Raw genomic sequence first — 72,089 nt, 5'->3', positions numbered from 1 at the left:
AACAGTAATACAATAATAATGGGAGACTTTAATACCCCACTCAAACAAATGAACAGATCATACAGAGAGAAAATTAATAAGGAAACACAAGCTTTAATGATACATTGGGCCAGCTGGACCTAACTGATATCTACAGAGAATTTCGGGGTGCAGGAGGGCTGAGAGGAGCTACTCCATGTTCAAGGTCAGGAGACGCAGCCGTGAGAAGATACTCCTCATCCAAGGTAAGGAGCAGCGGCTGCACTTTGTTGGAGCAGCCGTGAAGAGATACCCTACTTCCGAGGTAAGAGAAACCCAAGTAAGATGGTAGGTGTTGCAAGAGGGCATCAGAGGGCAGAAACACTAAAACCATAATCACAGAAAAGTAGCCAATCTGATTACAGGACCACAGTCGTGTCTAACTCAATGAAACTAAGTCATGCCGTGTGGGGCCACCCAAGACGGTCGGGTCATGGTGGAGAAGTCTGACAGAATGTGGTCCACTGGAGAAGGGAATGGCAAACCACTTCAGTATTCTTGCCTTGAGAACCCCATGATCAGTATGAGAAGGCACCTACTGAGGTGCCCAATATGCTACTGGAGATCAGAGGAGAAATAACTCCAGAAAGAATGAAGGGATGGAGACAAAAACAACACCCAGCTGTGGATGGGACTGGTGATAGAAGCAAGGTCTGATGCTGTAAAGAGCACTATTGCATAGGATCCTGAAATGTTAGGTCCATGAATCAAGGCAAATTGGAAGTGGTCAAACAGGAGATGGCAAGAGTGAGTGTTGACATTCTAGGAATCAGCGAGCTAAAATGGACTAGAATGGGTGAATTTAACTCTGACCATTATATCTACTACTGTGGGCAGGAATCCCTTAGAAGAAATGGAGTAGCCATCCTGGTCAACAAGAGAGTCCGAAATGCAGTACTTGGGTGCAATCTCAAAAATGACAGAATGATCTCTGTTCGTTTCAAAGGCAAACCATTCAATATCATGGGAAAGTAGGGAAAACCACTAGATCATTCAGGTATGACCTAAATCAAATCCCTTGTGACTATACAGTGGAAGTGAGAAATAGATTTAAGGGACTAGATCTGATAGACAGAAAGCCTGATGAACTATGGACGGAGGTTCGTGACATTGTACAGGAGACAGGGATCAAGACCATCCCCAAGGAAAAGAAATGCAAAAAGGCAAAAAGGATGTCTGAGGAGGCATTACAAATAGCTGTGAGAAGAAGAGAAGGAAAAAGCAAAGGAGAATCAGAAAGATATTCCCATTTGAATGCACAGTTCCAAAGAATAGCCAGGAGAGATAAGAAAGCCTTCCTCAGCAATCAATGCAAGGAAATAGAGGAAAACAACAGAATGGAAAAGACTAGATTTCTCTTCAGAAAATTAGAGATATCAAGGGAATATTTCAGGCAAAGATAGGTTCGATAAAAGACAGAAATGGTATGGACATAACAGAAGCAGAAGATATTAAGAAGAGGTGGCAATAATACACAAAAGAACTGTACAAAAAAGATCTTCACGACCCAGATAATCACAATGGTGTGATCACTGACCTAGAGCCAGACATCCTGGAATGTGAAGTCAAGTGGGCCTTAGAAAGCATCACTATGAACAAAGCTAGTGGATGTGATGGAATTCCAGTTGAGCTATTTGAAATCCTGAAAGATGATGCTGTTAAAGTGCTGCACTCAATATGCCAGCAAATTGGAAAACTCAGAAGTGGCCACAGGACTGGAAAAGGTCAGTTTTCATTCCAATCCCTAAGAAAGGCAATCCCAAAGAATGCTCAAACTACCACACAATTGCATTCATCTCACACGTTAGTAAAGTAATGCTCAAAATTCTCCAAGCCAGGCTTCAGCAATACATGAACCAAGAACTTCCAGATGTTCAAGCTGGTTTTAGAAAAAGCAGAGGAACCAGAGATCAAATTGCCAATATCCGCTGGGTCATCGAAAAAACAAGAGAGTTCCAGAAAAACATCTATTCCTGCTTTATTGACTACACCAAAGCCTTTGACTGTGTGGATCACAATAAACTGTGGAAAATTCTGAAAGAGTTGGGAATACCAGACCACCTGATCTGCCTCTTGAAAAACCTATAAACAGGTCAGGAAGCAATAATCAGAACTGGACATGGAACAACAGACTGGTTCCAAATAGGAAAAGGAGTATGTCAAGGCTGTATATTGTCACCCTGCTTATTTAACTTATATGCAGAGTACATCATGAGAAAGGCTAGGCTGGAAGAAGCACAAGCTGGAATCAAGATTGCCAGGAGAAATATCAGTAACCTCAGATATGCAGATGACACCACCCTTATGGCAGAGAGTGAAGAGGAACTAAAAAGCCTCTTGATGAAAGTGAAAGAGAAGAGTGAAAAAGTTGGCTTAAAGCTTAACATTCAGAAAACTAAGATCATGGCAACTGGTCCCATCACCTCATGGGAAATAGATGGGGAGACAGTGGGAACAGTGTCAGACTTCATTTTGAGGGGCTCCAAAATCACTGCAGATAGTGATTGCAGTCAGGAAATTAAAATACGCTTACTCCTTGAAAGGAAAGTTATGACCAACCTAGATAGCATATTAAAAAGCAGAGACATTACTGTGCCAACAAACGTCCATCTGGTCAAGGCTATGGTTTTTCCAGTGGTCATGTATGGATGTGAGAGTTGGACTGTGAAGAAAGCTGAGCGCCAAAGAATTGATGCTTTTGAACTGTGGTGTTGGAGAAGACCCTTGAGAGTCCCTTGGACTGCAGGGAGATCCACCCAGTCCATCCTAAAGGAGATCAGTCCTGGGTATTCATTGGAGGGACTGATGTTGAAGCTGACACTCCAGTACTTTGGCCACCTCATGCGAAGAGTTGACTCATTGGAAAAGACCCTGATGCTGGGAGGGATTGGGGGCAGGAGGAGAAGGGGACGACAGAGGATGAGATGACTGGATGGCATCACCACTCGATGGGCACGAATTTGAGTAAATTCCAGGAGCTGGTGATGGACAGGGGGGCCTGGCGTGCTGCGGTTCATGGGGTCACAAAGAGTCAGACACGACTGAGCGACTGAACTGAAGTGACTGACAGAGAATTTCATCCAAAAACAAAAGATTTCACCTTTTTCTCATGTGCTCACAGAACATTCTCCAGAATATATCATGTTTTATGGTACAAATCAAGCCGGGTAAATTTTTAAAAATTGAAATAATTTCAAGCAGCTTTTCTGATCACAATGCTGTAAGATTACAGATCACCTACAGGAAAAAAAACCTATAAAAGGCATAAATACATGAAGGGTAAACAACATGTTTCTGAATAACAAACAGATCACTGAAGAAGTCAAAAAGGAAATCAAAGTATGCCTGGAAACAAATTACAATGAAAACACAGCAACCCAAAGCCTATGGGCTGCAGTAAATGCAATCCTAAAGGGGATAATTCATACGAATATAAACCTACCTCAAGAAACTAAGAGAAATCAAATAAACAACCTAATCTTACATATAAAGCAACAAGAAGAACAGAAAAATCCCCAACATTATTAGAAGGAAAGAAATTATAAGAGCAGAAATATATGAAAAAGAAATGAAGGAGACTATAGCAAATATGAGGAAAACTAAAAGCTAGTTCTTTAGAAGATAAACAAAATTGACAAACCATTAGCCAGACTCAAGAAAAAAATAGAGAATCTTATAAATAAAATTAGAAATAAAAAAGGGAAGTAACAACAGACAACACAGAAATACAAAATATCATAAGGGACTACTATGAGAAGCTCTATGGCAATAAAATAGACAACTTGGAAGATACGGACAAATTTTTAGAAAAGTGTAACCTTCCAAAATGGAACCAGGAAGAAACAGAAAATATGAACCATCCAATCACAAGCATGGAAATTGAAACTATAATAAAAAAAATCTTCCAACAGATAAAAGCCTAGGACCAGAAGGCTTCACAGGTGAATTCTACCAAAAATTTATAGGAGAGCTAACACCTATCCTGCTCAAACACTTCCAGAAAATTGCAGAGGAAGGACAGCTTCCAAACTCATTCTACGAGGCCACCATCACCCTGATACCAAAACCAGACACAAATGCCACAGAAAAAAAGAAAATTGAAAGCCAAATATCACTAACAAACATAGATGTAAAAATGTTCAACAAAATTCTAGCAAACAAAATCCAACAACACATTAGGAAGGTCATATATCATAATCAAGTTGGCTTTATCCCAGGGATGCAAGGATACTTCAACATATGCAAATCAATCAACATGATACAGCATATCCAACTAATAAAAATAAATGAAAAAAATTAAAGATAAAAACCATGTGATGATTTCAATAGATTCAGAGAAAATTTTTGCAAAATTCAACACACATTTATGATAAAAACTCTCCAGAAAGCAAACATAGAAGGAACATACCTCAATGTAATAAAGGCCATATATAACAAATGCACAGCAAATATTATCTTCAACAGTGAAAAACTGAAAGCAATCCCGCTAAGATCGGAAACAAGACAAGGGTGCCCAATCTCACCACTATTATTCAAAATAGTTTTGGAAGTCTTACCAAGCAATCAGAGAAGAAAAAATATAGAAGGAATCCAGATTGTAAAAGAAGTAAAACTCTCACTATTTGCAGATGACATGATTTTCTACATAGAAAACCCTAAAGATACCACCAGAAAATTAATAGAACTAATCAATGAATGTAGTAAAGTCACAGGATATAAAATTAACACATAGAAATCCTTTGCATTCCTATACACTAACAATGAAAGATCATAAAGAGAAATTAAGGAAACAATCCCATTCATGACTGTGACAAAAGGAATAAAATACTTAGGAATAAACCTACCTAAAGAGACAAAAGACTTGTATGCAGAAAACTGTGACACTGATGAAAGAAATCAGACAACACAGATGGAGTAATATACCATGTTCAGGACTGGAAGAATCCAAATTGTGAAAATGACTATACTACCCAAAGCAATTTATAGATTCAATGCAATCCTTATCAAACTGCCAATGATATTTTTCACAGAACCAGAACAAATAATTTCTCAATTTGTATGGAAATACAAAAGACCCTGAATAGCAAAAACAAAAAAAAAAAAAAAAGAATGAGAAAGAAGAATGAAATAGGAGAAATCAACTTTCCTGACTTCAGCCTATACTACATACAGCCTACACTATAATAAGTAGCCAAATACTGTATATACAAATATACTATACTGAATAGCTGAATAGCCAAAGCAATCTTGAGAAAGAAGAATGAAACAGGAGGAATCAGCATTCCTGACTTCAGTCTATACTATATACAGCCTATACTATACTATAACCATCAAGACAGTATGGTACTGTCACAAAAATAGAAATATAGATCAATGAAACAATATACAAAGCCTGGAGATAAATCCATGCACCTATGGAAAGCCTATCTTTAACAAATAAGGTAAAAATATATAATAGAGAAAAGACAGTCTCTTCAACAAGTGGTGCTGAGAAAACTGGTCAACCATGTGTAAAAGAATGAAACTAGAACACACAATTGCCTTTGAATGAAAGATTTCTTTCCAGTACTTTGAAGTCTACAAGGCATATCATTAAAAATTATGATTGTGGAAAATAAAGACAGTTTAAATATAACTGAGGGGGAGAGGCTGTGGTTTTTCTTTTTGATTAGTTGCTGTAACACTATCCTTCAGGTGGCTGAGGAATTATTATATTTTCTTTAGACATCATTAACCTCTTGAAAGTGAAAGTGTTAGTCGCTCAATCGTGTCCAACTCTTTGCAACCCCATGAACTGTAGACCACCAGGCTCCTCTGTCCATGGAATTCTCCAGGCAAGAATACTAGACTGGGTCGCCATTCCCTTCTCCAGGGGATCTTCCCTACCCAGGGATCAAACTTGGGTCTCCTGCATTGCAGGCAGATTCTTTACCACCTGAGCCACCAGGGAAGCCCCATTAAACTCTTTGACATCAATAAAGCTCTTGCAAGACCACTTTGATGCGAAAGGAATTCTGCCATTTTGCTAGCACCAAGATGGTTCTTTGACTCACCACTCCATTAGAACTATTCATTACATTCATACTATTTTTGTTTCAAATCTTACAAAGGAGTGTGATTCTGGATATTTAGGTCCACATTCTGTTTTAAAGCTATATATCCATTTTTCATAGACAGTTACTATCCCTTTCTATCTTCTGTCATATGTTCATCATTTTGTAGACCACAGCTAACTGTGAAGTCTCCTCCTCCTTTCTGGCCTTCTCCAGGTTCTTCTAACAGTCAGAAATTACAGGGGACTTTGGCACAGGGAAGAAGGGACGGTACTAGCAGAGTCAACTTAAACAGGCCATTATATCCAGCTTTTACTCCTCTCAACTTCTCAACTCATAGATATATCCCCTTTACAGAGATTCAAATCCTGAATCTTGAAGCTAATGGGTGGAGGAGGGAAGATTAAAATACAAGTTTCTTATCTGCAATGCTCACAAAAGTCTGCTATTTGCAGAGATTCCTCAATTCCTGGAGGGATTCTCTGATAGCTCAGATGGTAAAGAGTCTGCCTGAAGTGCTGGAGACCCAGGTTCAATCCTTGGGCTGGGAAGATCCCCCGGAGAAGGAAATGGCAACCCGCTCCAGTATTCTTGCCTGGGAAATTCCATGGATGGAGAAATCTGACAGGCTACAGTCCATGGGGTCACAAAGAGTCGGACACGACTGAGTGGCTTCACCCCACTCGGTTCTTGGAGGAATTTCTTACAAGCGAAGTGTAAAAAGTGAATTGCTGTACATTGAGTCTTTCAGCATTGTTGCCCCACTTTTTTCTTGCTACTTCATAAGGATACTCTTAAGTAGAAAAAGCTTTTGGTTTTCCTTAAATGCATAGTAATGAAGACTGTAAGTTGGGACCTTTGCCATGATTCATGCTAAAGTGTCCACACTTTTACTCACTATTTGCATCAGTACAAATCCAACACATTGAAAAAGGCAAATGACATCTTAGTATTATTATGAAATTAGCTGGACTCCCTGAATATGTCTTAAGTATCACCAGGGGTCCACAAACCACACTTTGAGAACCACTGACTGAGCAGCCATCTAAAGACATGCATGAATTTTAACTATATTCCACAAGATGGTGCTATTATAATGCATATCAGTAATTAAATGTGGCATCAAGACTGATTTTAAAAATTTCATTAGTTTCAGAAATCAATGTATAATGTATATACTGAGAAAGTTTCCTTAGTGGGCTCTTGGTAGTACCAGTCTACCTTTTTATCTGAACCCTCACTCCCAGGGTGCATAACTTTGTTCCCTGAATACTGCTTTGTCCATGGTTCCTTCCATATAAACCCTTTCCTCAGGGACATACAACACCTCATGTTAATTTGGATGGTGATAAGTTGGCAATCATGAACTCTCAAAGCCGTATCAAATTTAATGCTATTATTAAGAACATTGTATGCTTTAAAATAGTGTTTTCATCCTTTGTAATTCTCATACCTCTAGATGATAAACTTACAAATTTCATGTCCCCACCAGAATTTTGATATGGCTTTTTGATAAGGGAAACATTGCTCTCTGGGCTTCCTTAGCAGCTCAGTGGTAAAGAATCTGCCTGCCAATGTAGGAGATGCAGGTTTGACCCCTTAGTCAGGAAGATCCCCTGGAGAAGGAAATGGCAGCCCACTCCAGTATTTTTGCCTGGGTAATTCCATGGACAGAGGAGCCTGGTAGTCTATAGTCCATGGGAAAAAGAGTCTGACATGACTTAGCTACAACAATGTTGCTCTCTTTAATAATTATGTCCTATCATTTTCATATACCTCACTAGCCGGGAAGCTTTTGCCAGGCTTTATTTTGTATTCTATACTATAAAACAATAAGATCCATTTCATTTTTTAGATATAAAATTATAATATTTAGTATGATATTTATTTTCAAATCATCTGCCACCCACACTACCCTCAGTGCTGTGACATTTTTAAAGAGGTTCTACTGTCTGCAATTTCTCTGTTAAACATTTATTCATTCAATTCTTAAAGACCTTACTTTGGAGTTCTTTATAAAATGGTGAATTACTATTGCTCCTTGAAAGAAAAGCTATGACAAACCTAGACAGCATATTAAAAGGCAGAGACATTACTTTGGCAACAAAGGTCTGTATAGTCAAAGCTATGGTTTTTCCAGTAGTCATGTACCAATGTGAGAGTTGGACCATAAAGAAGGCTGAGGGCCAAAGAATTGATGCTTCTGAACTGTGGTGTTACAGAAGACTCTAGAGTCCCTTGGACTGCAAAGATATCAAACTAGCCAGTTCTAAAGGAAATCAACCCTGAATTTTCATTGGAAACACTGATGCTAAAACTGAAGCTCCAATACTTTGGCCACCTGATGTGAAGAGCCAGGTCACTGGAAAAGACCCTGATGCTGGAAAAAATTAAAGGTAGGAGGAGAAGGGGACGACAGAGGACGAGATAGTTGGATGGCATAACCAACTCAATGGACATTAGTTTGAGCAAACTCTGGGTGATGGTGAAGGACAGGAAAGCCTGGTATGCTGCAGTCCATGGGGTTGCACAGAGTTGGCCACAACTGAGTGACTGAACAACAGCAACAACCCAAGGAAAAGACTTGTGTTAATCTGGTGGTTTAAGGGTATGTCCTGTGGATTCTTGGGTCTCATAACAATGATCTAGAAAGCCTGAAAATGTTTTGTTTGCAGTTTTGAAATTGTGTAAATTTTGGTTGAACAAAACCCTCAAATACAGGTGTTATTTAACTTTTGGTAATTTTGATTAATTTTGTAATATGAATTAAGTAAAAATTGCATTTTATAGATTAATGTTAATAAAATGCACTTTCCTTTTTTTAATCCTTTATTGGAAGAAGCTCAGCATACAATTTGTTTGGTAATGAGATTCTTCTGAGAATCATTGCCATCAGCTCTTAGTTACATTACTCCCATACATTTCTCTCTAAACCTAATTGTGTTCTTCATATTTTCCCATCTGAAACCACTATCCTATCATTCCTCTCTTCAAACTCCTTCATATTTTCTTAGATATGTTTTTACCAGGCATTCATTTACTCCCTTATGTCCTGTCTGATAGGGACTCCAAGAGCTCCTACTTTACTCAGTCCTCTCAGTAACCTGATTTCCTCAAGACCCCAACATTTTGGCCTTCTGTCCACAGTGCTGCTTTCTCAGGATCTTTCCATGTACCACCTGTTCTGATAGCTGGGGACTAAGTTTAACTAAGGAGAATATAGTGTTGCTGGAAGAGGCTGAGAACATGCAATTCTGACTACAACTTGGTAAATAGGGCTGGATATAATTGGATGCTACCAACCCAACACCCTGCTGCCTAAAGTTTGCTCAGAGATAACAGCTTGAGGACGTGGCAGTGTAATCCAGAGGAAGGAACATTGTGATGATCTTAATTCCTTAAGTCTGTTTTCCTCCAGCTTCCTTTTAGATCCAAACTCTACACTCAGCTTTGGGCAGGTCACTTTCTTCTCTGAGTTTCCTCATCATGGTGTACAGAATTAAAAAAAAAAAAGTAAAAAAGCTAGAGTCAAATAGCGTAGAGTCAAGTTAGATTGGTTGTGTTATCTTGAGCTCTAACACCCTATGATTATGTGCTGAAAACAGAAAGCAAGGCCCAGGAGTACTGGGACTAAAGAAAGGCCCTGAGGTTGAGAATAGATCTGTTCCAGGAGAGGGAGAGAAAACTTGAATAGAATTCATTAGATGCTATATAGTGAGATGACAATATATATAGAGGAGTAGAGGCCTGGGAATGGTGATGGACTAGGGCACACTCAAACCTTTCTTCTTTGCAGTGTTGTTCTGTCCTAAATTATTATCATCCAAGCCCTTGCAATGTCTCATCTGATGTCTCATTGTTATCTGCCCTGCCTTCTACCACTCAGCTGTGTAATTCCTTTGGTACATGACCTTAAGACAGAATTCCCTAAAGTGCAACCTCAATTCATGTCAGTCCCTTTCTTTAAAAATATCAGCCACTGATTTCCCATTGCTCATAGAATAAAATAGAAACTATTCTTGCCTTCAATGTCCTTCTTGATATTTCCTCAACTGGTTTCCGAGTCTTACTTACTTCTCCCCTGCAGGTACTCAAGGTACAGGTCACTCTGGATTCCTGTTTCTTCCAATATGTAATGCTTATACCCACTTTAGTGGAAAATCCTATCCATACTCCATGGTCCTTCTCAAATGAACCTATGTCTCTCAACTCTCCTCTACATGTTTGGAGTGCTCTGATGGTAACTTTCATAGGTTCTTCCCACATTTTACCTTGTGTGTGGTTTTTGGTGTTACATTTCCCTTTCTTAGATGTAAATTCCCAGAGGGTAGAGACTCCATATCATTTAATCTGTATCTGTCTCTTTCATCTAAGCCCTACAATTGTGCTTAGTATGTTTCTGTGTATACTGAGCCTCAATAAAAATTTATTGAAATAAATTCAGTATTTTAAAATTGTTCTCCAAGCTCAATTTTTATTGTTCTGTTTAAGTAATAAAAAAAGTTTTTAGCTATAAGACTTTTAGGGAACTATCCTGGCAGAGGATTTTGGTGGTTATACTAGTACTATTTTCCAGATTTAACTTGACTTTGATCCCTATTGAAGCCAACAAATCTCTTAATATATCGTGCACAGCTAAGGGAAAATATATGACTGACTATCGAGTTACAATAATGAATACCGAGATTAGAATGAGGACAGTACGTATTATAATATACTTTCAACTGCTTTATATACTGTGACCCTTTTTCTTTCTACTCTAGGAGTCTAGAACATCCACAAAGCAAACCTGACTATCTGAAACTGCCGTTGTTCTAGGAGTTCATATTACACTGTCCCTTTCACCAATATCCCAAGGAAAAGGCAGTACATATTATCTCTAACCTTCCACTTCAAAGCAGATTAAACGACCTTCACTTGGGACTAGTTGATGGTATTTCCTAAAATGGAGAGGTGTAAATTGCATCTGTAGTCATTGTGGGGCACCATTATTTTTTAAAAATTATTTATTTTAATTGGAGACTAATTACTTTACAGTGTTGTGGTGGTTTTGCCATACATTGACATGAATCAGCCATGGGTGTACATGTGTCCCCCTGTCCTGAACCCCCCTCCCACCTCCCTTCCCACCCCATCCTTCTGGATGTCCCAGTGCACTGGCTTTGAGTGCCCTGTTTCATGCATCGAACTTGGGCTGGTCATCTATTTCACATATGGTAATATACATATTTCAATGTTATTCTCTCAAATCATCCCACCCTTGCCTTCTCCCAGAGTCCAAAAGTCTGTTCTTTATATCTGCATCTCTTTTGCTGTCTCTGCCTATAGGATCATGGTTATAATCTTTCTAAATTCCATATATATGCATTAATATACTGTATTGGTGTTTCCCTTTCTGACTTATTTCACTCTGTATAATAGGCTCCAGTTTCATCCACCTCATTAGAACTGACTGAAATGTTCTTTTAAATAGCTGAGTAATATTCCATTGTGTATATGTACCACAACTTTCTTACCCATTCATCTGCTAATGGACATCTAGGTTGCTTCCATGTCCTAGCTAAACATTGTAAACAGTGCTGCAATGAACATTGGGGTACACGTGTCTCTTTCAGTTCTGGTTTGTGCGGCACCATTGTTTACTTAATGCAGAATTCTGCTATATATTCTGGTGCCCAAGGCATTGTGGAGTAAGAAAAATTAAATGAAAGTACTTAGGATTGAGTATCTAGAATAGGAACTTAATTTTTAGTCCTGTTAGAATCAGGGAGTTTTGCAGATGGGACAACTGAAATAAAATTGGTGAAGCACTAATCTAATACTCTGAAATAAAGTGGAATAAGTTTGTGAAAAATATTTTATCATTAATGAAAAATACGTGGAGAAAACAAGCAACACATTTGCCAAACTTTAAAATAGAAGAGATTAAATTTTATTCTTGTGCCCGAAATTCATCTTAGATATAGATTTAGATAGTGTACAAAAATGCAAGCTTATAAAAAATCAAAAGTATTCATTTACTTTTTGAGAATTGCTACTTAATGAGAAGGAAATGACTACCCACTCCAGTATTCTTGCCTGGAGAATCCCATGGACAGAGGAGCCTGGTGGGCTGCATTCCACGGGGTTGCAAAGAGTCGGACATAACTGAGTGACTAACAGATACTTGATTTGTATCATTTTATAGTATAATTTTATCAAAATGTGTCTTTCAACAGGAATTGTTCATCTATTTACTGCTTTTATAATTCCAGATCAAATTTAGCACACTTTGTTGTTCAGTTGTTAAGTCGTGTTCACTTCTTTGTGAACCCATAGACTTCAGCACTCAAGGCTTCCCTGTCCTTCACTATCCCCCAGATTTTGGTCAAATTCATGTCCATTGAGTCAGTGATGCTTTCTAACCATCTCATCCTGTGCCACCCATTCTCTTTTTGCCTTTAAACTTTCCCAGCATAAGGATCTTATCCAATGGAGTTGGCTGTTTGCATCTAGTGGCCAAAGTATTCAAGCTTTAGCTTCAGCATTAGTCCTTTTGGTGAATATTCAGGGTTGATTTCCTTTAGGATTTACTGGTTTGATTTCCTTGTACTCCAAGGGACTGTCAAGAGGGAAGATTCCAGCACAGTGATTCAAAAACATCAATTCTGGAGTGCTCAGTCTTCTTTATGTTCCAACTCTCACATCTGTACAAGACTACTGGAAAAACCATAGCTTTGATTATACGGACTTTGTGAGGAAAGTGATGTCTTTGCTTTTTAATATTCTGTCTAGGTTTGTCTTAGCTTTCCTTCCAAGGAGCAAATGTCTCTTAATTTCACGGCTGCAGTCATGTTCTGCAGTGATATTGGAGCCCAAGAAAATAATATCTGTCACTGCTTCCACTTTTTCCCCTTCTGTTTGTCATGAAGTGATAGGACCAGATGCCATGATCTTAGTTTTTTGAATGTTGATTTTTAAGCCAACTTTTTCACTTGCCTCTTTCATCTTCATCAAGAGACTATTTAGTTCCTCTTCTCTTTCTGTCGTTAGAGTGGTATCATCTACATATGTGAGGTTGTTGATATTTCTCCTGGAAACCTTGATTCCAGCTTCTGATTTATCCAGCCTGGCACTTCCCATGATGTATTCTGCATAGAAGTTAGATAAACAGGCTGACAATATATACAGATTTATACTCTTCCAAATTTTAACCAGTCAGTTATTCCATGTAAGATTCTAATGGTTACTTCTTGACCCACACACAGGTTTCTCAGGAGATAGATAAGGTGGTCTGGTATACCCATCTCTTTAAGAACGTTCCATAGTTTGTGTGTGGTGGCTCAGACAGTAAAGCGTCTGCCTACAATGCAGGAGACCCGGGTTCAATCCCTGGGTCGGGAAGATCCTCTGGAGAAGGAAATGGCAACCCACTCCAGTACACTTGCCTGGAGAATCCCGTGGACAGAGGATCCTCGTGGGCTACAGTCTGTGGGGTTGCAGAGTCGGACACGACTGAGCGACTTCACTTCCTCCCACTTCCACAGAGTCAAAGGCTTTAGGGTAGTCAATGAAGCAGAAGTAGATGATTTTCTGGAACTCCCTTGATTTACCTATGATCCAACGAAGATTGACAATTTGATCTCTTGTTCCTCTGCCTTGTGTAAACTCTGCTTGTACATCTAGAAGTTCTCAGTTCGCATACTGCTGTAGCCTAGTTTGAAGGATTTTGAACTTGACCTTACTAGATTGCAAAATGAGCACAATTGTCTGGTAGTCTGAACATTCTTTGGCATTGTCCTTCTTTGACATTGGAATGAGAACTGACTTTTTCCAGTCTTGTGGCCACTGCTGAGTTTTACAAATTTGGTGACATATTGAGTGCAGCACTTTGACAGCATCATCTTTTAGGTTTTTAAATAGTTCAGCTGGAATTCTGTCACCTCTACCAGCTTTCCCTGTGTGTGTGTGGGTGTGTTTTTCTGGATTTTCTTTTTTTTAAATTTATTTTTATTAGTTGGAGGCTAATTACTTTACAATATTGTAGTGATTTTTGCCATACATTGACATGAATCAGCCATGGATTTACATGTGTTCCCCATCCCGATCCTCACTCCCACCTCCCTCCCCATCCCATCCCTCTGGGTCTTCACAGTGCACCAGCTCTGAGCACTTGTCTCATGCATCCAACCTGGGCTGTTGATCTGTTTCACCCTTGATAGTATCCTTGTTTCAAAGCTATTCTCTCAGAACATCCCACCCTCGCCTTCTCCCACAGAGCCCAAAAGTCTGTTCTGTACATCTCTGTCTCTTTTTCTGTTTTGCATATAGGGTTATCGTTACCATCGTTTTAAATTCCATATATATGTGTTAGTATACTGTATTGGTGTTTATCTTTCTGGCTTACTTCACTCTGTATAATGGGCTCCAGTTTCATCCATCTCATTAGAACTGATTCAAATGAATTCTTTTTAATGGCTGAGTAATATTCCATTGTGTATATGTACCATAGCGAGATCTCTAGTCTTAACCATTCTGTTGTTTTCCTTTATTTCTTTGCATTGATCACTGAGGAAGGCTTTCTTAACTCTCCTTGCTATTCTTTGGAACTTGTATTCAGATGGGTATATCTTTTCTTTTCTCCTTTGTCTTTAGCTTCTCTTCTTTTCTCAGCTATTTGCAATGACTTCTCAGACAACCGTTTTGCCTTTACTTTTCTTGGAGATGGTCTTGATTACTGGCTCCTGTACAATGTCACGAACTTCCATCTATAGTTCTTCAGACACTCTATCATTTCTAATTCCTTGAATATTTTTGTCTCTTCCACTGTATAATCATAAGGGTTTTGATTTGGGTCTTACCTGGATAGTGTAGTGGTTTTCCCTACTTTCTTCAATTTAAGTCTGAATTCATCAATAAAGAGCCACATTCTTCTGAGCCATCTGAGCCATCACAATCTAAGCCACATTCATCTCCTGGTCTTGTTTTTGCTGACTGTATAGAGTTTCTCCATCTTTGGCTTCAAAGAATATAATCAATCTGATTTTGATATTGGCCATCTGGTGATGTCCATGTGTAGAGTCTTCTCTTGTGATGTTGGAAGAGGGTGTTTGCTATGACCAGTGTGTTCTCTTGACAATACTGTGTTAGCCTTTGCCTTGTTTCATTTTGTACTCCAAGGCCAAACTTGCCTGTTACTCCAGGTATCTCTTGACTTCCTCCTTTTGTATTCCAATCTCCTGTAATGAAAAGAACATCTTTTTTGGTGTTAGTTCTAGAAGGTCTTGTAAGTCTTCATAGAACTAGTCAATTTCAGATTCCTTGGAATCAGTGGTTGGGACATAGACTTGGGTTACTCTGAAGTTGAAGGGTTTACCTTGGAAACGAACCAAGATCATCCTGTAATTTTTGAGACTGCATCCAAGAACTGCATTTGACTCTTCTGTTGACTCTGAGGGCTACTCCATTTCTTCTAAGGGATTTTTGCCCACAGTAGTAGATAAAATGGTCCTCTGAATTAAATTCATCCATTCCGATCCATTTTACTTCACCTGTTCCTAAGATGTTGATGTTCATGCTTATCATCTCCTTCTTGACCATGTGCAATTTACCTTGATTCATAGACCTAACATTCCAGATTTCTATGTAATATTATTCTTTACAGCATTATACTTTATTTTCACCACCAGACATATCCACAACTGAACATCTTTAATGCTTTGTCGCAGTCACCTCATTCTTTCTGGAGTTGGTAGTAATTGCCCTCTGCTCTTCTCTAGCAACATATTGGACACCTTCCAACCTGGGGGCTCATCTTCTGGTGTCATATTTTTTTTTGCCTTTTCATACCTTTCATGAGGTTCTCAAGGCAAGAATACTGGAGTGGTTTGCCATCCCCTTCTCCAGTGGCCATGTCTTGGATGGCCTTGCATGGCATGGCTCATAACTTCATTGAGTTATGCAAGTCTCTTGACCATGACACGAATGGGTTAGCACAATTAACTATGTTTAAAATATAAGCAAGGTAACATTGCTGAAAATGGCAGAGTAAGGTCCTCTGAAAATTCTCTACTCCATAAAATCAATGGAGAACACTAACTTTTAAAAAGTCAGAACAAAAACCACTACAATATTGTAATTAGCCTCCAACTAATAAAAATAAATGGAAAAAAAAACAACACTAAAATTAAAAAAAAAGTCAGAATCAGCTTTTTCAGAACTCTTGAAATTAATAAAAAATTTGAAGCAATCAGGAAAGTCAAGAGACTCAAGGAAAAAAAACAGCTGAATCACAGTGAGATTAGTGTTTATTGTTATTATATGCCCTATTTCCACCCTCTACTTCCATCTCTATTGTATTCTTGAACTCCAAGACATCCAACTTATGGTAAAAACTATCAGCCTGGTGGCCACTAGGGGTGGAAGAATGGGAAGCAAATTCTTTCAAAGCTTCCTCCCCAGATAGTTTTCACTATTTGACTTCTCTGATGGCTTGCTGGTAGCCTCTCCTTGCTAAGTTGTCCTTACTTGACTTGACTCAGAGTTTGTCCAGTGGGAAAACCTTTCTCCCTCAGAGACATTTGTCAGAAACAGTCAAAGGCAATAATTTAACTTCACAGGTACCTGAAATGGTGCATAACAAATTGGACAAATATTAGACTAACTAAAAATCTTAAAATGGAAAGCTGTAGAATGAGATGTCCATAGGGATTTTGAAAAGCTTTGAAGTATCCCTGAGAATTTGGAAACCACAAGCGAGGATTGGGTTGTGTGCATTCACAGAATGGTGTGCATGCTCAGAAAAGACTTGAGAAGGCATTAACTTGATACTTATGACTTCTGTAGAGGCTCTGAGCAAGCAGAAATTGAAATAGGCCATAACACATATACACAAAGAACTCCCTGGCAGAGACTGAGAGACTTATCAGATCCAGGTGTTTGAAAATCTTTGTCCAATCATTAGTTGACATATATATTAACTGAGCAGAGGCTTCAGTGACCACATAAGACATGGAATACAGACTTCACAAAATTAGTTTCAAAACATAAGTAAATAAAAAGCAAAAAATGAAAAAACAATAAACTCTGGAGGAGAGAATGGCACAAATGGGGGAAATAATATTTTATAGAAGCAAGGTTTTTGCATACTATTGAATTAAGTTGGTATTAATTTGAACTAGATTTTTATAATATATAAAATATAATTCCTAGGGTTATTACTGAGACAACAAATAGAAAAAATATAGTAAAAGAAACAATAAAGGAATTAAAATGATACTGTATAAAATATCTATTTAACATAAAAGAAAGATGGAATGGAGGATCTGAGGGAAATAAAAGTGTATAAGGCTCAAAATGGCAGACATAAATCTTAGCTTATTAATAACAAAAGTAAATTTAAACATATTAAAATTATAATTAAAATGCTGAGATAGGCAGAATGGATTAAAAATAGACCATTAAAAATAGCCCCAACTGTATGCTGTCAAAAGAAACAAATTTTAGTTTTAAATACATAAATATATTGAAAATAAAATGATGAAAAATATGCTAGATAATATATATTAAAATAGTAACCAAATATGAGCTGGAGTGGCTATACTGGTATCAGACCTCATAATGTTACCAGATGACCTAGCAATTTCACTCCTAGGGATATAAGCAAGAGAATTGAAAACATGTTCACACAAAGAGCTGTATAGGAATATTCATGGAAGTATTCTTTATAATAACAAAAACCCCAAACCAACCCAAATGTCCTTCTATCAATGAACAAATAAGCAAAATGTGGTCTATCTATACCAAGGAATATAAAGAAAGAAAATAAAAAGAGTTAAATAAAAATTAAAAAAAAGAGTAGAATATTGACTCATGCTACGGTGTGGATGAGCTGCGAAAATATGCTAAAGTGAAAGAAGTCAGACAGAAGAAAGCCACTATTATATAATTTTATTTATATAAAATGCTCAGAAGAGATGGAACATTCAGAGACAGAAAGTATACTAGTGGTTGTCAGTAGCTAGGGGTAGCAAAATTGGGAGTGACTGCCAATGGTTCAGTTCAGTTCAGTTCAGTTTAGTCGCTAAGTCATGTCCGAGTCTTTGAGACCCCATGAACCACAACACGCCAGGCCTCCCTGTCCATCACCAACTCCCGGAGTCCACCCAAACCCATGTCCATTGAGTCGGTGATGCCATCCAACCATCTCATCCTCTGTCGTCCCCTTCTCCTCCTGCCTTCAATCTTTCCGAGCATCAGGGTTTTTTCCAATGAATCAGCTCTTCACATCAGGTGGCCAAAGTATTGGAGTTTCAGCTTCAACATCAGTCCTTCCAATGAACACCCAGGACTTATCTCCTTCAGGATGGACTGGTTGGATCTCCTCGCAGTCCAAGGGACTCTCAAGAGTGTTCTCCAACACCACAGTTCAAAAGCATTAATTCTTCGGTGCTCAGCTTTCTTTATAGTCCAACTCTCACATCCATACATGACCACTGGAAAAACCATAGCTTTGACTAGATGGGCCTTTGTTGGCAGAGTAATGTCTCTGCTTTTTAATATGCTGTCTAGGTTGGTCATAACTTTCCTTCCAAGGAATAAGCGTCTTTTAATTTCCTGGCTGCAATCACCATCTGCAGTGATTTTGGAGCCCAGAAAAATAAAGTGAGCCACTGTTTCCCCATCTATTTGCCATGAAGTGATGGGACTGGATGCCATGATCTTAGTTTTCTGAATGTTGAGCTTTAAGTGAACTTTTCACTCTCCTCTTTCACTTTTATCAAGAGGCTCTTTAGTTCTTCACTTTCTACCATAAGGGTGGTGCCATCCGCATATCTGAGGTTATTGATATTTCTCCCGACAACCTTGATTCCAGCTTGTGCTTCCTCCAGCCCAGCGTTTCTCATGATGTACTCTGCATATAAGTGAAATAAGCAGGGTGACAATATACAGCCTTGATGTACTCCTTTTCCTATTTGGAACCAGTCTGTTGTTCCATGTCCGGTTCTAACTATTGCTTTCTGACTTGCTTACAGATTTCTCAAGAGGCAGGTGAGGCGGTCTGGTGTTCCCATCTCTCTAAGAATTTACCACAATTTATTGTGATCCATACAGTCAAAGACTTTGGCATATAGATGTTTTTCTGGAACTCTCTTGCTTTTTTGATGGTTACTGAATTTCTTTTTGGATTGATGTAAATGTTCTGGATTTAGATAGTGGTAATAGTTGCTTAGCATAGTGAATATACTAAAAATAACTGAATTGTATAATTTAAAATGAATTTATGGTGTACAAATTATGTCTCAATTATGAAAGAGAACAATATGAACATATAATACATTATTTCAAGAAAAATTAAAGCAATTATAAATTACTTTGTAATTTAGCTTCCTAGAAGTCCTAAAAGTATGTTATTTTGTATTAATTTATACTATAGTTTCATTATCGTTCATTTTTCAAAAAATAATTCATTATTTTACTAATCATATTTTAAAGATTTAATACTAATTTCCATGTAACATGTAAATAATTTCATAGATAGGGATATAGACATAGCAGTTTGACCCTCCAAAATTTGTACCATCAAAGATAAAATTTGTATGTTTATTATTAACTTTGTATGTTTTTATAGTGTAGTTTAAATAGGAAGTACTCTTCAAAAACATTTGCATTTTTACAAATTTTAGAATTCCTAGCTGTTTTCATAAAGATAACTTGTTTAAGATATTAAAAGTTGTGTATTTCAATTTTAATTTTCTTATTTTACAATTTTTAGAGTGTAGTTTCATTAGAATATATCTTTCTACAAGCCCACTGATAAGTTTTTAGTGCTTACTTCTTTTTTCATAGCTTTCAATATGCAATTTAAATATTTGTATATATGTCAGTGCTACTCTCTCAATTCACCCCACCCTCTCCTTCCTCCATGTCCATAAGTCCATTCTCTACATCTGTGTCTCTATTCCTGCCCTGCAAATAAGTTCATCTGTACCATTTTTTCTAGATTCCATGTATATGTGTTAATATATATATTTTTTTCTCTTTCTGACTTCCTTAACTCTGTATGACAGGCTCTAGTTTCATCCACATCACTACAAATGGGTAAAGCTATTATATTTCAGGAAAAAAAATGTAAAAATATTTGTTATTAACATAATTTCTCTAATGTAACCTCATTATGTATACTTCAAGGAAAGGCATTCCAATGTTTACTGGTATTGGAATTCCTAATCATTATAGCATAATTATCAAAGTTTAAGTTGTAAACAATAATATATTCTGTTGTTATACTAGTCCTCCAAAAGTTGTCACTACCCAAGTAAATTTTATTATTCCTTGTTTCATTTATATCATTTCATTATGCAGTTTCATTAAGATTTCATTTTCAATACAAGCTAGACAAATGTTTTCTTGACTTTAGCATCCCTCTTCATTTTAGTATGTTTCTGAAAAATAAATGTTTTGTGCCAGCAATTTTACTATTAAGGGTTTATCATAAAGATAAATTAACCCACATGTACAAACATATAAAGGATACACAAGATAGGTATTGAGTGTTCATTGCAATACCATTTCTAAGAGCCAAAAAAAAAATCAGATAACAACAGAAAAATAAAACAAAATCAAATGAATACATAACTCCAAGAAAAGTAAGTTGTTTAAATGATAAGTTTTTATGTAACCATGTTAAGAATACATCATTTTTACATATGTGTATAATAGCAAATAAAATATGGCAAATTTAAGTGATAAAAGCAACATAAACTGGTGTACTTTATTTGCCTTAAACAATATTATGTATACATTTTTATATTAAAACCACATGATTTGAAGTAAATATCCATGAGTCCATACTGATTTAAGTAAATAACTGATTTAACTCTGTACCAATTTAAGTAAATAATTGTATAAATACATACATATATGCATACATGAGTACATAATGAAAAGAGGGCACAGGTTTTCCTTATGGAAAAATTCCAATTAAAAAGTGTAGAAGGAAAGAGAAAAAATAATTTCAATTAGGCAATCACAATGATAATTCACAATTACTGCAGACAATATCCCCCAGTGGATGCCAAAGTTAGTGGGCAAAATTTGGAGATCTCCCCCTAAGTATCTGTGAATCACAAAGGATGAAATAGTAACTTTACTGTGCAGAAACTCAGAAGACAGTACCTTAACTATATGAAGAGGGTTAACACCTGCAATAATAAGGCATAGTGACATATTTCCTGCTGTGATGAACAGAGAAGGGCACAATATTACTTTTGTGATATTCTTGCCATAAAACGCATAAACTCAGTCTACTCAAGGCAAAACATCTTAAAAAAATACAATTGAACGGTATTTTATGAATAACTGAGTAATACTCTTCCACATATCAAAGTCGAGAAAGAGGAGGAAAGATTAAGGAAATCTTACAGACTTAAGCAGACTGTGGATATATTAGAAGTAAATGGAACCAGAGATCTTGAATTGTATCTTGTAACAGAAAAACTATGTTACTGGTAAAACTTGTAAAAATTGAACGAGGTCTTTAGTTAATAGTAACACACCAAAGTTCCTGGTTTTGATCATTATAAATGGCTATGTAAGATGTCAACATCTGGGAAGCCTGGAGAAGAGTATATGAAAATTATCTGTATAATTTTTGCAATATTTGTCTAAATCTATTTCAAAATAAAATGTTTCAAAATGAAACTATGTGGTATAGTGTAATGTAATATGAACTTCAGATGTTTATATGTTTTGATGTGTAATTCACATATCAAAATATTGACTATTTTTACTGCTTTTACAGTGTATAGTTCTGTGGTTTTAGCACATTTACAGTGCTCTACAATCATCATATCTAATTCTAGAACATTTTCATCACCCCCAAACATACTCCATATCTATTAAGCAGTAATTTCCCAATTTCCTTCCACTGCCCAGCCCTTGGAAACCACTAACCTGCTGTATGGATTTACCTATTCTCTTTATTTCATGTAAATGTATTTGATGTTTAGCTCTTAGATACACACCCAAGGAAATTGAGAATAGGTTTTTAAACAAAAATTTTTACACTAATGTTTATTAGCAGCATTATTCATTATAATCAGAAAGTGGAATCGAACTGTCATCAGCTAAAGAATGGATGAATAAAAAATGGTTTATCCATGTGATGAAAAAGAAATGAAGTACATGAAATAGTGTGGATCCAAAGACAAAGGACAAGCTGCAATGAGACAGTAATTGAGGCACAATCATGATAAAATCAAATCCCATACCTACTGGATGGGTAACCCACAAACTGGAGAATAATTAAACAGAAGTTCTCCAACTGTTATGAAGGTTCTGAGCTCCATGTCAGCCAACACAGCCTGGGAGTCTGACAAAGGGACTAGGAATTCCCAAGCAATCCAACTTTAAAGGCAGAAGATATTAAGAAGAGGTGGCAAGAATACACAGAAGAACTATACAAAAAAGATCTTCACCACCCAGATAATCACGATGGTGTGATCATTCACCTAGAGCCAGACATCCTGGAATGTGAAGTCAAGTGGGCCTTAGGAAGCATCAGTACAAACAAAGCTAGTGGAGGTGATGGAATTCCAGTTGAGCTATTTCAAATCTTAAAAGATGATGCTGTGAAAGTGCTGCACTCAATATGCCAGCAAATTTAGAAGACTCAGCAGTGGCCACAGGATTGTAAAAAGCCAGTTTTCATTCTAATCCCAGAGAAAGGCAATGCCAAAGAATGCCAAAACTACCGCACAATTGCACTCATCCCACACGCTAGTAAAGAAATGCTCAAAATTCTCCAAGCCAGGCTTCAAGAGTACTTGAACCATGAACTTCCAGATGTTCAAGCTGGATTTAGAAAAGGCAGAGGAACCAGAGAACAAGTTGCCAACATCTGCTGGATCATCAAAAAAGAAGAGAGTTCCAGAAAAGCACTTACTTCTGCTTTATTGACTATAACAAAGCCTTTGACTGTGTGGACCACAACAAACTCTGGAAAATTCTGAAAGAGATGGGAATACCAGACCACCTGACCTGTCTCTTGAGAAAGCTGTATGCAGGTCAGGAAGCAACAGTTAGAACTGGACATGAAACAACAGACTGATTCCAAATAGGAAAAGGAGTATGTCAAGGCTGTATATTGTCACTCGGCTTATTTCACTTATATGCAGAGTACATCATTAGAAATGCTGGGCTGGATGAAGCACAAGCTGGAATCAAGATTTTCAGGAGAAATATCAATAACTTCAGATATTCAGGTAACACCATCCTTATGGCAGAAAGTGAAGAAAGAACTAAAGAGCCTCTTGATGAAAGCGAAAGAGGAAAAGTTGTTTTAAAACTTAACATTCAGAAAACTAAGATCATGGCATCTCGTCCCATCACTTCAAGGCAAATAGATGGCAAAACAGTAGAAAATGTGACAGACTTTTTTGGGCTCCAAAATCACTGCAGATTGTGACTGCAGCCAGGAAATTAAAAGATGCTTGCTCCTTGGAAGAAAAGTTATGACCAATCTAGACAGCATATTAAAAAGCAGAGATATTACTCTGCCAACAAAGGCCCATCTAGTCAAAGCTATGGTTTTCTAGTAGTCATGTATGGATGTGAAGAGTTGGACTATAAAGGAAGCCAAGTGCCGAAGAATTGATGCTTTTGAACTGTGGTGTTGGAGAAGACTCTTCAGAGTCCCTTGGACTGCAAGGAGATCCAATCAGTCCTTCCAAAAGGAAATCAGTCCTGGGTGTTCATTGGAAGGACTGATGCTGAAGCTGAAACATCAGTACTTTGGCCACCTGATGCAAAGAACTGACTCATTTGAAAAGACCCTAATACTGGGAAAGATTGAAGGCAGGAGGAGAAGGGGACGACAGAGGATGAGATGGTTGGATGGCATCATTGACTCAATGGACATGAGTTTGAGTAAACTCTGGGAGTTGGCAATGGACAGGGAGGCCTGCTGTGCTACAGTCCATGCAGTCGCAAGGAGTCAGACACGACTGAGCAACTGAAGTGAACTGAACTGAGGATTTGATTGCAGAACTTCCATGGGACTGGGGGAAACAGAGCCTCCACTGTTGGAAGGAAACACACAAAATCTTGTGTGCATCAGGACCCAGGGAAAAGAAACAGATCCCATGGGAGACTGAATCAAGCCTATCTGCTAGTATTATTGAAGAGTCTCCTGCAGAGGTAAGGGATGTCTGTGGCTCACCACAGGGATGAGGGAACTCTCAGCAGCAGTTCTGGGAAGTATCCACTGGTGTGAGCCTCCTTGGAAGTTACCATTAGCCCTATCATAGAGCCTGTAGACTTCAAGCCTTGGGTGCCTCATGCCAAACAACTAACAGGAAGAGGTCAAAGACCCACCCATCAGCAGAGAAACAGATTAAAGTTTTACTCAGCATGGTCCTGCCCACCAGAGAAAGACCCAATTCTACCCACCACCAGTGCCTCCCATCAGGAAGCTTACACAACCTCTTAGACGACATCATCCACCAGACAGCAAGCAAGAAGAACTACATTCTTGGAGATTCCAGAATGAAAATCACAATCACAGAAAGTTAATCAAAATCAAAAGGCAGAAAATTACGTCTCAGATGAAGGAAGAAGAGAAGACCTCAGAAAAACAGCCAAATGACCTGGGGATAGGCAACTTTCCAGGAAAAAACTCAGAATAAAAATAGCGAAGATGATCCAGTATCTCATGAAAAGAATTAAAGCAAAGGCTGAGAAGAGGCAAGAAACGTTCAAAAGACCTAGAAGATTTGAAGAACGAAGAGAGATGAACAGCATAATAACTGAAGTGAAAAATGCATTATAAGGAATCAATAGTGGAAAAACTGGACAGAAGAATGGATATGTGATCTGGAAAATAAAGTAGTCAGCATCACTGCCATGGAACAGAATAAAGAAAAAAGACTGAAAAGAAATGAAGACAACTTAGGAGACCTCTGGGACAGCATTAAATGCACCAACATTCACATTATAGGGTGGTCTCAGAAGGAGAAAGAATCCTAAAATATTTGAAGAGATAATAGCTGAAAACTTCCTTAGTATGGGAAAGGAAGCAGTCAACCAGGTCCAGGAGGTGCAGAGAGCCCCAGGCAAGATAAACCTGAGCAAGAACACTCCAAGATGGGTAGAAATCATATTGACAAAGATTAAAGACAGAGATAAAACATTGAAAGCAAAAAGAGAAAAATGACAAATACAGTGCAAGGGAACTTTCATAAGTTTAACAGCTGATTTCTCAGCAGAAACTACAAGCCTGAAGGGAGTGGCACAATATATTTTTAGTGATGAAAGGGAAGAACCTACAGCCAAGAATACTTTACTCAGTGAGGCCCTCATTCAGATTTGATTGAGAAATCAAAAACTTTACTGAATAGGTAAAGCTAAGAGGATTCAATGCCACCAATCACCTTTGCAACAAATGCCAGAAGAACTCCTCTAGGTGGTAAATAGACTAGCAATGTAAAAAAAAAAAAAAAAAAAAAAACATTGTACAGATATAGATTGTTATATCAAAAAGAAAAAGCAACCCAAACATGAGTCTAAAGATGTCATCAAACCAGTAGAGGAGAGGAGAGAACAAAAGAGGAAGGGAAGAAAAAAGACCTACAAAATTAAATCCCAAACATTGAAGATAGTGGCAATAGGAATACACATACTGATAATTACCTTAAAGGTAAATTGATTAAATGGTATCAGCCAAAAGCTGGATGGTTACAAAAACAAGATTCATATATAAGCTGTCTACAAGATACCCACCTCAGACTTATGGACACATACAGACTGAAAGTGATGAGATGGAAAAAGATGTTATATGTGAATGGAAATCAAAAGACAGCTGCAGTTGCAATACTCATATCAGATAAGATAGACATAAAATAAAGGCCATTAAAAGAGAAGAAGGACAGTACATAATGATCATGGGATCAATCCAAGAAGAAAATATAATGATTGTAAATATTGATGCACTCAACATAGGATCACCTCAATATACGAGGAAAATACACTGATCAGTTCTATGAAGACCTACAAGACCTTCTAGAACTAACATCATAAAAGATGTCCTTTTCATCATAGGGAACTGGAGTGCAAGAGTAGGAAGTCAAGAGATACCTGGAGGAACAGGCAAGTTTGGCCTTGGAGTACAAAATGAAGCAGGGCAAAGGTTAACATAATTTTGTCAAGAGAACACATTGGTCATAGCCATCACCCTTTTCCAACAACAGTAGGGATGACTCTACACATGGACATCACCAGATGGTCAATATCAAAATCAGATTGATTATATTCTTTGCAGCTGAAGATGGAGAAGCTCTATACAGTCAGCAAAAACAAGACTGGGAGCTGACTGTGGCTCAGATCATGAGCCCCATATTGCAAAATTCAGGCGTACACTGAAGAAAGTAGGGAAAACCACTACCCTATCCAGGTATGACCTAAATCAAATCCTTGATGATTATATAGTGGAAGTGACAAATAGATTCAAGGGATTAGATCTGATAGACAAAGTGCCTGAAAAACCATTTTGGATGGAGGTCCATGATGTTGTACAGGATGCAGTGGCCAAAATCATGCTAAAGATAAAAAAAAAAAAATATCAGCAGGCAAAGTGGTTGTATGGAGAGGCTTTACAAAGAGCTGAGGGAAGAAGAGAAGCTAAAGGAATGGAGAAAGGGAAAGAGACTCGACTGAGTGCAGAGTTCCAGAGAATAACACTGAGAGATAAGAACATCTTCTTTAATGAACAATGAAACAAAATAAAGAAATAGAATGGGAAAGACTAGAGATCTCTTCAAGAAAACTGGAACTATCAAGGGAATATTTCATGAAAGAATGGACACAATAAAAGACCTAAAAGAAGCAGAAGAGATTAAGAAGAGGTGGCAAGCATACACAGAAGAACTGTACAAAAAGATCTTAATGACCTGGATAACCATGATGGTATGATCATTCACCTAGATGTCTAGTTAGACATCTTGGAGTATGAAGTTAAGTGGGCCTCAGGAAGCATTACTACAAAAAAAGCTAGTTGAGGTGATTGAATTCCAGCTGAGCAATTTAAAATCTAAAAGATGGTGCTGTTAAAGTGCTGCATCAATATGTCAGCAAATATGGAAAACTCAGCAGTGGCCACAGGACTGGAAAAAATCAGTTTTCATTCCAATCTCAAAGAAGGGCATTGCCAAAGAATGTGCAAACTACCATACAAGTGTGCTCATTTCACATGCCAGAAAAATTATGGTCAAAATCCTTCAAGCTAGGCTTCAGCAGTAAGTGAACCAAGAACTTCGAGATGTACAAGCTGGATATACAAAATGCTAGATATCAAATTGCCAGCATTCATTGAATCATAGAGAAATCAGGGGAATTGAGAAAAAAAATCTACTTCTGCTTCATTGACTATGTTAAGGCCTTTGACAGTGTGGATCACAATAATCTGTGGAACATTCTTAAAGAGATTGGAATACCAGACCACCTTACCTGTATCCTAAGAAAGTTATATGCAGGTCAAAAAACAACAGTTAGAACCAAACATGGAACAATGGATTGGTTTAAAATTGGGAAAGGAGTATGAAAAGCTCTATATTTTCACTCTGCTTTGTTCTCCAGTCCCCAAGTCATGTCCGCCTGTTTTCTACCCATGAACTGCAGCATGTCAGACTTCCCTGTCTTTCACTATCTCCCTGAGTTTGCTCAAACATATGTCCATTGAGTCAGCAATGTTATTTAACCGTCTCGTCCTCTGCCACCCCCTTCTTCTCTTATTCTCAATCTTTCCCAGTATCAGGGTCTTTTCCAATGGGTTGGCTCTTTGCATCAGGTGTCCAAAGTATTGGAACTTCAGCTTCAGCATCAGTCCTTCCAATGGATATTCAGGGTTGATTTCCTTTAGGATTGACTGTTTTGATCTTCTTGCTGTCCAAGGGAATCTCTAGAGTCTTCTCCAGCATCACAGTTTGAAAGCATCAATTCTTTGGTGCTCAGCCTTCTTTATGGCCCAATTCTCACATCCATACAGGGCTAACGGAAAAACCATAGCTTTGACAATATGGACCTTTGTTGGCGATGGCAAAGGAGAAAAGGAAAGATATAACCAACTGTATACACAGTTGCAGAGAAGACAAGAGAGATAAGAAAGACTTCTTAAGTGAATAATGCAAAGAAATAGAGGAAAACAACATAATGGTTAAGACTAGAGATCTCTTCAAGAAAATTAGAGATACCAAGGGAATATTTCCTGCAAAGATGGGCACAAGAAAGGACAGAAGTGGCAACGATGTAACAGAATCAGAAGAGATTAAGAAGAGGTGGCAGGACTACACAGAACTGTACAAAATAGGTCTTAAAGGCCTGGATAATCATGATTCTGTGATCACTCACCTAGAACCAGACATCCTGGAGTATCAAGTCAAATGAGACTTGGGAAGCTTTACTACGGGAAAAAAACTACTGGAGGTGATGGAATTCCAGTTGAGCTATTTGCCATCACTTCCTGGCAAACAGATGGGGAAAAAGTGTAAACAGTGATAGATTTTATTTTCTTGGGCTCCAAAATCACGATGGATGGTTACTTCAGTCATGAAATTAAAAGACTCCTTCCCCTTGGAAGGAAAGCTATGACAAAGCTAGACAGCATATTAAAAAGCAAAGGCATCACTTTACTGAAAAATGTCCGTATAGTCAAAGCTATGGTTTTTCCAGTAGTCGTGTATTGATGTGAGAGTTGGACCATAAAGAAGGCAGAGCACCGAAGAATTGATGTTTTTGAATTGTGGTGCTGGAGAAGACTCTTGAGCATCCCTTGGACTGAAAGGAGATCAAACCAGTCCATCCTAAAGGAAATCAGTCCTGAATATTCATTGGAAGGAATGATGCTGAAGCTCTAATAATGTGGTCACCTGATGCGAAGAGTGGGCTCATTGGAAATGACCCTGATTCTGGGCAAGATTGCAGGCTAAAGGAGAAGGGGCGGCAGAGACAGTTAGATATTATCACTGATTCAATGAATATGAATTTGAGTAAACTCCTGGAGATAGTGTAGAATAGTGGAACCTGACATGCTGCAATCTATTGGGTTGCAAAGAATTGACCACAACTTAGTGACTGAACAACATCAACAACAACAGTCACAAAGGGAGATACCAACAGCATATGCTATGAGATTAGTAATAAACTGCAAGTAAAAACTATAGAAAACACAAACATCTGGAGGCTAAGTAACATGCTACTATGGATCACTGGAAAAAGTCAAGGAGGAAATAAAAAAAAATTACTTAAAGACAAATGAAAATAAAGCACTATGGACTAAAACTTATGGGACAGCAAAAGTAGTTCCAAAAGTGAAGTTTATAGCAATACAATCTTATCTCAGAAAATAAGAAAAATCTCAAGAGGACTTTTGCATCTATGTTCATCTATTTTTGCATCTATAGGATATTGGCTTATAATTTTCTTTTGTGGTGTCTTTGTACAGTGACAGGTTTTGTTATGAAGGTGATGGAGACCTCATAAAATGAGTTTGAGAGTTCTCTTTCCATTCCAAATTTTTGGAACAGTTTCAGAAGGATAGGTGTTATCTCTTCTCTAAAATTTTGATAAAGTCACCCTGTGAAGCCATCAGGTCCTGGACTTTTTTTGCTCAGAAGTCTTTAATCATGGTTTCAATTTCAGTGCTTGTGATTGGTCTGTTTATAGTTTCTATTGAACCTTTTCTAAGAATGTATCAAATTTTTCCCAAGTTGTCCATTTTATTGGCATGTATTTACTTGGAGTAGTCACTTATGATCCTTTGTATTTCTGTGGTATCAGTTGTAGGTTCTCCTTCATTTCTGATTTTACTGATGAGTGCCTCTAAAAGTTCATCAATTTTGTTCATTTTTTCAAAGAACCAGCTTTCAGTTTTGTTGATCTTTTCTACTGTTTTCTTTTTATTTTATTTATTTCTGCTCTGACCTTTGTGATTTCTTTCCTTTTACTATCTTTAGGTTTTGTTTCTTCTTCTTTCTCTAGTTGTTTTGAGTTTAAGGTTAGGTTGTTTATTTGGTGAGGGGTGGGCTTCCTTGTGGTTCAGGTGGTTAAGAATCTGCCTGCAATGCAGGAGACCAGGGTTCAATCCTTGGGTCAGGAAGATTCCCTGGAGAAGGCAATGGCAACCCACTCCAGTATTCTTGCCTGGAGAATCCATATGAACCCAATAATATATTAAAAAGATTATATACCACTATCAAGTGAGGTTTATCCCAGGGATGCAAGGATTTTTCAATATACACAAGTCAGTCAGTGTGATACACCACATCAACAAATTGAACAACCAAACTCAAATAGTATGGGGAGTGAGTTGGAAGGGGGGTTCAGGATGGGGAACACATGTACACCCATGGCGGATTCAAGTCAATGTATGGCAAAACCAATACAATGTTGTAAAGTAAAATAAATAAATAATTTAAAAAATAATAGGTGGAGGAAAACTTTTTACAAAATCAGCACACATTTATGATTAAAACTTCCCAGAAAGTGGGCATATAGGAACATAACTTTAACAGAATAAGGCCATATATAACAAACCTATAGCAAACATCATACTCAATGGTGGGAAGCTGAAAGCATTTCCTCTAAGATCAGGCACAAGACAAGAATGTCCATTCTTGTCATTTTTATTTAACATATTTTTGGAAGTCCTAGCTATGGCAGTCAGAGAATAAAAAAAGTAAATATAATTCAAATTGGAAAAAAGGAAATTAAACTGTCACTGTTTGCACATGACATAATACTATATGTAAAAAACCTAAAGACTGGAGAACTACTAGAGCTCATCAATGAATTTATTAAATTGCAGGTTACCAAATTAATACACAGAACTCTGCTGCACTTCTATATAGTAACAAGGAAAGTTCAGAAGCAGAAATTAAGGAAAATGTCCCATTTCCATTTGCAACAAAAATAATTAAATACCTAGGAAAAAACCTACCTAAGGAGATAAAAGACCTGTACATTGTAAATAAAAGAAACCTGTGAAAGAAATATGAACTCTTTAATTTATTTCACAGCTTTCTTTATATATATAAATAAATATATGTATAAATATATATATATACATACACACACTGTGTTTATGGATTGAAAAAGTCAATATTGTCAAAGTGACTATGATACACAAGGCAATATATCAATTCAATATGATATTTATCAAATTACCAATGACGTTTTTCACAGAACTAGAAGAAAAAGAAATCTCAAAATTTGTATGAAGACACAAAAAACACCAAATAGTCAAAGCAATCCTGTGAAAAAAAGAGTTGTAGGAAAAGGATCACTTACTTCAGGCTATACTACAAAGCTATAGACATCAAAACAGTATAAAACTTCCACAAAAACAGGAATATGGATCAATGGAACAGGATAAACAGCACAGAAGTAAAGCCATGTGCTTTTGGTCAATTGTTATTGTGTTGTTGTTCAGTTGCCAAGTCCTGTCTGACTCTTTGTGACCCCATGGGCTGCAGCACACCAGGCTTCCCTGTGATTCACCGTCTCCAGTAGTTTGCCCAAGTTCATGTCCATTGAACTGGTGATGCCATCCAACCATGTCATCCCCTTCTCCTACTGCATTCAGTCTTTGCCAGAATCAGGGTCTTTTCCAATGAGTTGGCTGTTCACATCAGGTGGCCAAAGTATTGGAGCTTCAACTTCAGCATCAGTCCTTCCAATGGATATTCAGGATTGATTTCCCTTAGGATTTACTGGTATGATCTCCTTGCAGTCCAAGGGACTCTCAAGAGTATTTCCCAGCATCACAGTTCAAAAGCACCAATTCTTCAGTGCTCTGCCTTCTGAATGTTCAACTTTCACATCCATAGATGGCTACTGGATAAACCTCAGCCTTGCCTATAAGGACTTTTGTCACCAAAGTTATGTCTTTGTTTTTTAATACACTGTCAGGTTTGTCAGAACTTTCCTTCCAAGAAGAATTTGTCCTCTAATTTCATGGCTGCAGTCACCATCTGCAGTAATTTTAGAGCCCAAGGAGAAGAAATCTGTCACTGCTTCCAAATTTTCTCCTTCTATTTGCCATGAAGTGATGGGACTGGATGCCATCATCTTAGTTTTTTTTTTTTTTTAATATTGAGTTTTAAGCTGGCTTTTTTCACTCTCCTCTTTCACCCTCATCATGAGACTCTTCAGTTCCTCTTAGCTTTCTCCCATTTACAATGGTATCATCTGCATATCTGAGGCTGTTGATATCTCTCCTGGCAATCTCGATTCCAATTTGTAACTCATCCAGCCTGGCATTTTGCATGATGTGCTCTGTATATAAGTTAAATAAACAGGGTGAGAGTATACTGCCTTGTTGTAATCCTTTCCCAATTTTGAACCAGTCAGTTGTTCCATATAATGTCTAACTATTGCTTCTGGACATTCATAGAGGTTTCTGAGGAGACAAGCAAGTCTCCTTAAGAGTTTTCTACAGTTTGTTATGATCCACATAGTGAAAGGCTTTATTGTAGTGAGTGAAACAGAAGTAGATGTTTTTCTGGAATTCCCTTGCTTTCTCTATGATCCAAAAAATATTGGCAATTTGATCACTGGTTTATTTATTATTATTATTTTTTCCCTTTATTTTTATTAGTTGGAGGCTAATTACTTTACAACATTGTAGTGGTTTTTGCCATACATTGACATGAATCAGCCATGGATTTACATGTATCCCCCATCCCGATCCTCCCTCCCACCTCCCTCTCCACCTGATCCCTCTGGGTCTTCCCAGTGCACCAGCCCCGAGCACTTGTCTCATGCATCCAACCTAGGCTGGTGATCTGTTTCACCCTTGATAATATATACATGTTTCAATGCTGTTCTCTTGAAACATCCCACCCTCGCCTTCTCCCATAGAGTCCAAAAGTCTGTTCTGTACATCTCTGTCTCTTTTTCTGTTTTGCATGTAGGGTTATTATTATGGCTTTATTGACTACGTCAAAGCCTTTGACTCTGTGGATCACAACAAAATGTAGAAAGTTCTTACAGAGATGGGAATACCAGACCACCTGACCTGCCTCTTGAGAAATCTGTATGTAGGTCAAGAAGCAACAGTTAGAACTGGACATGGAACAACAGACTGGTTCCAAAAGGGAAAGGAGTATGTCAAGGCTGTATATTGTCACCCTGCTTGTTTAACTTCTATTCAGAGTACATCATGTGAAATACCAGGCTGGATGAAGTGTAAGCTGGAATCAAGATTGCTAGGAGAAATATCAATAACCTCTGATATGCAGATGACACCACTCTTATGGCAGAAAGTGAAGAAGAACTAAAGAGCCTCTTGATGAAAGTGAAAGGGGAGAGTGAAAAAGTTGGCTTAAAACTCAACATTCAGAAAACTAAGATCATGGCATCCAGTTCCATCACTTCATGGCAAATAGATGAGGAAACAATGGAAACAGTGAGAGGCTTTATTTTGCGGGGGGCTCCAAAATCACTGCAGATGGTGACTGCAGCCATGAAATTAAAAGATGCTTGCTCCTTGGAAGAAAAGCTAAGACCAACATAGACAACATATTAAAAAGCAGAGACATTACTTTACCAACAAAGGTCTGTCTAGTCAAGCTGTTTTTTTTTTTTCCAGTAGTCACATAGGGATGTGAGAGTTAGACTATAAAGAAAGCTGAGCACAGAAGAATTCATGCTTTTGAACTGTGGTGTTGGAGAAGACTCTTGAGAGTCCTTTGGACTGCAAGGAGATCCAATCAGTCCATCCTAAAGGAAATCAGTCGTGAATATTCATTGGAAGAACTGATACTGAAGCTGAAACTCCGATACTTTGGCCACCTGATGCGAAGAACTGACCCATTGGAAAAGACCCTGATGCTGGGAAAGATTGAAGGCAGGAGGAGAAGGGAACGACAGAGGATGAGATGGTTGGGTGGCATCATTGACTGAATTGACATGAGTTTGAGTAGGCTCCAGGAATTGGTGATGGACAGGGAAGCTTGGCGTGCTTCAGTCCATGGGGTTGCAAAGAGTAGGACACGACTGTGCAGCTGAACTGAACTGAACTGATGTCTGGTTCCTCTGCCTTTTCTACATATGGAAGTTCTTGGTTCATGTATTGCTGAAGCCTAGCTTGAAGGATTTTGAGCATAACCTTACTACCATGGGAAGTGAGTGCAATTGTGCAGTAGTTTGAACACTCTTTAGTACTGTTTTTCTTGCGAATTGGGATGAAGACTGAGCTTTTCCATTCCTGTGGCCCATGATCAATTAATCTATGATAAATGAGGGAAGAAACACAAAACAATGTTAGAAAGACAGTCTCTTCAACAAATGGTGTTGGGAAAATTGGGCAGCTACATGTGAAAAAAGGAAAGTAGATTATTCTTTAACATTATGCACAAAAGTAAATCCAAAATGGATTAAAGACCTAAATGAGAGACCAGACACTGTAAAACTCTTGGAGGGAAACAGGACGAATACTCTCTGACATATATTGCAGCATTATCTTCATGAATTCCTCTTCCAGAATAATGGAACTATAAACAAAAAGAAACATGTGGGGCCTAATTAAATACAAACGTTTTTCACAGCAAAGACAATAAATGAAATTAAAAAAAAAAAAAACAGCTCACATGTTGGGAGAAAACATTTGCAAACAAAGTAACCAACAAGGGATTTCGTTCAGTTCAGTTCAATTCAGTCGCTCAGTCCTGTCCGACTCTTTGCGACCCCATGAATCGCAGCACGCCAGGCCTCCCTGTCCATCACAAACTCCCGGAGTTTACTCAAACTCATGCCCATTGAGTTGGGGATGCCATCCCGTCATCTCTTCCTCTGTCGTCTCCTTCTCCTCCTGCCCCCAATCCCTCCCAGCATCAGGGTCTTTTCCAATGAGTTCAACTCTTCGCATGAGGTGGCCAAAGTACTGGAGTGTCAGCTTCAACATCAGTCCTTCCAATGAACACCCAGGACTGATTTCCTTCAGGATGGACTGGTTGGATCTCCTCGCAGTCCAAGGGACTCTGAAGAGTCTTCTCCAACACCACAGTTCAAAAGCATCAATTCTTTGGCGCTCAGCTTTCTTCACAGTCCAACTCTCACATCCATACATGACCACTGGAAAAACCATAGCCTTGACCAGACGAACCTTTGTTGGCAAAGTAATGTCTCTGCTTTCTAATATGCTATCTAGGTTGGTCATAACTTTCCTTCCAAGGAGTAAGCGTCTTTTAATTTCCTGGCTGCAGTCACCATCTGCAGTGATTTTGGAGCCCCCAGAAATAAAGTCTGTCACTGTTTCCACTGTCTCCCCATCTATTTCCCATCAGGTGATAGGACTGGATGCCATGATCTTAGTTTTCTGAATGTTAAGCTTTAAGCTAACTTTTTCACTCTCCTCTTTCACTTTCATAAAGAGGCTTTTTAGTTCTTCTTCACTTTCTGCTGTAAGGGTGTTGTCATCTGCATATCAGATGTTATTGATATTTCTCCCAGCAATCTTGATTCCACCTTGTGCTTCCTCCAGCCCAGCCTTTCTCATGATGTACCCTGCATATAAGTTAAATAAGCAGGGTGACAATATACAGCCTTGACATACTCCTTTCCATATATGGAACCAGTCTGTTGTTCCATGTCCAGTTCTAGCTGTTGCTTCCTGATCTGCATACAGGTTTCTCAAGAAGCAGGTCAGGTGGTCTGGTATTCCCATCTCTTTCAGAATTTTTCACAGTTTATTGTGATCCACACAGTCAAAGTCTTTGACATAGTCAACAAAACAGAAATAGATGATTTTCTGGAACTCCCTTGCTTTTTCTGTGATCTACCAGATGTTGGCAATATGATCTCTGGTTCCTCTGCCTTTTCTAAATCCATCTTGAACATATGGAAATTCACAGTTCACATATTGCTGAAGCCTGGCTTGGAGAATTTTAAGCATTACTTTACTAGCGTGTGAGATGAGTGCAATTGTGCGGTAGTTTGAGCGTTCTTTGGGTTTGCCTTTCTTAGGGATTGGAATGAAAACGGACCTTTTCCAGTCCTGTGGCCACTGATGAGTTTTCCAAATTTGCTGGCATATTGAGTGTAGCACTTTCACAGCATCATCTTTCAGGATTTGAAATAGCTCAACTGGAATGCCATCACCTCCACTAGCTTTGTTCGTAGTGATGGCCCACTAGACTTCACATTCAAGGATGTCTCGCTCTAGGCGAGTGATCACACCGTCATGATTATCTGGGTCATGAAGACCTTTTTTGTACAGTTCTTTTGTGTATTATTGCTACCTCTTCTTAATATCTTCTGCTTCTGTTAGGTCCCTACCATTTCTGTCCTTTTTTGAGCCCATCTTTGCATGAAATATTCCCTTGGTATCTCTAATTTTCTTGAAGAGATCTCTAGTCTTTCCCATTCTATTGTTTTCCTCTATTTCTTTGCATTGATCACGGAAGAAGGCTTTCTTATCTCTCCTAGCTATTCTTAGGAACTCTAAATTCAAATGGGTATATATTTCCTTTTCCCTTTTGACTTTCGCTTCCCTTTTTTTTCACAACTATTTGTAATGCCTCCTCAGACAGCCATTTTGCTTTTTTGCATTTCTTTTTCTGGGCATGGTTGATTCTTGTCTTCTGTACAATGTCATGATCAGGCACTCTGTCTATCAAAACAACAGAAATATATGATGCCATGCAAAAATATGACTGCTTACTTAACATTGAGATATTTTTGTATATGCATTTTATATTCATAATTTTAAAGTATAAAAAAGCTTATTTATATGTTTATATATTCATTGTATATGTTCAAAAAGCTATAGCAAGAATAGCTAGCATTGATTACTTCTGGGGAGTTGGCAAAGAGGTAGGAATAAAGAGAGAAAATATATTTACATCTCTCTGTGCTGTTTTTCTCTTTTTTTTCGTCATACAATTGCTTATTTTTATTTTCTTTCATTTTGGAGGGTGCCCTAGGACTCACTTTGGCTTATAGGGGAAAGTCAGCCTTTTTGGTTTGTGTAACTACCTTATTTTACAGATTAGGAATTGTCAGTAAAATGACATAACTTACTCAGGCACATGCTGTAGCAGAAGCTATTTGTAAAAGTAAATCCTCTAGATGCGTACAGTACTTTTTCTCTCCCCTACACCTGTTCAGTTACATTGCTTATTCTTATGAAATATAGTCACAAAACCATCCGTCATTCCAAATGTTCCAAGGATGTTTCCGAGTACAAGATTCAGAACAGAGATGGAAAGCTTCTCATAATACAATATTTGCTGCTATAATTCTTAAAAAATGCAATCACATTTTCATGAATGAAATCAGATGCAAATGTATAAGCAGTTGGAACTGAAACATAAGTATGTATTCAGAGACCATGAATAGCTTCTTTTCCCCCTCTAGACAGTTTAACAATGCAACCTTTTCAGTTCTCAGAGGAGGAGTGGCTGAGATTCCTGCTTAATCTTTAGGTAGCAACTTCCATTAAGGTCAGTTTGGTCCCTGCCCAGAGTTTTATGCAGGAATTCTGTGTTATACAGTGACTGTAGGGGAGCAAGGGTGATGAAACAATTTCATATAGACCTAGGAACTATCTGAATGGGCCTGCTGCTTGGGATTTGTGTTGTGAAACTCTTCAGTCCCTATGATGCCAATGGTTTTCATTGGATCTTAACATTTTGGAGTCATAAGGAACATTAGGGATTACCTAATCCAAATACTTTAATTTATATACAGAATAATTGAGGTTCAGAAATGGAAAGGAGTTTCCTAAGGCCATGGGTTTAGTTATTTTTGTTTGTTTCATGTTTTAGAAGGTACATATTTGCATTTTCCAGCTTTAGGGTAGCAACTAAACAGGAGGTTCACCTGGTTTTCATGGATTAATTTACTTGCAGGGTCTGAAAGTGTGGTTTCTGAACATCAGTATCAGTATTATCTAGGAGTTTATTAGGAATGCAAATACTCAACCAGAAATGCTGAGGTTGGGGTCCAGAAAGTTGTATTTTACCAAGCCTTTCCAGTGATTCTGATACATGCCCTAACTTGAGAATTTTCATTATTTATAGATTATCATTTGTTATAAATCTGCTGTAGCCAAACTCTATCCTAACTATATTCAATGTATATTATCTCATTTAATTCCACCATGGAGGTAAGATAATCTCTAAACTCTGAAGTTACCCCTTATTTTCTTCTGCAATCTTCTTCCACCTGGCTCATCTGCTCTCTGCCATTGCTGCCCTAATACTACTTCTGGGCTCCAAATATTTGCATGTGACTGAATCTTAGATACTTGGACTCTAGTTTCATCTCTTGCTGTGTGATTTGGAGTAATTCCCTTCTCCTCTCTGGACTTCAAATTATTTGCATATAAAAAGAGAGTGCTGGGCCCATCGTTGACACCATTACCACATTTTTACTTCCACACTTGGAAAGGCCCTAATAGCTTTCATTTGCCCTTAATTAAATTGAAGTTACTGTTTTCCATGAATGGGGAGTCTTTGTTCTAAGTTTAATCTCCCATGTGTGATTAAGGACATTTAAGGCTGAGACAGTCATGGAAGGCCTTCACCTGAAGCTAGGAATAATATTTTTATTGGGTATTTTTATCATGGTTGAGTGCCAGTTCAGACTATGGTGGGAAGCATTGGGATGAGTTTGACAGAAGAAATAATGTGGCTTTTAAACAATTTTACTTGGTCAGATTTTTAGTGGCAAGGGGAAAAGTGTTGGAAAATTATGATATTCTTTTATTCCCTAACCCACTGGCAGTGTGTCAGGGGCTCTTTGAGGAGGTGAATCCACCTAGCTTTCTCAAGGAAGTGAATTGAGACTTGAATTCGATACTTAAGTCATTGTGATGTCCGAATGGTCAAAAAAGTATGTACTATATGTAGTAGAAAGTATGTTTGTCTTGAAGTAGAGTAGTTTTGATTTAAATTCTCAACTCTGTCATTTGCTAGCTGTGTACTTCTGAGAAAGGACTTAACCTCTCTGTTTCAGTGTTCTCTTTTGTAAAATAGGGCTAATAACATGTGCTTTGGCTATTTCCAGGAAAGACATGAGACAGTATGTGCTAAAGTGTCTGGAACATGATAAAGGCTTGATAAATGTTTATTGTTGAAGTCCACCTAGAATGTAGCCAGCAGTTACTCAAGTTAATTGGCATTGATTTTAGTGTTGGAAACAGCACTTCAGAGAAAGAGCTAGATGATTTCTATTCTATCATTAGGGCCATTCCTTTGGATATCCCAGAATTCCCTGGAAAAAATGTAGTTATTTCTGGAAAAGCTCTGACCAAGCAAAACCTGAGAGAAGAGGTTGGAATATATTAAAACAGAGAACATAATTTTCTGGGCAAGGGACACAAGGGAGATGCCTGCTTAAAAGGTGATATTATTATACCTTACACCCAAACACCTCCTGGATTCCTTTGTCTGCCTTAGTCCAGATGCCAACACTTGTGAACTGACCTGTGGGTTAGTGAAGACTGGGGTTTCAAGAAAACTCTAATTTTAGGCATTATCATTTATTATATATTTCTACTGGCCAAATTCTACACTAGGTGCTTCATCTATTATCTCATTTAATACTTCTAATGAGGTATGGAATTATTATTTCATTTTTTTTTATTATTTCATTTTTTTAGGTTGAGATAAATTGCCTTTATGAAGTTCACCCAGCTAGTAAGTGGTAGACCTAGAACTGGAACCCAAATCTGTCAAACTCCATCTTCCTAGCTTGGCCACTTTAGAAGCCTTTGAGTCACAAATCCAAGTGGCTCAAGAGCAGCTTCTCCCTTCATTTAAGTGGTCATTTGCCCCGGTCACTATAGAATTCATTTTCTCTGCCTTTTTCTATCTCTTTCTACTTTTATTCTCTTGGGGATTAGGCTGTGACTTATTGAGATGGATCTGGTCCCAAGTTTTCTGCTTCCCTGAGCAATACATAGAAAGTTTGGACCCAAAAACACTGCTTCTACTTTAGCCCTCAGCTAAGTAATCAAAGAAGTATAACTTGCCTTACAGCAAAATAGCATGTGTGAAAATGATTACCTATTCATCAGATTGACTTTCTACTGAGTGTTTTTTAATTACAACTCTGAGCGCTGTCTATCCAGGTTCATTAATAGCTTTTTTTTTTTTTATCATGTGACATAGATGTGTGCTGTGTGCTAAGTGGCCTCAGTTGTGTCTGACTCTTTGTGACACTTTGGACTGTAGCCTGCCAGGCTCCTCTGTCCAAGGGATTCTCCAGGCAAGAAAACTGGAGGGGGTTGCTGTGCCCTCCTCCAGGGGATCTTCCTGACCCAGGGATCAAACTCTTATCTCTTTTGTCTCCTGCATTGAAAGACAGGTTCTTTACCACTAGCACCACCTTGGAAGCCCATGGCATAGATATCTGCTTACATCTGGAAAAAAATTAGGAGGAATCACTGACTAAAGACACTCACCAAACATTTGACACAATAAGGATACACATCATGTCATGTAATCGTTTCTTCTGATGACGGGAAAGTGAAGGGGAAGATAGCTCTTGCCCAAAGTCATATACGAAGCATCCAGATCCCCAACTTTTAGCCCGATAGGTTCTCTACTGTTACAATGGTACTTAATATGCATTTACTGATCATTTTAGAATTGGCTGATGGATGAGTTAGGTAGGTCTTTCTGGTATCCCAAAAGCAAATCATGTAGGAAATAGTATAGCATTGAGAAAAATTTAAAAGCACACAAGTCCCTAACTAGGTCTGATGTTTAGCTGGTTATACCAATATGATTATACCAGTTATGTTACATAATTGTCCATGCTCATTGGTTAGTGTCTATGACATATTAATTGTAAAATATTTTGAATGTCAGTTCTTCTTATAAGTGCTAAGCAGATATTGTAATTGAGGAAGGTAGATCATGTGAGTATTTTCAAATTGAAATTCATTAAGGCAAATGACCTTTAAGTGTACCATGATCACAGTGAATTTTAGCTAATACCAAAGTTTTGAGATTGTATTTATTTCCATTTAAGCAGCTACCAACTATTTAGAAAATTAAAAAAGAACATTCTAGAGCAATGCTAACAAGTAGAAATGTAATGTGAGCATGTGAGTACTTTTTAATTGAAATTTTTACTGAGATAGTTATGGAGCTTAAGTACAAGTAGAAATGTGGTGTAGTATTTGCCTAGTTACCCTCTAACTTTTTAGAAAACTAGTATAGTACCATGATCAGCATATTGACATTGATTCAATTCACCAATAGTTTTCAGAAGTTTCTGATTTAATTTGTGTGTGTGTATGAGTGTACTTAGTTCGTGTATGAGTGTACTTAGTTCTATACAGATTTATTACATGTGTATGTTTGTGTATCTACCACTACAATCAAGGTACTGAACAGTTCTACCTCTGAAAGGGTTCCTTCTGTTGCCCTTTTATAGCCACACTTTCTTACCTCCTAACCACCACCCCCAACCCTTGGAAACCACTAATTACTTCTTCATCTCTATAATTATGTTATTTTAAAAATGTTACATAGCATACAATTTGTGACCTTTGGGATACCATTTTTTAAAACAGCCTAATCCCTATAGATTCATTCAAGTTATTGCCTTTTTCAGTAGCTCAATCCTTTTTATTGCTGACTGGTATACCATAGTATGGGTGTACCACAGTGTGTTTAACCATTCACATGATTAAGAGCGTGTAGTCTGTTTTCATCATGTGGTTATTACAAATAAGGCTGTTGTGAATATAAGTTTCCATTTTTCTGGAATTGCCCAAGAATATAATTGTTGGATTGTATGATAAGTGTTTGCTTGTTTAATTTTCTGGAAAACTCTTTTCCAGCATGGCTGTATAATTTTGCCTTTCCAATGTCAATGTACAAATGATCAAGTTTCTCTGTATCTTTGCAGCATTTGATGTTGTCATTTCCTCTTTGCCATTCTGATGGATGTGTTTTTTTTAAAAATTAATTTATTTATTTTACTTTACAACACTGTATTTGTTTTGCCATACATTGACTTGAATCCGTCATGGGTGTACATGTGTTCCCCATCCTGAACCCCCCTCCCACCTCCCTCCCCATCCCATCCCTCTGGGTCATTCCAGTGCACCAGCCCTGAGCATCCTACATCATGCATTGAACCTGGACTGGCGATTGGTTTCATATATGATAATTTACATGTTTCAGTGCCATTCTCCCATATCATCCCACCCTCGCCCTCTCCCACAGAGTCCAAAAGACTGTTCAAAACATCTGTGTCTCTCTTGCTGTCTTGCATATAGATGTGGTTTTAATTTAATTTTGCTTGTGACTGAACAAATTTCCATGTGTTTACTTGTCATTTGTATATCTGTATATCTTCTTTATTTTTTGTTTATGCCTTTTGCCTATTTTCTAATTGTGTGTGTGTTTTTTTTTTTTTTTTTGCTGTTGAGTGTTGAGAGTTTTTTATATACTATAATTAGTTTGCTCGATATGCCTTTTGCAAATATTGGAGCGGCCAAAAGTTTATTCGGATTTTCCCATAAGATCTTATGAACTTTTTGCCAACCCAATACTTTCTCCAAGTCTATACTGATCTTTCCATCCTCTTACCATGAGCTTTCACAGAGGAAAAGTTTTAAATTTTGATGAGATCCAATTTGTCAAGTTTTCCTTTTATATAGTGTGCTTTTGCTTTCAACTCTAAGAATTATTTGCCTGGCCCCATACCCTGGAAATTTTCTCTTACAAATTTTTCTAAAAGTTTTATAGTTTTATGTGTTATATTTAAACCTATGTTTTGTTTTGAAATCTTTTTTTCTAAAAGGGGTACTTTTCTACCTTCATATATGTCCAACTGCTCCGGTGCCAATTCAATCTGTCCAAAATTTCCAATTCTTTCAAAAATTCATTGGGCATACTTGTATAGGTCTCTTTCTGGGTCCTCTATTCTGTTCCATTGATCTTTATATCTATCCCTCCATCAATACTATACTATCTTGATTATGGTAGACATATGGTAAGACAATATCAGATAGAGTGATTTCTTGTTATGTAGTTGTCACTATTGTTTCAGCTATTCTAGGTCTTGTGAATTTTCTTTTTTAAAATATTTTATTTATTTATTTTAACTGGAGGATAATTACTTTACAATATTGTGATTGTTTTTTGCCATGCGACAGCATGAATCAGCCATAAATATACATGTATCACCCCCACCCTAAATCCCCCTCCAACCTTCCTCCCCACCCTATCTCGCTAGCTTGACCCAGAGCAATGGCTTTGGGTGCTCTTCTTCATGCATTGAACTTGCACTGGTCATCTATTTTATGTATGGTAATGTGTATGTTTCAATGCTATTCTCTCAAACCATGTAAATTTTAGAATAGGCCTTCTTATGTCTCCAAAAATCCTTGCTGGAGTTTTTACAGAATTATGTTAAGCCTGTAGATCAGTTTGGAGAGGACTGATGTCTTTACTATGTTGAGTTTTATAATTCATGAACATGGTATATAGCTTTATTTGTTTAAACATTCTTTGATTTATTTAACCAGCATTTTGTAATTTTTCAGCATACAGCCTCTTGTGTAGATTTTGTTAAGGGTATATTTAAATATTCAATGCTCTATGGAGTGATTTTAAATGGTATTGTGTTTTACATTGCAGTTTCTACCTGGTCATTGTTAAGTATATAAGAATATTACCAATTTTTGTGTGTTGATCTTATATCTTGTGACCTTGCTGAACTCACTTGTTAGTGCTGGAAATGTTCCATAGGTTCTCTGGGGCTTTCTTTGTAGACAATCATGTCTGCAACTAGAGACAGTTTTATTTTTTCTCTTCCAAGTTGTATACTTTTAATTTATTTCCCTTGCCTTATTGCAGTGGGTAGAACTTCCAGTATTGTGTCAAATAAGAGTGATGAAAGTGGATGTTCTCTCCTTTTTCTTGATCTTAGAAGAGAAGCATTCAGCCTTTTACCATTAAGTATGATGTCACCTAGTAAGGAATCCACCTGTAATGCAGGAGACCTGGTTTGATTCCAGGGTTGGGAAGATTCTCTGGAAAAGGGATAGGCTTCCCACTCCAGTATTCTTGGGCTTCCCTGGTGGCTCAGATGGTAAAGAATACACCTGCAATGCGGGAGACCTGAGTTGATCCCTGGGTTGCGAAGATCCTTTGGAGGAGGGCATGGCAACCCACTCCGGTGTTCTTGCCTGGAGAATCTTCATGGACAGAAGAGCCTAGCTGGCTACAGTCCATGTGGTCCCAAAGAGTTGGACATGACTCAGCAACTAAGCATTCACAGCACATTATGTCACCTGTAGCGGTTCTTTTTTATTTTTTACTTCTCTGTAGGGTGAGTAGAATAAAGATATTCTTTATTCATTTTTTTTCAAAGAACACACCTTTTTTTTCATTTATTTTTATTAGTTGGAAGCTAATTACTTTACAATATTGTAGTGGTTTTTGCCATACATTGACATGAATCAGCCATGGATTTACATGTGTTCCCCATCCCGATCCCCCCTCCTGCCTCCCTCCCCATCCCATCCCTCTGGGTCTTCCCAGTGTACCAGCCCTGAGCAGCCCAGGTTGGATGCATGAGACAAGTGCTCAAGATATTCTTTATTAAGTTGAGGAAGTTTTTGTCTATTCCTAATTTTCCAAAAATTTTTTATCATGAATAGGTGTCACATATGTGAAGTAAAATTTTCTAAAAGTCCCATAAAATTTTTAAAGTAGTATTAAGTTTAATATAGTATATCCAAAGTATTATTATTTTGGTATATGCTACTCCTGCTGCTGTTTAGTCACTAAGTCATGTCTGACTCTTTGTGACCCCATGAACTATATAGCCTGCCAGGCTCCTCTGTCTATGGGATTTCTGAAGCAAGAATACTGGAGTTGGTTGCTATTTCCTTATCAATTTTTGGTATATAATCAATATAAAATTATTAATGAGATATTTTACCTCCTTTGTGTACTCAACCTTAGAAACCTGGTTTGTATTTTACACTCACAGAACATATTAATTCAGACTAGCCAGTTGTGGCTAGTTGCTACTATATTAGACAGCGTGGGTCTAAAATGGTGAAATCTCAAGATGGAAGCAGTTCAATATATTTTAACCACAGAATCTGAGTTGATCTGTTTTGTTTTTCTCTCTTCAATCTTTATTAAGATCCCATAGTGAACAGGATGGCATAGTCCATCTGAACATTGTGAGTTCTCAAACCAAACCAGTAGTACAGTATAAAAATTTTTGTGCTTTTTAAAAAAAGTATAGTTGAACATGTAGATTGTTTTAGTCTGATATAAGGGAATCAATAAATATAGAAATTATAGCCATATTTTGTCCAGTTTTGTCACTAGTATAGCTAGAGCTCGTGGATTAAGTATATGAGCATGAACTAAAATTGTAGGATATCAGTGGAGTGGGTGGGATGACAAAATCTAAAATTATAGACCTCTCGGCAAACAGCTGTATAATTTTGGATAAATCCCTTGACCTTCTCAGTCCTCAGTTAACCCATATGGAAAATTAAGGCCCTAAGGACCCTTCCAATTCTAAGACTATAACAAAGTTCTTTGATCAAACTTCTTTGATCATGCATTCTATCAATAAATATATTTGAGGACTCTAATATATGCCAGGCACCTGCATACAGACAAACATTATTGTTTACTCTCTCTTGGAGCTTATACTCTAGTGAGAGAGATAAAATTAAACAAATAATTACAAAACTAAGTTCAGTGATGAAACTGCTACAGGGTGAAAAATTCAAAGTCATTTAACCTACTGGGCAGAGGGAGGAGATCAGGAAAAGATTTCCTGACATTTAAGCAGAACATATTAGCTTTTTATCCCATTGTTAAATTAACTTATGCTGAAAGCTAAAATGTCAGCATAAATTTAAGCATATTAGTGGTGATATTCTCACTGCCTGTAAAGTAAACATGGTACTCAGAGACAGAAGACTTTTCTCTTTGTGGACAGAAATTATATAATGTTAATAATGGCAAAATTATTCTGAGGAAAGCAACCAGAATGTTCGTTGCCAGGTTTTGAAATATAACAAGTAACAGTCAAAGAGACTGGGATTTTTTTTTTTTTTAATCTGGAGATGGGTTGGGTTTCGGTGGAATGATGGAAAGGTAAGCTTAATAAGATAGATGAAATGTTGTCACAGGGCAATGGCAGCAATTTTGTTCTGTGAGGTCCCAAGGAGGGAGCTATAGAAAGAAAGATATCAGCAAAATCTAAGAATAGTCAAAGGGGTCCATAGTTAGGGTACAGAGGTTGGGGGAATTGAATTTGATGATCTTCATAGTTCCTTTGAACTTTGAAATTGCAGTAAATTCAATATCATTTAGGGAGATGTAAAACCAATGAAATCCATTAGGTTATTTTCTTTAATTTTGAAAATGGAACATTGACAAAATTTGGACATTGAGTAGGAAAAAACCTGGGAGGTAGAATTTTAAGTCAATAACTCAGAGAAAGCCTGGAAACTATCTAAAAACTCAGGATACATAAGGCTAGAGATCAAAAATACCAAGAACTTGGAAAAATGCAAACAACCACAGCATAACTACCTGGTCAAATCAAAGAGGCTATTGCAGGGAGAGAGGGCATCTCTTAAAGACTAGAAAGAAGGTCCTAATTTGGAGAAGAGGGAAGCACACAACTTGTAGGGTTTGAGGGGGTAGGAATTTCCAAGAATCCAGAATGGGATAGGAGTGTGACCAGGGAGACTTCCAGATGAGGCAGAGAATTTAGAGGTTTGGAGATCTGTTTCAGAGTGGGAGAGATGGATGCATGTCTCTGTCTTTCATTTTATCATTCTAATTTTTACTGTTTTACCACTCCCCAGTCCTGGCATCTCCACAATCAAGTATCTCTCTTTCATTTGCAAAGTGTATTATTATTTTTACACTTATTTTAAGAAAACTTCATTTCATTTTTTATACTTAAGTAACAGAGGAATTGATTAAACCTTTGTCCACTACTCTTCAAAAATCTTGAATTATTAAAGGTAGTTTTGACTTGTGTGTTGATTCTTGATTGAATTTCCCCCCTTTTAAGTCAATAGCACTTGATAGAAAAAAGGTTATGTTTTTAGTGCTACTGCCAGGCTGTGCTTATAGTTGGTGGATTTAAGAATGGGAAAGGCAGATAATCAAAGATCTGTTTCTCTGGTCTAGTTACAGTTGTGGTGTCCATTGCCTTCCTAGTTCCTAAAATGAGAAGGTTGTCTAGGAAATCAGAGTATCTGCTTTGGCATGATAGTAGGGATAAAAAGGTGTTTGAAGAAGAACACCAAGAAACTCTTTGCTTGACTGAAATGAAAAGAGTGGATTGTCAAGTGAATACTTTAAGGACCTGCAATAGTCCTATTGAAGATTTATTCCAAACCTAAGAGGAATCATTCTTGACTCCTTCCCCCAACCCAGCTCCCTCCCTAGTGGCACCCTGAATCTGAGTTGCTTCTTTATTTAAGACTTCATATGAACCATCCACTTTTATAATTAAGAGTTAATGAAAAAAATAAAGAAGCTAGTATCAACAAATATTATCAACAAATCTATTAGAGGAATATCTTACATACTCTTCTTATAAAATAGCAAGATGATGGATATCAATTATTAAATTATGAGTAGACATCAACATTCAAAAAACTAAGATCATGGCATCAGGACCCTTCACTTCATGGCAAATAGATGGGGAAACAAATGAAACAGTGACAGACTTTCTTTTCTTGGGCTCCAAAATCACTGCAGATGGTGACTGCAGCCATGAAATTAAAAGACACTTGCACCTTGGAAGAAAAGCTATGACCAATCTAGACAGCTTATTAAAAAGCAGAGACATTACTTTGGCAACAAATGTCCATATAGTCAAAGCTATAGTTTTTCTAATAGTCATGTATGGATGTGAGAGTAGGACCTTAAAGAAGGCTGAGCACTGAAGAATTGATATTTTCAACTGTGGTGTTGGAGGAGACTCTTGAGAGTCCCTTCAACTATAAGGAGATGAAACCACTCAATCCTAAAGGAAATCAATCTTGAATATTCATTGGAAGGACTAATGCTGAAACTGAAGCTCCGATACTTTGGCTACCTGATGCAAAGAGCCGACCCATTGGAAGAGACCCTGATACTGGGAAAGATTGAAGGCAGGAGGAGAAGGGGGTGACAGAGGATGAGATGGTTGGATGGCATCACCGACTCAATGGACATGAGTTTGAGCAAGCTTTGGGAGATGGTGGACAGGGATGCCTGGCGTGCTGCAGTCCATGGGGTCGCAAAGAGTCAGACACAACTGAGTGACTGAACAACAACAACAGACATTCTCTAATTTATTTATCAAATCTCTTCCTGGTATGCCTGGTATTTCACTGATAAATGGCTCACCCAGATGTTGGCAGCTTGTAGTATATTAGAGAGTAAGTCCCATCATTTGAGATTTCCCTACTTGATTTGTTTTTTTAGCAATTCATTCTTAAGGGAAAATAATGAGCAACTAGTATTGGGCTTGCTACTGCCAGTTTTGGGCACTTGTAGGCCCTCCAGGTCAAATGGAGGCCATTGTATACCATCCAGCTGATGACAAGAAGGAATGAGAGCTATTCTGTGCTTTCTAGCTGTTTCAGGAGGCAGAAATTTGTAATTTTTTTTTTTTTTGGTAGCAAACTTTTATTGAAATCTTACATAACTCAAGCTTTATAAAAAGCCAACATAATTGAAAATTGGGTTCTCCCTCTAAAGCCTTAAGTATTCAAAGCCTGAAACGGTTAATTTAAAATCAAGCAAACAAATATAACAATAACAAAACCCCTCCAGCAGATCCTGCTGAAATACTTAAAAATATCTAAATGAGCTTAATCTTTACAAAAGTTATTTTAGCTCAAAAGCTATAAAATCAAAGTTATCTTAATTCTACAAAGAAGGGAGAGGACCTTTGACTTCATGCCATTTCTTTAGAACATCATCTTTTCCATCAAATTTGGCTACAAATCCAATTTCTGTGTGCCCGTTTTGGGAGGTTTCTTCTTGCAGAAGAGGCCAAGTAGAAACATGAAAGAGTAACTGACTAAGCAAGTAGGAAAGTGTTCTGTAATAGTGTGCAAAGAATGGAGAGTTCTGGGTTAATCTCTGGAACTTGATCTGGGTCGTGACCTTGACTTGGAAAGAGATCTAGAATGGGATCTTGAAGCTCTTTTTGGTGCAAGGGACACAGAACGGGCCTTTGAGGGTGGAGCAGATAGGGGTGAATTGGAACGGGATTGGCTCCTTGATCTAGATTTGGACTTTATATCACCTTTTCCATTTTCTTTGGGGGAACGAGATCGAGAACGAGACCTACTTCGAGATTTCTCATACTCATCCTTCGATCTGCTCCGAGAGCACGAACGGGAGCCCCAATCGGACTTGGGTTTAGATTTGTTTTTTGATCTAGATTTCCTGCCTTTGGAACGAGACCGTGACCGACCTTTGCTCTGAGACCTGGATCGGGAGCGACTTTTTGAGATACTTTGAGATCTACTGCGGCTGCTCCTACGACTTCTACTTCGTGACCGTCTTCTAGATCGTGACCATCCAGTTTATCCAAAGCACGCTTCATGTCAGAGTAGGAGCGAAACTCAATGTCACCTTCATTTGTGCGTTCTTTGTGAGCATCTGCATAGGTTACTTCACCTGCTTGTCTCATGAAATCCTTTAAATCTTGCCAACTGCAACGACTAGAAAGATTTTCTACAATAAGTCTGAATTCTGTGCGTACAGGTGGTCCATATTTGTCTCTCCCAGAGGATCTCCGACTGCTCTATCCACCTCCACCACTGCGGCTTCCGTAGCTGTAGCCGTCGCGATCCCGGCGCGGGCCGCGGGCGTGCTCCACGATCACGCGCTCGCCGCGCAGCTCCTTGCCATTCAGCTCGTAAACGGCGTCGTTGGCGTCGGGGGAGTCCTGTAATTTTTTTTGAAGCCTTAGAATATCATCCCTGGTGAAGTGAGGAAACATACTTCTCGGTAAGTATAAAATGACCCAATTCAAATTTGGCATCATTGTACTTGAGTTAAGATGCATAAAAACAATTTCTTTATTACCATCTCTCAATTAAGAAATGTATTATCCCTTGCCTTCCAATTATAAAAGATAATCTCATATTTGGATGATAATTTATAGATTCCAAGATATTCTCACTTTTTTGGGCTTTATTTGGTATTCTCATAAGCCCCATGAGGGAGGTCTAAATCATCATTTTGTAAATGGGGAAATAGATTCAGAGAGATTAAGGAAATTGAGATTTAACAGTTGTAAAAAGACAAAGCTGAAGTTTATTAAAACCCAAGTATATTGGCTGCAAACCTGGTGTTCTTTTGAGGTATTGATCTTCTCTGTCAAGGGCAAAGAAACTTACTGAAATAGACAAGTCACACAATAAGTAAATGGCAAAGCTAGCATACTCAAATTTTCAAATTTAACCCAAGATAAGGACTTGAACATTGGCACTTTATCAGGGAGATGAGAAGCAGGAGTAAGGGAGCAGGGAGTACAAGACAGTATATCTAAAGAATTTTTCTTAAAAAATCAACTTTTGAATTCATTGATTTTTTTTCTATTATTTTTCTGTACTTTGTTCCATTAGTTTCTGCTCTAAATGTCATTATTTCCTTCCTTTTGCCTTATTTGGGTTTAGTTTGTGGAGTTTTCTTGTTTGTTTCTTAAGGTAGAAGGCTGAGTTACTGATTTGAGGTCTTTCTTCTTTTTCTTCCGTTAAAGATTATTACTAGGTATTGAATATAGTTCCCTGTGCTATATAATAGGTCCATATTAGCTTTCTTCTTTATTAAAATCTGTCTTCATGATGATAAATTTCCCCCCACTGGTTTTTATGCATCCCATAAGTTTTATTATGTTTTCCTTTTCATTCATCTCAAGGGGTTTTCTCATTTCCCTTGTGATTTCTTCTTCTAACCATTGGTTATTTAGAAACATTTAATTTTCACATACTTAGGAATTTCTCTAATATTCTTCTGTTATTGATTTCTAATTTTATTCCATTAAGAGAACAAACTTTGTAAGATTTCAATCCTTTTAAATATGTTGATGGCTATTTTATGGCCCATTCTGAAGAATATTCCATGTTCACTTGAAATAAACATATTCTACTGTGGTTGGAATCAGTGTTGTAGAACTCTGTGATGTCTAGTGGTTTATAGTGTTGGGTAGTATGTTTTTTAGTTGCAGTTTTTAACAGTGTTTTCTCTTTAACTTGAAAAACCAATAAACAGGAAACAAATCGATAAAGCTTTAAAAAAGGCAGGAAACTACTAGCCAAAGCAACATATAAAATGAAAATGAAAAAATATTTCCAACTTGCTTTCATATAATAAAATTCTTTTTCTTTTTAAATTTAGTTCTTGTGAAAAATAGTGTTTAGTAAATTACAAACATTAAGAATAATTCTGCTTAACTTCTTATTCAATTAATTAATCATATTGTTGAATATAGTTAAATTGACACCATATACATTAGTAAAATTTAAAAGAAAAATACATTAAAGTGGAAAACAGAAGATATGCATTTTAGATCTGGCTCTGTCACTAACTTGCTCTATGGCCTTCATGGAGAATCTGATTTCTCTGGACAGCAGTGTCTGTATCAGTAAATATGGACTATTCCATCTCTAGTATTCTTTCTATGGGTATGAAAAAGCATGAGATTTGAGACTGAGAATTGAGTTTCTTTTAGAACTTCACCAGTTTCTCCAAGTGACTTTTTCCTCTTTAAGACTTGGTTATTGAACCTATAAAATGGGTATAATAATACACACCTTATTAGGTATTTGCTAAGTTTAAATGAGATTTCATAGGTAAAGTAGCTAGCACAGAGTGTGGTGAACAGTAGATGCTTGCTTGTTAAATGTTTACTTTTCTTTATGAGTAATAAAAAAATTAATAGTAGTGATAATACTGATAGTTGCTATGCATGTCTGTACTCTTTTAAATGATAATCAGAGTTTTCATATCTCATAGAGAGGAAAAATATTAATTCTTATGTAATTTTGGTAATTTTTATAGGCTAGGAAGTGTGAGGTAATGATGGAAACTTTCTAGAGTACAAAATACAAAAGAAAGTGTCAAGCTGATGTACCTTTTAATTTTTAATTTATTCTTTGTGCAAAACTATATCCCTTTGGAATTAGGCAGCTTTTAGAGCAATGATAACACTCTAACTTACATCTGGGCTTGCAATCTTGATATTTATTATCTCATTTCATTCTAATTCAGTATCTGATACATAGTAGAATTTAATCATAGAGCTATTGAATAACTAAATTCCTCTTGCAATATTTTACTAAGTAAGGCAGCAAAGATAACATCATCACAATTTTTCTATGAAGCAACTGAACCTCAAAAGAGAGGCTAATTAACTTACCCAGTGCCACAGGGCAAGTTATAAATTAAATCTGATATTTAGATATCCTGACTACTCCTCTGCTCCTCACTTAGCCTCATCATATGTGCAAATTAAAGTTTCTTAGCCCTTGCCTGTCTATGCATTCTCCATATATAAAACAATATGTTTATTGTTTTAAAAAGGTTTCACAAAGTTATTAAATTAGTGTGAAGAATATTTCTGATCTGCCTTTCTTCTCCATATGGAAAGGCAGTGAGGAAAAAGGCTTATTATTACAAACTATTAATGATTAATTATGTGTGAGTATTTCGTTATTTAGGTTTCCAACAGGTTAGCAGAAAGAAAAAAGTCCAGAAAGAGAGGAAACCTGGAGAGAAGACAGAGAGTAACAGAAAGTGGCTGGGACCACCAATTTCTGGTGCTTTCCATGTCAGGCTTCTTATTTTCTACATTTTATTTTAGCTTAATTATTTCAAAACTTTTGGAGCATAATAACATTTCCCACTAAATATTGTTAATTCCTAAGTGTTATTTTATTTTGCCTTGTCCCTAATTGATCTCTCCCTCATTGCTTCAAATACATGCTCAATTTTACAATGGAAGGCAGTGTTGTAAAAGTAGAAGTTGAAATATGGAAATTCCCTTCAGCATTCACCTTTTTAGTGCCTTTAATATTGACTTTCAGCTTTATTTTCTTCCAATAATCAAAAGAGTTTCACTAGTAATGCAGCTGGTTCACTTGTTGTCTATTATGTGGTATCTGCGGTATAACTGACAGGAAAAAAGCAATGTGAAAAGGCTAAGAAAAACAGTGAGCTCAGCTGTAGAGTTTCAGACATTCTGTTCTGTGTGGTTGTAAAATTTCATGCTTTCTTTTTCTCATGTGAATTCTATGTTACCAGATATCCTGTACACACATGACTATCCTGTGTTTCTCTCCCATATCCCATTTTTCTGTCCCATATCCCATTTTAATCTGTATCAGAATATATAATGGTCCTCTCATTTGAGCCAAGTAAGACACTTTGTACTTGACTACCATTGGCATGTGTTACTTCTCCCCTCTCCGACTAACCTAGTTAGAACACATCCCACATTCTCCAAACTAAAAACACTTCATCAAACTTTCTCACGTATTAGAATCACTGTGAAGCAGATAATAAGTGAAATGAGAGTCTTATTAGTCATATTAAATGATGATAGCAATTGTTTCCTACAGACATCATGACTTACTCAGAGGCTGCTACAGTTTGACCTTTTAATTTTCAATTATTTTTTACTTAGAAATCATATAAATTGGAAATGTAAGTGATAGCAGTCACATGAGTTTTAATTTTAATTTTCTTTTGGTGTGTGCATAAATATTAACCTTGTTCTGACTTGTTTTCTCTAGGTTGAGCTAAGTAGATGAAGAAAAAGCTCAGACCAATTATGTTATAATTTAGTTGATATGCCCTAGGAAGGAAGTGGCATTTTAAATAGCATAATATTCTGGTAAATAGAGTGCTGGTACATAGGACAAGAATTATTATTCATATTTCAAATACTTTAATTACAATACCAAAAATTACTTAATGCAATATTTATATTAAACATAACTGAGTCTTGCTTTGATTGACAATATAGAGTGTCCAGCATGTAGAAAATACTTACTAGAGGTGCGTAAAATTGAAATTAAATTAGACCTGTGTTTTCATACAATGAAGGTCTTTGGGGTCATTATTCCAAACATAAGTTACTATAATACCATTTATTTATACAGCATTTTCAACTTTCTAATGTTTTTTAAATTTATTAATTAAAGTTTTGATTGAAATATAGTTGATTTACAATGTTGTGTTAGTGTCTGGTTTACAGCAAAGTGATTCATATACATACATTCATATTCTTTTCCATTATGGTTCATTATAGAATACTGAATATAGTTCTTTGTGATATATAGTTAGACCTTGTTGTTTATCTCATAATGCTTTTTAAACATGAGATATTTCATTTGATGCTTTCTCTAACTTTGTTGGGTAGGTAAAAGAAGTATTATATTCCTTATTTCATGAACAACATGGGTTGTATAGCTAGTAAGTGATGAAATTAAGAATTTATTCTTAATCTCCTGGCCCCTAGTGTTCTGACTCATATGTTGCTCTTGTAATTTAATATTTGATATCTAGTAATATGCTGAATATTGTACTATTAAAGTTTAAAATCATTTATCCTTAAAAAAGCTTTTAAAAACATAGCTTTTGAAATATACAGGTACTTTAAGAACTGGAGTAATATATTTGATTTGCATAATAAAATCTGCCATGCAGACAGTTGCAAATACCTGAATCACCTGGTCCAAAGTCTGGTACAACCCAAGTGCTCATTAAATAGTAGGTATTATTGTTGCCTCTATCAGCTTGGTGTATTCGGTGTGTTTGTTACCACATGTTTGATTTTATGCTAGCTGTCTGTGTGCTGTGTGCTCAGTTGCTTCAGTCATGTCCGCCTCTCTGCAACCTATGGACTGTAGCCTGCCAGGCTCCTCTATTCATGGGATTCTCCAGGCAAAAATACTGGAATTGGTTGCCATGCTCTTCTCCAGGGGATCTTTCCAACTCAGTAATCGAACCCATATCTCCGTCATCTCCTACATTGCAGGCAGGTTCTTTACCCAGTGAGCCACCTGGGAAGCCATGTCTGATGCTTTTGCTAATTTTTTTCTCCTTCATCACATTGCAAACCTCTCATGTTATACTTTATAGACACTGTCCACAGTACCTAGCTCAGTCCTGGCCACATATTTGAGTTTTAACTACTGGGTTAGAACTGTAGCTTCTGGTGAAAAGAACACTGGATATGGAGTCAGGAGATCTAGATAGCAGTAAGTTATCTTGATTAAGTATCTTTCCTTTCTCTGAGCCTCCTCAACGCTTTCATTTGTAAAATTTAGGAAATAGACTTCTTGAGTCTTTTACAACTCACAAATTCTGTCATTATATGATTAGATAATGGATCTTTTTCCTGAAACAAAGAATTGTACTGTAGTCAAATAAGCCTCTAAAGCCAGATAGAAAAATGTAGAGCCCAAGTCAGTTGACAAGCCATCTCAGTTTTCCCGGAACTGTTCCTAGTTTTAACACGGCAAGTCCTGTGTCCCATGTATCCTCTCAGTCCTGATAGCCTCAGGTATTTTGGCAAATGGTGTTTTTTCCTTTATAGTGGCTTTAAGTATTTTTGTCTTGAATTCTACATTGATAGATAGTGCTTGATTTTGGTGGTAGAGATAAGCAATTGAGTGAAGAAAAAAAATAAGAAGAACCCATGATATATAAATGAGCACCCTTCTCTGGTTAGTGGTAATTCAATGTCATTGAATCAGTCACTTTGGAGAACTTCTCTGTACAGGGCACTGTATTAGGCTATGCTATCAAATGTAGGCATGTAGAAGATTTCATCTCTTTGACCCAGGCTATCTGTGTGTGTTGTGGGGGTAGGTTGGGAGTTATAGGAGATACACCTAAAAATTGTCCCTATATACCTCAAGATGGTATATGATGATTAAATGTGTTAAACTATTCAGGGAAGGAAGTGGAGGCCAGTGAGAACTAGAAGAGGTAGAATTTAAGGTTTCAGAGGATTTGGATTGGTTATGGAAATGGCTATTCAGACAATCTAAGGGGTGGTACAAACACCGCTATATAGTGCACAGGTCCTACAGGTAAATAACTGTTCATGTGGGGCCAATGTCCATGAAAACAAATACCACTAGTTCAAAAAAGGAAGTTCTTCAAGAGATACAAAAGGGAAGTTTGTGATGATGAGGCATTTGGGGTGAGTTCAAGGGAACTGGGGAACCAGAACTACTATGAAATGGTCTCTTCAATTTTTCTTCTGAGTTTTCCTCTACTTTTTAGGATTATTTAACTTAGGTCTCTGCTGCCACAATCTTGTTTGTTTCTCACCACTGAATTATGGATATTCACATGCGATAGAGGAAAGGGCACAGGCTTCAAAAGCCAAAGAAGCCTCTACCAACTTATTAGCTTGTGACTTTGGATGAGTGAACTAGCTTTGCTGGAGCACTGTTTGCTCATTGATGAAACAGGAGCAAACATACCTACTTCACTGGGTTGTTCTAGAAATAAGGAAATAATTAATGTGTATAACATGCCAGACATTGTAGCTGGAAGATATTAGTGGCTCAATGAATGGTACATTCCTCACCTATCTCCTTCTAGGGTTATGATCATATATTTGTTTACTTGTCTAAGTAAGAGGCAAAATCTCCTTCAAATGGCCTCAGAAAGACTCACAAAGGAGTGTTCGAAATACAGAGGAAACATACTCTTCATATTTCTGGAAATCCCTGGAGACCTGGAGATTCAACTCCTTCTACCCACACTCCCAACCCTGTAGTTCATCTGTTTGTGTGATTTAAGTTGGGACATTAGCCCCTCTCAGGTCCATAAGAACACAAGTTCCTTTCCTTGACTTGACTCCGTCTATGTGTCATGCAAGCAGCCTGTCTAGCAGAGCAGATACAGTTGGCTACTAATGATCTGCAAGTGTTGAAAGCTGATTCCTTCCTCTCTGCTCCTGTGCACCAACAAAAACACATTAATAGGCGTAAACTCTAGGGCAAATTTCCCTGCTGCAGGGAATAAGATCTTGTCACTTTACCAGGAAAGCTTGGTTATTGAGGGATCTCATTATCTTCTCCAGGGCCTTTCTTTGTTTGGTTAATTTATGAAGTCCAAGAAGTGTGCTTTCAAAGCTGCTCAATGTCTCTGTCAGCATGCCCTTAATTTTGTAGGAATTTACCCTTCCTCTCACCCCTCCTCTCAGCAGCTCCTAACTCTCCTCTGAGTCCTTTTCGACCTCCTTCTAATTTTCCCCAAACCCTCTTCTAAAGTTTCCCTCTATCCCCTCTCTAATTCCTCCATTTCTCATCCAGTCTATCTCCACTCCAACCAGTCCCCTGCTCTCTCCATCTTCCTGTACCCCATCACTCACTGACATGTCACTACTCCTGGAATATTCAAGCTTTGAGACTTTTCATTTCCCTCCCTCCCTTCCTCCTTCCCTCTCTCCCTCCTAATTTACTTGTGTCTTATTCATTCACTCAGATAAACCAAGAAATAATTATAACACTAGTAGAATTTGCTGGTTTATTGGTTTTTTAAAAAATCACTTGCAAATTTATTTTCTTTATTGAAAAGATGTTGTGATAAAGAAACTCTTGATAAGGAAAAAATAAGTCAATATAACAACTACATTTTTAGATGTTAGTTTCTATTATCTATTATCATGAATATTGTTAGAATAAATTGTAATTAAAACAGCCCCACATTAATGCAGGGTTCAAAGAAGGGGGCATGTAGGGTTGGTGAAAAAAAATGCAACTCAAAGTTATCAGGTTCAGTTCACAATCCAAGAGGCAGGGTTGTTGTACAGGTAGCCTTAGTTCATTGCCAGAGATTCAGTGGAAGATTCTGGGAGCAGCAAATGCTGATGACAGCTGAGGTTACAGAAGATAGGTTTCTTGGAGCAGTCACTAGGATAAAGAATCTACCCAGCAATTATTTCATCATGATGTCTTCTATTCTACCTGTGCCTGAAGCAATTGTAGTGACAATAACGGGATGGAAAAGATATAGTGTGGGTACTCCACTCGATGTTAGAATCATGTGTTTCAAGCCAGTGGATTCCAAGAATCAGAGGGTACCTTGGCGCATGAATAATGTCAAACTGGAGCTCTTCAACATGGTTTCCAATTTTAACTTCAACAGGTGGTGTTTCCTTGGTTATGGGTCCATTAATCAATGTATGGCCATCTACAGTTTCCAGCATCAGAGGAAAGATGTTACTGCCAATGGGCAGCTTCTCTCGAAGAACCACAGAGTGGTCAGTGCTATTCCTTTAGGAGCCTGAATCCACCATAGCTTGCTCAAAGAACTGTCGTCTTCCCAGTCGTATTTCAACAGTAAACCATAGTGTACGAAATATGGATACTGGAAGTGAGGGGGATGCATATTTGTAGTTTGGCCCACCTGGGTTCCCCCTCACCACCAGGCCTCGATGTTTCCCACCTGCTGGGCATGATGAGGCTTGACAGGGCAATCTCTGGTGAAATGACTGGTATGTCCACAGTAGAGGCACACGTGGTCTTCACGGTGGTGGGCTCGTTCAGCTTCATTGAGGTGTTGGTGACAGCTTGAAGCCTGCACTGGCTGGTTTTCAGCTGGTAAACTCTTGAGTCCAGCTCTCTCCTCAAAGGGACTTGCATCTTGTGGACTTGGATCAGGTTTACCACTTAGCTTCTCTTCTAGGGAGATGTATTGGGTGATCAGATCAGATAGATTGGTAGCTGGGCTTGTGTGAGACAGTTCACTTCAGATAGAACTGGCAAGCCCTTCCTGAAATTGGATTCAGAGAGTGCTTGCACCCAAATTTTGTTCTTGAATAATGAGGTGGAAGTGGGTTGCATACTGGTGAATATGGTCCTCTCATTGGCAGAGCTTATGGATGTGGTGATTGGCATCTTCCATGTTTTCTGGATTGTCAAAAGTATCCTGAAGCACTTGTATGAAACTGTCAAATTGCTCCAGCAGGGGGCTTTGAATATCTACTAATGGCTGGAACCACTTTTCTTCTTTAGCTAAAAAGTAGTTGCCAACAAAGCTTACTAGAGCTGCTTTGGTGGGATACAGGCACCCTATGACTCTCATGGAACTCTTCAATTGAACCAGAAACTCAGGATCTTTGGGTATCCATACTGAAGGCTAAAGAACACTCAGGGGGAAAGTTTCAGCCTCTCACTCATTGGAAGACTGTGGAAACTCCGAAGCTGTTGTTGTTTCAGCAGCTGTTAGACTGTCCAGGGACTCCTTGGGTATTAAGAGTCCTAGGAATTCCTGGGCATCTTCAGGATCCTGGAGCTCCTGGGGAGCAGAAAACTCAAAGAATTCCAGGTATCTAGAGGTATCTTGGCATTTTGGTGCCTCCTGTAGCTCCTGGCCATTTGGGGGGTGCTGGGGCTCTAATTTCTGGGGCTCCTGGCCTGCTGGGGCATTCTGGGTATCTGAGGACTTCTGAGCCTCCTTGAATTCTGGGGGTTTATGGTCCTCCTGGGCCATTGGGAGCTTCTGAGGCTCCTTGGCCTCTGAGGGCTTTTGGGATCTCCAGGCTCCTAAAAGTTTGTAGATTATTGGAGGTGCTTGGGGATCTTGGGTTGTTGGGGGCTCCAGGGACCCTGGAGCTGCTAGGAGCTCCAAGGACTTCTGGGGCTCCTGGACTGCTGAGGTCTCCCAGGATTGAAGGTCCTGAGACTTTCTGGGCTTCTGGGACTCCTTGACATCTGGGTACTCTTGGGGTTCCAAGACTGCTAGAAAATCCAGGGGCTCTGGGGGGTCTCTGGGTCTCCTGGAGTGGTTCATCCTCCTTGGCTGCTTGGGGTTTCTGGAGTTCTGGGATGAGGAACTGCAAGGCAGCATTTTTCTCCATCAGCTGCTGCACTTGAGCCTGCAGAATTTCATTCTCTCATTTCAGAGCAATATTGGAGGCTACTAAGTCCTCCATCATCTTTTAAGGAAATGAGGTTGGTTTGGCAGTTTGCTGCTGAGAGAGTAGGTGAGTGCTTGTGAGGTCTTTCTAAAAGCTCCTCACAGGCAGATATTAGGTTCTGTGAGCTTTCCAGAAAATGGGTATCTGTGTCCCACCAAGATTGATTAACAAGAGGTCAATGTGAGCCTCCGGAGCTCAGCAAAGGAAGATATTAGATACATTGTGAAGAGAGTGGGATCTGAGGATCAGAAACTGTGGAAAGCACTCATTCGAAATAAATAATAACAAAAGTTGCCTGACGGTGCTGGATTTCTTTTACTATAGGCTTATATTCATGAGCTGGGTCATATATGCTAGCTCTGACCTCATAACATCTTAAGACAGCATCTGATCAAGACTGTGTATTTATTTTGCATTCTTTTTTTGAAACTTAGCATTATAATAGAGGCAATTTCCCCATATTCTTTCCTGTTTTATATAGTCTTTAATTTCTAATGTCTGCCTTAATATCCCAATGTAACACTTGGATTTTAGCAGCAGCTTTCAATGACTAAATCAAATGTTTGAACAATGTGGGGATTTTAAGTTCTGTGTGGGCCAACCCAAGAGATATTTTTGGGTGGCTGGGGTAAGAGGTAGGGGGGAGCTTTCTGACACCTCAGAAATCATACCACATAAGTAAACACACAAGATCAGTCTCAGGAGAAAACAAGCAAAATTTTACTAAATATATATATGTTCAGCAGACACATGCACATTATTTATAAAATACCTCAAAATAGTTAGGAAAATAATCTTTATAAATGTACATTACCATTCAGAGACTTAGTCCAAGAGCTCCACTGTCTGCATACCTGTCGCTGAGAAGGGAAGCATGTGAATGAATGGCTGTGGAGGCATGTCTTTTCTGCATACACTGAACTCAAACAAACACACCCACTCCAAGAACACATTCCAACTCTCCTCTGTAACGTAGCTATTTTGAGTGTGGAAGAATTTTTTTTTTTGACAGTACCTCTCAGTTTAGAGCCGCAAGCAAAGTAGGATGCTGCACTGATGTGAGGCAGCCTCATGTGCTCAGTCCTTGGTTACTTTAATAAATATTTGGCCAGGAAATTGGGAGTAATGCCACTGCCCTTGTGAAAAGTTGCAAACATTTCTGAATGACCACAGTGGTTTGAGAGTTTATTTTTTATGTCTGTCTCATATAACCTCCCATCACTCTATCCACACTGGGCTGTTTGTTGAATTCTTACTCAGAGAGCAGCCTGCAACACCTTAGTCCCTCACCCCAACCAATTACTCCATTCCTAGGGTCCCTCCCTGCAATGTTTTCTTGGGAATTTTACCATGGACAGACCTGGACAAGGTATAATAGGGTAAGATTTTGGGGGAGGCCAACTTTGTTGAAGGGTACTTGTAACAGTCTTGCAAGGTCCTTGGCTTGCTCTGAATGAATGTCTTGGCCCAGGGTTCTCATCTTTCCCTGAACCATTCAGGTGCTCTAGGAAGCACCCAGGTATCCCACTAATGGCTGGCCTCTTGAGAAATGACCTTGCTCAAGATCTCACTTTCTCTTCTTGTGACAAATCATAGTCATGCCCTGGGCATGGGCCGTGTGGCCATTTTAGTTAAGTCTCATTTTTTGTCCTAGTAAGGAGTGGGTTTGGGGACTGTCTTTAGCCAAATCAAATCATACGTCAGGTTATTCATTGTCCCAAGTCTCCTTTAAAAATGGTAAGTTTTACATTAATCAACATAATGGGATAAACCCTGGTGATGGAATATTCCCAAGTCATAGCAAATTGACGGACTGAACTAGCTGAACCGGAATGGAGAGGCTTTGAAAAGAAAAGTAAAACTTTTTGCAAATCAAGTGATTGTCTTTCCTTTTGATGTTTTAGTCTTTGTAAACAAAACACATAAAAATATCACCATCATCAGGAAATAATGTGTTCTAGTTATATGAATTTTTCAGATAACTGAGGTCTTCCCTTTGAAAATCCAAAACACACAGTTGATACGTACCTTGTGTGTGTGCTCAGTCATGTCCAACTTTTTGAGGTCCCATGGACTCCAGGCTCCTCTGTCCATGGGATTTCCCAGGCAAGAATACTTGAGCAGGTTGCCATTTCCTACTCTAGGGGATCTTCCTGACCCAGGGATTGAACTCGTGTCTTTCATGTCTCCTGCATTAGCAGGCAGGTAAATGGCAACCCACTCCGGTACTCTTGCCTGGAAATTCCCATGGACAGAGGAGCATGGCAGGCTACAGCCCATGGGGTCACAAAGAGTCGGACATGACTGAGCGACTTCACTTCTCTACCACTAGCGCTACTTGAGAAGCCCTGTTTACCTTACTAATTAAAAAAGCTGAGAAATATTTATAGCATGCATTACACTTCTTTCTTCATTCTTAAGTAGATTATTTTGAGTGTAATTTATTTTTTAATGGTTTGGGCTCATATTTATATGAACCAGCTCCTTTACTGTGTTTAACACCATGTTGCCTCCTGAAAGTTATCGAGAAGTATAAACCTGTCAGTCTTCAATATCTCAAATATTGCTTAAATATCTCAAAATTGCTATACTTTCCAATTTCTTGTAATTTTTTTCACTTTGTATTTTTTATACTCTTTTGCTATCAGACTGTCACGTAGCCCTTTTACACTGTTACCTAAATGCCTGTCCATACTGGTTGTTCAGTCTCCCAGTCATGTCTGACTCTTTGCGACCCCATGGACTAAAGCACACTAGGCATTTCTGTCCCTCACCATCTCCCAAAGACTGCCCAAATTCATTCCATTGCATCGGTTGTGCCATCCAGCCATCTCATCCTCTGATGCCTCTTCTCCTTCTGCCCTCAATGTTTCCTGGCATCAGGGACTTTTCCAATGAGTCAGATGTTTGAATCGGATGACCAAAATGCTGGAGCTTCAGCTTCAGCATCAGTCATTCCAATGAGTGTACAGGGTTGATTTCCCTTAAGACTGACTGGTTTGATCTAGCTGTCCAAGGGACTCTCAGGAGTCTTCTCCAGCACCACAGTTCAAAGGCATCAATTCTTTGGCGCTCTGCCTTCTTTATGATCCAGCTCTGACAACAGTTCATGACCACTGGGAAGACCATAGCCGTGACTATACGGACCTTTGTTGACAGAGTAATGTCTCTGCTTTTCAACACACTGTCTAGGTATGTCATAGCCTTTCTGCCAAGAAGCAATCGTCTTCTGATTTCATGCCTGCAGTCATCATCTGCAGTGATTTTAGAGCCCAAGAAAAGGACATCTGTCACTACTTACACCTTTTCTCCTTCTATTTGCCATGAAGTAATGGGGCCAGATGCCATGATCTTAGTTTTTTTTTTTAATATTTAGTTTTAAGCTGGTTCTTTCACTCTCCTCCTTCACCCCCGTCTAGTGGCTCTTTGCCTGTCTCTATTAAGTATAAGTAAATTTGGGAAATTATTTAGTCCTTCTAAAATTTAGTGTAAAACTCATCTTATAAAACTATAAAATGGAGCTATTACTTGTACTTAACTTTATAGAGCTTCTTGGACACGACGGAAGCAACTGAGCACAGGCTTCCCAGATGGTGCTAGCAATAAAGAACTCACCTGCAAATACAAAAAATGTAAGAGATGCAGTCTTCGATCCCTGGGTCAGGAAGATCCCCTGGAGGAGGAAATGGCAACCCACTCCAGTATCCTTGCCTAGAGAATCCCATGGACAGAGCAGCCTGGCAGGCTGTAGTCATGGGGTTACACAGAGTTAGCCATGACTGAAGTGACTGAGCACGGCACTATACAGTTGTTGCAAAGATTTAATGAAATAATTCATTTAAAAGACTTAGCACAGTGTCTAGCAGCTAGTAACACCCAATAAAGGTTAACCATAATGATAATGATGATGATGATGAGGAGGAGGATTAGAAAATGTAGCTAGAGAGTTAAATTTGCTAGAATTGTGTAAGGGATGAATAGGGTCTCTCATATGAAGAAATTTACAGTGTGTGTGTTTTACAGCATTGACTTTTTTTTTTTTTTTAATTTTTTTATTAGTTGGAGGCTAATTACTTCACAACATTTCAGTGGGTTTTGTCATACATTGATATGAATCAGCCATAGATTTACACTTATTCCCCATCCCGATCCCCCCTCCCATCTCCCTCTCCACCCGATTCCTCTGGGTCTTCCCAGTGCACCAGGCCCGAGCACTTGTCTCATGCATCCCACCTGGGCTGGTGATCTGTTTCACCATAGATAGTATACATGCTGTTCTTTTGAAACATCCCACCCTCACCTTCTCCCACAGAGTTCAAAAGTCTGTTCTGTATTTCTGTGTCTCTTTTTCTGTTTTACATATAGGGTTATCATTACCATCTTTCTAAATTCCATATATATGTGTTAGTATACAGCATTGACTTTATACCACTCAGGATCTTTTTTTTTTTTCCTTCTTGACTGGGTTATGGATGATGCAGTTTACCAAATAACACTCTAGAATAAGAATTGGAGGCACCTGCCAGGCAGTGCCTTGCTTACAGGCATATTTATTCAGTGGGTAAATGCAAGGACCTCTCCCCCACTCCTGCTAAAGAACAAAGACCAAATTCAAAGTCCTTAAGTACAAGTTTCAAACTGTCTAAACATAGAGAATTATTCTGAGTGGGAAAAAGAACTATGCTGACTTTTTTTCAGAATGCCTAAAGTAATTTTAATATCCTAAATTAGTCAAGAAATAGAGAATTATTCTGAGTGGGAAAAAGAACTATGCTGACTTTTTTTCAGAATGCCTAAAGTAATTTTAATATCCTAAATTAGTCAAGAATAAGAAAGCAAAAACAGCCAGACTCTCATCTTGTTTCCCCTACACTTTAATCCTTCTTCTTACACTCACAACATGATGGAATTTATGGAGATTTAGAACAGTTATGAAAACATTTTAAGTAAATTAGTTTTTTTTTCTAAACTGGGCAAATGAACTTCTAGGGGAAAAGGAACAAAAATATGTTCATTTAACAGATATAAAGACTGCACAGTTCTAGTTAATGCATATATATGGGATTTAGAAAGATAGTAACGATGATCCTATATGCAAGGCAGCAAAAGAGACACAGGTGTAAAGAACAGACTTTTGGATTGTGTGGGAAAAGGCAAGGGTGGGATGATTTGAGAGAATAGCACTGAAACATGTATATTACCATATGTAAAACAGATGGCCAGTGCAAGTTCAATGCATGAAGCAGGGCACTCAACCAAGAGGGATGGGGTGGGGAGGGAGGTGGGAGAGGGGTTCAGGATGGGGGGGGGGGACACATGTACACCAGTGACTGATTCATGTCAGTGGATGGCAAAAACCACCACAATATTGTACTTATCCTCCAATTAAAATAAATAAATAAATTTTGAAAAAAGACTGCACAGTTAAGCTCAGTTATGTTAATAAGTTACATATATTAACTGTTAACTTAGGGAGAAAGAGAAGGGAAAGTTTGAATGAGATGAAATTCTACTTTGTACATCACACTATGAATTATAGTTTTATTTTATTGGCAATAGACAATATGAAACATTTTAGATTTCTGCCAGGGTCTTCCTTCTCAAAGCTGGCTAGGTTACATCTTCAAGTAACTCATGCTCCTGCCCTTTCTGTCCCTCCTTCTTCCTGCCTGGAAAAGAGTCAACAGGACAGATTACCCCACGGGCCTCTGGCACAATACCAAGCTACCCCTTGGGGAAGTCTCATCCTGGTATCTTTTTTGTTCAATATATTATTCCTATGGTTGCATTAGAGACTTGCAGCACTTTAAGCTTAACTGACAATGTGCTTTGTACAAGTCAAAACTTTTCTTGTTACCAACACTATATGACATCAGGGCAACAGGAATTCTCAATTACTTTAGAAGTTGGAAAGCTTTCCAAGAATTTTCCCTACTCATGTAACTGAGATACATACAAAGCATGAAGTAATGAAATATAGTACAACTCTGAAGGTGTCAAAGTTTGTCACCCCCTTGTCTCCTTTTATGATATCTGCCATCTTCTCATTTTATTTCTGGTCTTGTGCATACTTAGGTGGCCTTTCCCTTTGATCAGCTATCATTTTGGTAAAATGAATCCCTACAGAGTTCTAAAAGGAACTCTCTTGGAGCATTTTAATTTTCAAAGGGTATTCTGAAAGGCTGCAATCCGTTCAAGATCCTTCTGTTAGGAGAGACATTCTGAGACAAAGATATCATTTTGACATCCTTTAGATCACACTACTCTGGTGGCCCTATGTATTTTCTTCCTTATAAGTTTGGCCAGTATGGTTTCTAGCATTAGCAAATTTAATTAATGATCTCAGTGCCCTGGCTTCATTTAACTCTGGTGATGTGTTGATCTGGCTGCCCTAACTAAGGGTTGAAGCCTAACAGTGGGATAGGGAGCTTTTGCTATAGCCTTACTTTTAGGGATATTCTTCTTGCAGGGATCTGGCCCTCTCCTTTATTTCCTGGAGCCCTCCTCCCTGGGATATGTCAATGTTCGTTCACCCAGAAAGGAGACTAAGTCCAAGCTTTTGGCATCAGCATGGCAGAAAAGACAGAGCGAGAGGGAGACGGGAAGAGGAGGGGAGTGAAGAAGGAGAGATCATAGAAAATCTAGAAAGATGCTTTAAAAAAAGTATATGTACATTTTGGTCAATTAAAGAGAAAATTTAATTTTATGGTTTAAGATTTTAAAAATCACATGTTAGGAGACTTTTAATGATTGAGTTCAGTTCAGTTCAGTTGCTCAGTCATGTATGACTCTTTGCAACCCCATGAACCGCAGCACGCCAGGCCTCCCTGTCCATCATCAACTCCTGGAGTCTACCCAAACTCATGTCCATTGAGTCGGTGATGCCATCCAACCATCTCATCCTCTGTCCTCCCCCTCTCCTCCTGCCCTCAATCCTTCCCAACATCAGGGTCTTTTCAAATGAATCAGCTCTTCACTTCAGATGGTCAAAGTACTGGAGTTTCAGCTTCAGCATCAGTCCTTCCAATGAACACCCAGGACTGATCTCCTTTAGGATGCAGTGGTTGGATCTCCTTGCAGTCCAAGGGACCCTCAAGAGTCTTCTCCAACACCACAGTTCAAAAGCATCAATTCTTCGGTGCTCAGCTTTCTTAATAGTCCAACTCTCACATCCACACATGACTACCGTAAAAACCATAGCCTTGATTAGACGGACCTTTGTTGACAAAGTAATGTCTCTGCTTTTTAATATGCTGTCTAGGTTGGTCATAACTTTTCTCCCAAAGAGTAAGCGTCTTTTAATTTCATGGCTGCAATCACCATCTGCAGTGATTTTGGAGCCCAGAAAAATAAATTCAGCCATTGTTTCCAGTGTTTCCTCATCTATTTCCCATGAAGTGATGGGACTGGATGCCATGATCTTAGTTTTCTGAATGTTGAGTTTTAAAACAACTTTTTCACTCTCCTCTTTCACTTTCATCAAGAGGTTCTTTCGTTCTTCTTCACTTTCTGCCATAAGGGTGGTGTCATCTGCATATCTGAGATTATTGATATTTCTCCCAGCAAGCTTGATTCCAGCTTGTGCTTCTTCCAGCCCAGCGTTTCTCATGATGTACTCTGCATATAAGTTAAATAAGCAGGGTGACAATATACAGCCTTGACGTACTTCTTTTCCTATTTGGAACCAGTCTTTTGTTCCATGTCCAGTTCTAACTGTTGCTTCCTGACCTGCATACAGGTTTCTCAAGAGGCAGGTCAGGTGGTCTGGTATTCCCATCTCTTTAAGAATTTTCTAGAGTTTATTGTGATCCACACAGTCAAAGGCTTTGTCATAGTCAATAAAACAGAAATAGATGTTTTTTCTGGAACTCTCTTGCTTTTTCGATGATCCAGCAGATGTTGGCAATTTGATCTCTGGTTCCTCTGCTTTTTCTAAAACCAGCTTGAACATCTGGAAGTTCACAGTTTATGTATTGCTGAAGCCTGGCTTGGAGAATTTTGAGCATTACTTTACTAGCCTGTGAGAGGAGTGCAGTTGTGTAGTAGTTCGAGCATTCATTGGCAGTCTTTCTTTAGGATTGGAATAAAAACTGACCTTTTCCAGTCCTGTGGCCACTGCTGAGTTTTCCAAATTTGCTGGTTTATTGAGTGCAGTCCTTTCACAGCATCATCTTTTAGGATTTGAAATAGCTCAACTGGAATTCCATCACCTCCACTAGCTTTGTTCATAGTGATACTTCCTAAGGCCCACTTGACTTCACATACAGGATGCCTGGCTCTAGGTGAGTGATCACAGCATCATGAGTATCTGGGTCATGAAGATCTTTTTTATATAGTTCTTCTGTGTATTCTTGTCACCTCTTCTTAATTTCTTCTGCTTCTGTTAGGTCCATACCATCTCTGTACTTTTTTGATCCCATCTTTGCATGAAATGTTCCTTTGGTATCTCTTATTTTCTTGAAGAGATCTCTAGTCTTTCCTGTTCTGTTGTTTTCCTCTATTTCTTTGCATTGATTGCTGAGGAAGGCTTTTTTATCTCTCCTTGCTATTCTTTGGGACTCTGCATTCAAATGGGTATTTCTTTCCTTTTCTCCTTTGCTTTTCACTTCCCTTCTTTTCACAGCTATTTGTAAGGCCTCCTCAGACCGCCACTTTGCTTTTTTTGTACTTTTTCTTGGGGATGGTCTTGATCCCTGTCTCCTGTATAATGTCATGAGCCTCCGTCCATAGTTCATCAGACACTCTATCAAATCTAGTCCCTTAAATCTATTTCTCACTTCCACTGTACAATCATAAAAGGGATTTGATTTAGGTCATACCTGAGTGGTCTAGTGGTTTTCCCCACTTTCTTCAATTGAAGTCTGAGTTTGGCAATAAGGAGTTCATGATCTGAGCCACAGTCAGCTCCTGGTCTTGTTTTTGCTGACTGTATAGAGCTTCTCCATCTTTGGCTGAAAAGTATCATCAATCTGATTTTGGTGCTGACCATCTGGTGATGTCCATGTGTAGAGTCTTCTCTTGTGTTGTTGGAAGAGGGTGTTTGCTATGATCAATGTGTTCTCTTGGCAAAACTCTGTTAGTCTTTGCCCTGCTTCATTCTTTACTTTTAATGATTAGGCTAAACTAAATACGTCCTAAAGTCTTATTCAGACATTGGTGGTGGTATGGTCTTTATACGGTGGCAGACTGTTAAACGGGCAGAGGTAGACTCTCAGTAGGACTAGAGAGGAATGGCTGAGTGTACTAATGGGAGATGCAGCTGTGAATGGGGTGTGGAGAAGAGAGAATATCAACCCTGACAACCCAATATTTTGTTGTGAAAGTGTTTTGAAAAAATGTGCTAATGGAAAAGGTGCAGGCTTCGAAGTAAGGCAAGTTAAGGTTCAGTTCCCAGCTCTGCACTTTACCAGCTGTGTGATCTTGGCCAAGTTACTTAAATTCTCTGGGACTCATTTTTCTCATCTGGAAAGTAGGGGATAATAAAGGTCATTACTGAGTTGCTGTGAGGAGTAGATATAATGCTAATACTTAACAACAGGCATTAGTTGAGTCGTTGGTGATGATAAAAATCATACTCACACTAAAAGCAATTGCCACTGATTTTCTGTATCAGCTTATCTAGTGCAAACAAAATTCCTCTCAAATTTCATGATAATTAATACAGCTGTGCTATGAATACTTACTGACCATTCAGGCAGTTAAAGGCACAGTGCTGCAGGTGTTTGTGTGTGTGTGTGTGTGTGTGTGTTTGAAGTATGTATTTTGGGTGAGGAATACAAAGACAAATCCACTTGAAGCTTTTTCTTTTTAAAAAAACATTATTTACTTATTTTAATTGGCAGATGATTACTTTACAATATTGTGATGCATTTTGCCATACATTAACATTAATCAGACATAAGTATACATTTGTCACCCCTCCCCATCCTGAACCCCCTCCCACCTCCTTCCCCACCCTATCCATATAGGTTGTCCTAGAGCACTGGCTTTGGGTGCCCTCCTACAAGCCAGCATACAAGCAAAATATATATTTTAGTATTAAGAATTTAGAAATCTCCTGGAGTTAAATGTCCTATAAGAGACACAGGTACCATGCAATGAAGGTGGAAAAGTGAAATTGTGATTGGGTGGGGTGGGTGGAGAGGATTGAGGGGTAGAGTCTGGGGAGGCTTAGTAGAAGAGATGACTTTTTAGCTGAGATTTTTAAAAAAATTATTTATTTATTTATTTTCCCCCATTTTTACTAATTGTATTTTTTTTAATTTTATTTTTTTTTTGTTTTTTTTTTCAGTGGGTTTTGTCATACATTGATATGAATCAGCCATAGATTTACACGTATTCCCCATCCCAATCCCCCCTCCCACCTCCCTCTCCACCTGATTCCTCTGGGTCTTCCCAGTGCACCAGGCCCGAGCACTTGTCTCATGCATCCCACCTGGGCAGGACATGGAAGCAACCTAGATGCCCATCAGCAGATGAATGGATAAGGAAGCTGTGGTACATATCCACCATGGAATATTACTCAGCCGTTAAAAAGAATTCATTTGAATCAGTCCTAATGAGATGGATGAAACTGGAGCCCATTATACAGAGTGAAGTAAGCCAGAAAGATAAAGAACATTACAGCATACTAAAAAAAATTATTTATTTTTAATTGAAAGTTAATTGCTTTACAGTATTACATTGATTTCTACCAAACATCAACATGAATCAGCCATAGGTTTATCCATGTCCCCCCCCACTTGAACATCCCTCCCACCTCCTTCCCCATCCCCCCGCCTCTAGGTTGGATTTTGTAAAGGAGTAAGATTTGATCATCCCATTATGAGGGTGGAATTAGAATTGATGAAGAAATGGACATTTCCACTGGAGGAAATAGTGAAAATAAGGGCACAAAGATTATCAGTTTTAGTCTATGAATTGACAAGGGCAAGTTCAGTTAAGATGAAGCTTGGAGAATATGAAAGAAGTGTGTAAATTCACAGACATATAATGTGATACATAGCTACCTAAAGAGAAAGGTGAAACATGGCAGAGATGACAGTAAAAAGCAATTGTTGTATGTATACATGGTCAAGAAATGTGTGGTCCTGAAGTTTTAACTGCCTTATATATTTTCTTAATTTATTAAACTACTGACACACATTAGCTGTACCCCCACTCCATGCAAGAATATCTAATAGAGCTTGATTGTGATTTTATTTCAACATTTCCAATAACCTTTTTTGTGTGTGTTTTCTTCAGTTCAGTCAGTTCAGTTCAGTCACTCAGTCGTGTCCGACTCTTTGCGACCCCATGAATCACAGCACGCCAGGCATCCCTGTCCATCACAAACTCCCGGAGTTTACTCAAACACATGTCCGTCGAGTCGGTGATACCATCTAGCCATCTCATCCTCTGTCATCCCCTTCTCCTCCTGCCCCCAATCCCTCCCAGCATCAGGGTCTTTTCCAGTGACTCAACTCTTCGCATGAGGTGGTCAAAGTACTGGAGTTTCATCTTCAGCATCAGTCCTTCCAATGAACAGCTAGGACTCATCTGCTTTAGGATGGACTGGTTGGATCTCCTTGCAGTCCAAGGGACCCTCAAGAGTCTTCTCCAACACCACAGTTCAAAAGCATCAATTCTGTGCTCAGCTTTCTTAATAGTCCAACTCTCACATCCATACATGACCACTGGAAAAACCATAGCCTTGACTAGGCGGACCTTTGTTGGCAAGGTAATGTCTCTACCTTTTAATATATTATCTAGCTTGGTCATAACTTTCCTTCCAAGGAGTAAGCGTCTTTTAATTTTATGGCTGCAATCGCCATCTGCAGTGATTTTGGAGCCCCCCAAAATAAAGTCTGACACTGTTTCCACTGTCACCCTGTGTGTTTTCTAAACACTGTGTGTTTTCTTAATAATCCATAATTCTGCCTGTGATGTCCTCCATGCTCAGAATGGTTAAATTCCCCACCCCCCAAACCAGGTTTTAAGCAAGCAAGACTGTCTCATGTCAACCCCAGCATGGACCTCTTGATTTCACTATTTCATTTCAATTCTTTCTTCTTGGAGCATATTTACATAACCAGA

At 38.2% G+C, this 72,089-nt stretch overlaps 1 protein-coding gene and 2 pseudogenes across 1 annotated transcript; all 3 read right to left on the bottom strand.

The window, feature by feature from the left end:
* Positions 1 to 5,686: 5,686 nt before the first annotated feature.
* On the bottom strand, positions 5,687 to 6,297 carry LOC122435505 (annotated as a pseudogene).
* Positions 6,298 to 48,713: 42,416 nt separating this feature from the next.
* Positions 48,714 to 50,066, bottom strand: LOC122435504 (annotated as a pseudogene).
* Positions 50,067 to 57,827: 7,761 nt separating this feature from the next.
* RTL3 (retrotransposon Gag like 3) lies at positions 57,828 to 60,032 on the bottom strand. Its single transcript, XM_043458744.1, is given in 2 exon segments — positions 57,828 to 59,668; positions 59,670 to 60,032. Coding segments are annotated over 2 exon segments (1,518 nt in total). The 3' UTR covers positions 57,828 to 58,513.
* Positions 60,033 to 72,089: the final 12,057 nt, after the last annotated feature.

Source organism: Cervus canadensis, chromosome X (assembly GCF_019320065.1).
Source record: "Cervus canadensis isolate Bull #8, Minnesota chromosome X, ASM1932006v1, whole genome shotgun sequence".
Classification (NCBI taxonomy): Eukaryota; Metazoa; Chordata; class Mammalia; order Artiodactyla; family Cervidae; genus Cervus; species Cervus canadensis.
The sequence above is the reverse complement of the archived record's forward strand: the minus strand, read 5'-3'. Positions and strand labels throughout refer to the sequence as shown.